The following is a 72,089-nucleotide window of genomic DNA, read 5'->3' as shown; positions in this document are numbered from 1 at the left end:
GATCTCCTTTTGTTGTCGAATTGTTCTGCCTAATACTTCAAGTACTATGTTGAAAAGGTAGGGAGAAAGTGGGCAGCCTTGTCTAGTCCCTGATTTTAGTGGGATTGCTTCCAGCTTCTCTCCATTTACTTTGATGTTGGCTACTGGTTTGCTGTAGATTGCTTTTATCATGTTTAGGTATGGGCCTTGAATTCCTGATCTTTCCAAGACTTTTATCATGAATGGGTGTTGGATATTGCCAAATGCTTTTTCTGCATCTAATGAGATGATCATGTGGTCTTTGTCTTTGAGTTTGTTTATATAATGGATTACATTGATGGATTTTCGTATATTAAACCATCCGTGCATCCCTGGAATAAAACCTACTTGGTCAGGATGGATGAGTGCTTTAATGTGTTCTTGGATTCGGTTAGCGAGAATTTTATTGAGGATTTTTGCATCGATATTCATAAGAGAAATTGGTCTGAAGTTCTCTATCTTTGTTGGATCTTTCTGTGGTTTAGGTATCAGAGTAATAGTGGCTTCATAAAATGAGTTGGGTAGAGTAACTTCTACTTCTATTTTGTGAAATAGTTTGTGCAGAACTGGAATTAGATCTTCTTTGAAGGTCTGATAGAACTCTGCACTAAACCCATCTGGTCCTGGGCTTTTTTTGGCTGGGAGACTATTAATAACTGCTTCTATTACTTTAGGGGATATGGGACTGTTTAGATGGTCAACATGATCCTGATTCAACTTTGGTACCTGGTCTCTGTCCAGAAATTTGTCCATTTCGTCCAGGTTTTCCAGTTTTTTTGAGTATAGCCTTTTGTAGAAGGATCTGATGGTGTTTTGGATTTCTTCAGGATCTGTTATTATGTCTCCCTTTTCATTTCTGATTTTGTTAATTAGGATTTTGTTCCTGTTCCCTCTAGTGAGTCTAGAAAAGGTTTATCTATCTTGTTGATTTTCTAAAGAACCAACTCCTCGTTTGGTTAATTCTTTGAATAGTTCTTCTTGATTCCACTTGGTTGATTTCACCCCTGAGTTTGATTATTTCCTGCCATCTACTCCTCTTGGGTGAATTTGCTTCCTTTTTTTCTAGAGCTTTTAGATGTGTTGTCAACCTGCTCGTATGTGCTCTCTCCCGTTTCTTCTTGGAGGCACTCAGAGCTATGTGTTTCCCTCTTAGAAATGCTTTCATTTTGTCCCATAGGTTTGGGTACGTTGTGGCTTCATTTTCATTAAACTCTAAAAAGTCTTTAATTTCTTTCTTTATTCCTTCCTTGACCAAGATATCATTGAGAAGAATGTTGTTCAGTTTCCACGTGAATGTTGGCTTTCTATAATTTATTTTGTTATTGAAGATCAGCCTTAGTCCTTGGTAGTCTGATAGGATGCATGGGACAATTTCAATATTTTTGTATGTGTTGAGGCTTGTTTTGTGACTAATTATGTGGTCAAATTTGGAGAAGATACCATGAGGTGTGAGAAGAAGGAATATCCTTTTGTTTTAGGATAATATGTTCTGTAGATATCTGTCAGGTCTACTTGTTCCATAACTTCTGTTAGTTTCACTGTGTCCCTGTTTAGTTTCTGTTTCCACGATCTGTCCATTGATGAAAGTGGTGTGTTGAAGTCTCCCACTATTATTGTGTGAGGTGCAATGTGTGCTTTGAGCTTTACTAAAGTGTCTTTAATGAATGTGGCTGCCCTTGAATTTGGAGCGTAGATATTCAGAATTGAGAGTTCCTCTTGGAGGATTTTTACCTTTGATGAGTATGAAGTCTCCCTCCTTGTCTTTTTTGATAACTTTGGGTTGGAAGTCGATTTTATCTGATATTAGAATGGCTACTCCAGCTTGTTTCTTCAGACTATTTGCTTGGAAAATTGTTTTCCAAGCAAATTTGATTTTATAGGGTGTACTTTATTTGACTAGTGGCTCTGAGTCAATAAGACAAAAAGACCACCAACAGATTGGGAAAGGATCTTTACCTATCCCAAATCGGACAGGGGACTAATATCCAATATATATAAAGAACTCAAGAAGGTAGACTCCATAAAATCAAATAACCCCATTAAAATATAGGCCTCAGAACTGAACAAAGATTTCTCCCCCGAGGAATACCGAATGGCAAAGAAGCACCTGAAAAAATGTTCAACATCTTTAATCATCAGGGAAATGCAAATCAAAAGTCTTATTTTCATATTTTCATTATTTACAGACCATTGTGTGTTATAAATAGAAATCTAGAGGAGGAAAGATGTTTAGAGTCACTGACACACACACTTAACTGAGGTTTCCTTTGCACAGGAAGAAGATATACCCATCCTCTATATCTGGAGAGTTTCTCTAGGACCCTAATGATATAAAAGTCAAGTATCTAGGCTAAAACAACATTGCTTTTGCCTATATTTATGCAAAGTAACCTCTTTTATACAGTAATCATATTGATGTGTGTATGCATACCGAAATATACAGGTAAGTGCAGAGGATTGGGAAGGGTATACTGTTTTCTGTTACTTCAGTCCCTAATTTTCCCCTCGTGATAGGGTTTCTTGCTGAACTAGGAGTGAGGCTGACATTCAGTCATCCTTCTGTCTCTTCCACTCCCATTCCTAAGCACCAGTGTTGCAGGTGAAAGTTTGACCAAACACTTGGCTTTAACCCTGGGCCATCTCCCCAGATTCTTCTTTATTTTAAATAACCTATGGATTACTTCTGCTCTCAATGTAATGAAACTGCTGTATAAGAAGTTGTTATTTAGAAGATGGCAATATAAGTGGTCTGTATGTGTTCAGTACACACATGGTATATTAAGAACTACTTTCCTTAATACCTTGAGAATTGCATACAAATATTTTGATGTAATTTACTTTCCAATCCTTTTAGTAACTCCTCCCAGAACAAAATACGGCCCATTCCCACCTAACTCCTCCTGCCAACTTCATATCTTATCTTCTCTCTTTTGTTACAACCCATTCAAAATCATTTGTGTTTCCCATAAACTCTTGGACATCTGGCTTCCACTAGAGCATGGCCAATCTATCACCTTCAAAGGCAATACCTTTGATGAAAACTGACAGTTCATCCCTCATCAACTGTCTATACGTTATTAGATAGTGATGAGGGATAGTGAGCCCTCCCCATTCAGTGATGGAAGACAGAATGGCCTGATTTTGTGCAGAAAGAAACAGTTTTATAATTTTTTAAGGTCTTTTTAGAGTTCTTGTGTTTTCTTATTTATAGAATTTTATGGTTTTAAAAATATTTATTAAGAATTAAAAAAATAGCTTTTTGGGTCATTTAGTGTTTGTTTATTAATTTTTTGGTTTTTTAGGGTTTTAGGTTTTGCTTTATTGTTTTAGTTTTTTTTTTTATTAAGGTAAAGTGATTTTTACTTTCTATTAGTTTTATTCTTAGAGGTGGAAGCATGTTTTTGTGGATTTGTTGTAAGATTACTTTCTTGTTTCTTCTATGGTGTAGTTTCACTCCTTGTGTTGTTGTTTTTCACCTATTATTCTTTGTAGGGGTGGATTTAAGGAAAGATTATGTGTAAAATTGGCTTTGTCGTGGAATATATTGTTTTCTCCGTCTATGGTGATTGAGAGTTTTGTTAGGTATAGGAGCCTAGGCTAGCATTCATGTTCTCTAGAGGTGGAATAGATGCTGGTATTAATATCTTTTTATGAAAATACATCCATGAGTTGAGAGAGGAGGACTTCCACTGGCCTTTGTACCCTAGTGCCATGTTCTAGGTGCTGCTAGTGAATGGGGAACTAAGTGACACCCCAGTGACAACAGAAAACACCTCTTTCAGAATCATACCTAAGAATGTCAGGCGGAGTTTATTTTGGCTGACTCATGGTAACCAGATCTTATATAGAGAGGGTGGGACTCATGTATCACTTCAGAAAATGCTTTTAAGCTTAGTTTTATATATTTTACAGAGAAGGAAAAGAGAGAAATAACTTCATGAAGGATAACACCCAAGAAAGCAAATGATCAAGGCAGCTTTACAGCAACACACAAATCTGCCCAACACTAGTGTTTACTAGTGGTTTGTTGGTGTTAAATAGCCAAGGAGGCTACTGGACCATAGAGGGGCTGGAGAAAGTCAGATTGCTTTTTGTTATTGTTTTATTTTATTTTAACATTTCCCTTTTGAATTCAGCCAGTCTCATTTTAGATTTTTCCTGCTGCTAAGACCACTAGTGTTCTCTGGTACATTCAACCTTACTGATCTCCAGGCGACTAGACTTGTCAGGGTCAGAGTGGAAACTGGATATTTTACAACCAATTATCTGGGCCACTTGCCTACCGCTGGTCACCTCAGTTTCTCTACCTAAATTCCTTACTGATAATTTCCTCAGCATGCAGCCTGCCATGATTCACAGACAGGTACAACAACTGCTTCTGCCTCAGTATTAAATTCAAGTCCTTTCTCTTCTTCAGGAATGTTAATATTTGACGATATACAAATGCATTTATCTGAGAAAGAATGGGCTATGCTAACCCATCGAAGAAGACACTCTACAGTGTTGTAATGCTGGTCATCTACAAGCTAAACCACCTGTCTAGGTTAACTGATTAACTATAACTCATTTCCTTTGTGTATACATTGTGTAACCTGGACTGTAATGGTGAAAAATACACCCTGGGAGATATTACCTTTTGGGTTATAATTGATTTAGATTGCTTCTTCACTGTTGAAGCAGGAACTGCTACAGAAAAAAAAATTTCTATGTTATTTTTTTTTGGGTTATTTGTTTTCTTTGTTTTTTAAAGATACAATTTCTCTGCATAACCCTGGCTGTCTTCAAGATCAATCTGTACAGCAGGTTTACCACAAACTCACCTGCCTTTGTCTCCCAAGTTCTGGGTTTAAAACATGCACCACCATCATCCAGCTCAGTGTGAAAGTTCTTAATTTTAGTGAGGATCAATTATTTCTCTTAGAATGAATATTTCTTCCATGAAATCTAGAACTCTTAACTCTATTAATCATACATATACTCCAATTTTCCTAAATCTTTTATTTTGTTCTTACATTAAGTCCATGCCCTTGTGAATTATTTTACATACAGTATGAAGTTGAGATTGAGTGTGAGGCTTACTCTTTTACCTATTATGTGTCACTGCTCTCGGGTGAAACAAAACATACAGCACAAATTACATATATGCATAATGTTATAAAACTATGGTGTATATATTATATATAATTTATTTTATATGTAATATATTTTATCATTTATAATATTTTGTTATATAATATACTTTAAATGTAGTTTAAATAGACTTTAAAGTGAATTACAGGGTGTGATCCAACAATAGCTGTCTACCAACTGATATTCTAAGAACATAATAGTTATTCAGTCAATGAGGTGGATTGTCTCAGGTAGTCTCCAGTGTATTATGGAATACTGAAAATGGCCTGTATTGACAGTGAAGGAATGGGCTTCCCAATGAGGGCAAACAGGCAAAGAAAACAAACTTTCTTCTTCCACGTCTTTCATATAGGTTGCAGAACATTTATATAAGTGTGTGCCAGGTTTAAGGTGACTTTTCCCACTTGAAAGATTCAGATTCAAAATGGAGCTTGCCATTTCAAAGTATTAAGAAAAAAAATCCTTTAACGTCTTGCTCAGTCAGTTGGATTTTAATTAATTCTTGATGCAGTAAAGTTCAAAACCAAGAACACTCATCACATTGTCCAATTGGCTCCCCATAATTTATTGACATTTATAGCCTTCCTTCATTGAATTGCTTGTGTATTTTGTTGAAAGTTACTTTGCAATTTGTATACATATGTCCAGACTGAGCTGTTTGACTTTTTGTTGTTATTATTTAACTCTTAAACAATTATAGATAAGCCCTCATATCTATTACACAATATTTTTTCTACTTTATTCATTCTTGTTATTCTTTGCATTGTGAAGAAAGAGATGGCTCAATTCTTGAACAGTACATGTTAAAATTCCCGTTCTGTTTATAGCACCAAATATAGTTTAACAAAAAAACTGTCTAATGCCAGGCAGTGAGGGAACAGGTCTTCAATCTCAGCATTTGGGGGTTGGGGGCATAGGCAGACGAATTTCTGAGTTTGAGGCCACCATGATCTACAGAGTGAGTTTTGGGAAAGCCAGGGGTAAACAAACAAACTTTGTCTAGAAAACAAAACAAACAAACAAAAAAAAAGATCAAAAAAAAACTTACTTGTATCTCTAGGTCTTCCGGTCTCTTTAGACCCTGAATACATATCACACACACACACACACACACACACACATGCACCCTCACACGCAGAAAAATACCGTTCAGATTTTAAAATACATTATCTGACTCACTAAAAAATAAAACTACATCAGTGTTCCTGGTGCCAGAAACCTTTAATCATAATACAAATTTAGTTGAACATCAATGATTTTATACAGGAGAGAATCCTGTTTAACTGTATTGAATGTGGGAGGCCATTCCTTCAGAAATGTCACCTCATTAAGCACCAGCTGACCCACATTGCTGACCATCCCTATACATGTAACCTGTGTGAGAAAATGTTTAACAGACAATCAAGGCTTCTAAGACACCAGAACGTGTCAGAAAACAAGAATAAAAACTTACTTGTATCTCTAGGTCTTCTGGTCTCTTTGGACCCTGAATACATATCACACACACACACACACACACACACACACACACACACACATGCACCCTCACTTAGTCAAAAAAACTCAGACAGAATTTCCAAGCTAAGGAAAATTAGCATATTGCAGGGACAGAATGTAAAGAATGTTTAAAATCTAGAAAATTTGGCAGAGTTATGTTTCATATAAAAAAAAAGATAAAATAGAATAATAAGTTGCTTCCCACTGTCTTTCATTATCTGTGTTATCCACACAATTTTTTTTTTGTATTAGGAATAAAAGAAATGAGTATTTGTTTGACATTTGTATCCAACCTATGTTTTTGTTTGACATCTGTGTCCATAGCAATGTTTTCTTAGACACTATCCTCTGGTTTCAGGTACCATGGACTATGATTTAATTCTTCACTTTTCTCAGAAGAGATGTAAAATGCTATTAGGGCCCTTGAAGTCAGAAAGAATTAATATTCATGGCATAGATTCAGTGGCTATAATGTTGACCGTCATACAATACCAAAACAAAGATTCAGGTAAATTTATGAACAAGAACACAAGACTGTGTCTTCCTTCAGTGTTACCATGGTAGTTGTCACTTCAGTCTCTCCCTTGACATTGTCTATTTTCATGGAAGCTTGGGGAACACAAGAAGACCTGAAAGCCAACACAAACCTAAGAAACTTGTAAGCATTTGAAGTCCACTTACAGATCTCACTGTCCATACTAGTTATCCATCTCTGTGGAAGTAAAAGAGAGCAGTAAAGTGACTTTGATTATTTTGGCTTTTATTACACACACTGGAATTTTTAAATGATTGCATACCACTCCTGTGCCTAAAGGGATGTACAATTTGTGATTTCTTAATTTTAAATGAGTATAGCAGTTTTCTCTATAGAAAAGTTTGAGCATTAATTTATTGATAAGGTCAGTGCATGGGAGCTTCTGTACCCTCTCCAACATGGTATGCATCTGATACTCGAGGGTCTCATCCACTAGTAGTCTGGCAGAGAAAGACATGTGGCTTATACATTTGGTCCCAATTAGAAGCAGGGTAGATTGAATCCCAGGTTTATGTAGAAATAACAACTGCTTGGTCAGGAGGATACTTCTTAAGATGGCCATGTAGTCAGAGAAGTGAATCCTGGCTTGTGAGTTCATGAAAGACAAATTATATTTTGCTAGCTACTTTAAGCAACATAGTAGGTTCACACACCAAGACACACAGACACAGACACAAACACCAATACAAATTCACTGTAGGATCTCAGATAATAAAATTCTCCTTAATAATAATTGTTGAGATGAGTTTTCTCTAACACCAGAAAATAAACTGTCCTGGAGCTGATTTTTTTAAATTAGTTAATCAATCAACATCCCAAACCTAGTATTCCTTCTCTTCTCTGCTCCCTGACTTCTCCTCCACTTCTGCTACCCCAATCCACTCTTCCTCAATTTTTTTTCAGAAAAGAGATCTTCCATGATAACTTCTAGTTTTGGCTATTGTAGTTGCACATCCACTCATATTGATGATAGACAAGGCCTGGCAGAATTTCATTCAATTGGCTATGGAAATAGAGCTAAGTGGAAGACAGGCTATGTGAACAAATCTTAACAAAAATTTACCCTCATTAACCATAAACTCTTTTTTATTTCTCTTTTAATTAATTAGGTATTTTCCTCGTTTACATTTCCAATGCTATCCCAAAATTGCCCATACCCATCCCCCCACTCCCCTACCCACCCACTCCCCGTTTTTGGCCCTGGCGTCCCCCTGTACTGGAGCATATAAAGTTTGCAAGTCCAAAGGGCCTCTCTTTCCTGTGATGGCTCACTAGGCCATCTTTTGATACATATGCAGCTAGAGACAAGAGCTCTGGGGTACTGATTAGTTCATATTGTTGTTCCACCTATAGGGTTGCAGTTCCCTTTAGCCCCTTGGGTACTTTCTCTAGCTCCTGCATTGGGGGCCGTTTGACCCATTCCAATAGGTAACTGTGAGCATCCACTTCTGTGTTTGCTAGGCCTCAGCATAGTCTTACAAGAGACAGCTATATCTGGATCCTTTCAGCAAAATCTTGCTAGTGTATGCAATGGTGTCAGCGTTTGGAAGCTAATTATGGGATGTATCCCTGGATATGGCAATCACTAGATGCTCCATCTTTTCGTTACAGCTCCAAATTTTGTCTCTGTAACTCCTTCCATGGATGTTTTAACTATATTACAAGTACAGCTTTACATTTTTCTCTTTAATATTTTTACATTTTCTACATCTTCCAAGCCTGGTGGACAAAGTGCTCTTTTAGTCAAATTGTACTAATTCATACCAATATTGTCCAGGGAAGTTTCTTGGTAAGCCCTTTAGAGCATCAGTTTCTTGCTTTCAGCTGTTCCTTCATCATGAGGAATAAAGTATAAACACAGTACATAGCCACAGTTTCTGTCATCGATGAGGACTTGGTCTGTGAAAGATACTATGCAGATTCTTAGCCTCTGAACTTGGCAATGGTTTACAGATGCTGATGTGAGCAAAATGAGGAACTAAAGGACAACTTTGTTAGGTCTCAGATCTTCTTGAGCACACTGTTAACAGATAATAATATGGGGAATGAGATCTAGTTTTTTAGTGCAGAGTCATTTGTCCCTGGTCAATATTAAAAGTTTTAAACATTTCTTGAATATTATCTACTGAAATTTAATAAATTTTAAATTTAAATTATGTAATCATAACAAAAAGAAAAACAACAGCAATTAATAAATAATAATAATAATAATAATAATAATAATAATAATAATAATAACAATAATACAGTGAGACTGATGAGCCTGCAGTGACAGGACTTGAGCGTCTATGATAGAATTTGAGTCAGGCATTGTGTACTCACACATTAATTATGAGGATCTTGCTTAATTTTGTGTACATAGAACTGGATTATCACATGGATCTTTTCCCCCTCTTAAATTCTGAGCATGTGAAGAAAAGTGATGTTTCTCTTTCTTATACAATTAAACAGATTCCATAAAAGCTTATCTTCTCCCACTTCTAAATTAGCATTTTCGTTTAATTTATTGCCATGTTGTATGCTTTAACTGTTTGTAGTTGTCTGTTAATTTTTGATTTATCTTACATATAAAGCAAGTTTGATAAAAATTTGGTACGGAATTTTATGCATTTTATAATTGTAAAAATATTATTTCCACTCAACTCAAAGTGCTCTGTGGTTATAAATTGGCCTCTCAGTTAGTAATACACAACACAAATTCAATTCCACTTAACCCTTCTGAAAATGAAATTGCATGGTATTGTCTGATTTGAAGCTAATAAATCTATTTAACTAAACCAGAGACATTTGTGTTAGGAAGGAAACTACTACTGTCTGTTGTTTAGAAAATGGAAAAGTTACTTCTACAGTAAAAGAAAGAAAGGAGGGCCTGCCTTCAGCAATTGTGGGAAGTCTGTGTTGCATGTGCATTTTTCAGTTCAGCAGCATCTAGGGCACTCAGAATACACAGAGATTTCTTCATATGTGGCGAGAAAAACCAAATCTACAGGCATCCCAGGCAAGTGCTTCAAGCGAAGTCTTAGTCGAGCGAAAGTAGATGTAAAACCTCCCTTCTGCATGGGAGGTTTGTAGGAAACAAACAAGCTCCAAATCCTATAAATGTAGTCTCTCTGAAACTTCCAGTAGAAGGTCTGCTTGTTTTTATATGATTTTATACATTTTAATGTACTTACATTATGGGTACATGTGTTTGATTAAGTACATATTTGTGTAACTGTGCACAAACCACTGCACATGTGTAGAGATTGCAGGACAGTGTGGAAGAGACAATCCTCTTCTTCTACCATGTATATTATTTCAGAGATGAAGTTCAGGTACGCGGTCTTGAGTGGCTAGTAACCTTACTTGAGTGGCTAGTGGGCCACCTCATACATTCCTTGAGCTTTAATTCTTTACATCCTCTGAAGATTGCCTGTTCATTCATCATGTCAAAACCCACAGAGACTATGAAGGTGGTCATGCTGCAAACCAGCATGAGTATAGAAAATGAAGCAACCAAGTATAAATGAGCCATTGATATTTCTTATCATCCTATCACTCCCATAGGTCGAAGTGGTTAAAACTCTCACCCAAGGCCTTCTACTATCAGTTGCATTGAACTAAATGTGTTTGTAGCAGTATCTGTATGCACAGCGCCTGCAAGGTCTGAGATAGAAAGAGCCCAAGCAATGAGAGGGAAGGGCGTGCATGCCACTATCTTTATCTCAGAAGTTATTTCTAGTTTGTAGCTTGGAAAGGAAAACATTCAAATTTCCACTAGGGTATCACTGGGTATGCAAACCATGCTTAAATCTAAGTCTCTAGTTCAGCATTGCCTGGCAAATGAAAATCAAACTGGATAATAATCTTGGAGGTCCTTTATATAATAAGGTATTGGCAGGGTTCTTTAAAGAATACCTTAAGGGTCCTTTGTTTATATATTATGGTTTGCAGTTTTTTTTTGTTTTTATGGGATTTCTGAGTGTTTGTGAACATATATGTCTCTGTGTCTACATGTATATTTCTTGTGCTTTTTCTTTGCCTCTTTTTTATTATGTTTGCTTTGTTCTGTTCTGGTTCATTTGTTTATTTTGTATCTTAATCTTCATTATTATTGTTATTAGTATCATTAATAGTATCATTATTATTTAGATGCCTGTTTGTATTTTAATAAAGGGAGAAAGAAAAAGTGTGAATTTGGGTGGGTCGAGAAGTGGAGAGGTTGTAGAAGGATTTGGGGGGACAGTAATCTGAATCTATTGAATGAAAAACTGTATTTTCAATGAAAAGTGTCTTCCCAGAAATTTTGATCTTACTATTAGTACAAAGGAATCAAAAACTTATTTTTTAAAGAATCATATTGTATACAGAGGAAAAAAATGAGAGCTTTTCCTACTGAGAAATATTTCATTTTGCAAGTATGGTAAGGACCCTAGAGTTAATAATCAAGAACACAGAGCACAACACAAAGCAGAAAAAAGTACAAAGCACACACAAATATACAGGCAGGAATCAAATTAGTCAATTTATTGACCTTTTTAATGGAGCACAAATCCTCATCCATTCTCCATTCGGACAAAACAGATTTGCTGTTGTCTCCAATGACTTTGAGTAGGAATTCATCCAGTAACCTTTCTCATCTATTTCATTAGAGCTGACTCATCCCTGCTAAGATTCCAGGACAGGAAAAATAGACTCCATCATCCTCTTGGGTATGTGTGTTTCCAAGTTCCTTCATATATATTCTTCCTTATGCTTGGTGAACCCCTACATTAAATTATTTTTTCCTACTTCATAACTATAATTTCCTACTGTTATAAATCCTAACATACATACCTGACATAAAGATAGTCTTAGACAACTCCAGATGATCACATGATTAGACAACTAAAATAGATCACATCTATCTTAGTACAGTTCTGGAAGGCAGAAAGTGTAAAAATCAAGGAGCTGGCTAGTCTTACTAGTATTTCCTGGCACTGTGAATGGCAACCTATAAGTTCTAAGTCCTTGTGACACTTTCATGGGAGTTGTCTAGGACTATCTTTATGTCAGGTATTTATGTTAGGATTTATAACAGTAGGAAATTATAGTTATGAAGTAGGAAAAAAATAATTCTATGTAAGGGCTCACCAAGCATGAGGAAGAATATATATGAAGGAACTGTAGCATTAGAAAGGTTGAGAACCACTCTCTGGATGTTTGAAAACAGAAAGCATAATGGAGTCATAGGCTGGTCTTGGCATCAGTCTGATATCTGCTTCAGACTAATATCTTGCTTCCTTTTGTTTCTTGTGACCATGAGGGGAATAACCTAGATAGTATAGTCAAAGGAACAATCTGAGGACATGTTCAGAATCCATTTTGTGAAAACATGTGCTGTTGTATCATTTGGAAAGGGCTGTCTTTGGAACCAGTGCATGCACATGAGTGCTTTGGTGCTTTGCTCTTTCTTTCTTTCTTTCTTTCTTTCTTTCTTTCTTTCTTTCTTTCTTTCTTTCTTTCTTTCTTTCTTTCTTTCTTTCTTTCTTTCTTACTATCTTTCTTTCTTATTTTATTTTATTTTTTTTTTGAGGCAGGTTTTCTCTGTGTAGGCCTGGCTGTTGTAGAACTCATTCTGAAAACCTGGCTGGCCTTGAACTCATAAATTTGCCTGCCTCTTCCTACCAAGTCCAGTTAATAAAGGCTTGCAACACCACACCCAGCTTCTTTGATTTTTTTTTATTCTGCTATTAACTTATTGTTCCCAATGTTGTTTATTTTATTATTTTATTTTATTAGATATTTTCTATATTGACATTTTAAATGTTATCCCATTTCAAGTTTTCCCCTCTAAAAACGCAATAACATGTCCCTCCTCCTCCTACTGACCAACCTAAGCACTCCTGCTTCCCTGTCCTGCCATTCCCTTACACTGAGGTATAGAGTCTCTCAGGACCAGGATCCCCTCCTCTCACTGTGTCCATCTAGTCCATCATTTGCTACATATTCGGTGGCAGCGATGGGCCCCTCACTTTGCATTATTTGGTTGGTCTTTTTTTTTTAATTACATATATTTTAACTTACATTTCAAATGTTGTATTCTTTCCCAGTTTCCCACTCATCCAGAAACCCCCTATCATATCCTCTGTCCCTCTGCTTCAATGAGGGTGTTCCTTCACCTGTGCACCCTCTCCCACCTCACAGTGTGGTGGCTAACAAGTTTATATCTCTGTATCCTTATCATTCAACACCATATTGGGGATCCTGCAGCTTATAGGGAAAAGATGTCCAGATTCTGAGAACTGCAGGGTACCATCCAATACATCAATCTCAAGCCACATGTGGGTACATCTTCCTAAAAAACGTGTCGTCCTATTAATAGCTTTCAGTTGGATCTTTAAGTACCTCAGCCAAGATTGAGGTGACTGCTCCCTGCATAATCACTGCCCACTTCATTTTGGGGAGCATCTGTGCCAGGAAGTCAGGGTAGATATCCACATAGTTGTTGCGGATTTCAGTGGCCTGCAGGCACAGATGGAAGTCATGCATGTCCAAGCCTTACACATTTGAGCTTAGGAGATAGTATGTGAGCAGTTTTATGTGGTCATTTTGGATTTCTGCATAGGACATATTGTCTTTCATTAATTTTGGGATTTATTTACATTTTAAATGATAGCTCCTTTCCCATTTTCCATTCAACAAATCCCCAACCCATCCACCATCTCCTCCCTTCCCTTTGAAAAAAGGCTTAGTTTGTATTATATTTCTATATTGCACTCCATCACTGAGTGAAATCAAGACAGGACACATGTAGGAGTATAGGCAGGGTACATGGAGAAAGGCTGCTTATTGGATTGCTTTCTCAGCACAGTTTTCTCAGCTTTTTTTCTTACAAAATTTGAAAGCTTTTTTTTTAACTTTTATTTTAATAACATACCCACAAACACACACACACACACACACAAGACATAAGATCACTAAAGAACAAGCGAAATGATTGTAAAGCAATGTCCTAAATGTATTTCATTATCTCCAGTGCCACATTTATAAGTCAATTCTAGAGGCCTTATGTCTAATCATATTTGGCAAATGGATATAACCCATTATGCAGAATTTGGAAAACTAAAATATGAACATGTTTGTATCGATACTTGTTCAGGATTTCATTTTGCTTTTTTCTGCTTTTCTCCATAAAGGAAAGGTTTCTAAAAACGTAATTGATCATTGCCCACAAGCATTTAATGCAATAGGATTGCCTAAACATATCAAAACAGATAATGGGCTATCCTATTCTAGTAAAAATTTTATTTCATTCTGTAAGGAATTTGGAATCAAACATAAAACTTGAATTCCTTATAAGCCCATGGAAACGGAATAGTTCAATGTGCTCATCAGACCTTAAAGAATTGGCCTTTTATGACAAAACAGTGGCAGTTATATCCCCCAAGGTCACCAAAGGCGCATCTTGCCTTTACTTTATTTGATCTAAATTTTTTGCAAACTGATATTAAAGGTCAGTCTGCAGCAGATCACCACTGGCATCCAGTTACTTCTAATTCTTATGCATTGATAAAATGAAAGGACACACTAACTAAGGAATGTAAGGTTCCAGATCCGATTCGAATCTGGGGAAGGAGCTCGGTTTGCGTTTTTTCATGTGAAGATGGAGCACAGAGGCTGCCCAAGAGATTAATTTGTTAGCTGAACACAGATCCTGAATCTTCTTATAAGTATCACTCTGAGAACTAAAATTCCTCTTTTGCATAGAATTTAGTTGGGGACTCAGCCTCCCAGAAAAGCTGTTTTCTTGCTACTCTCAGAACTTTGCAATTTGCAACTGAATAAAGTATCTGGACTTCCCCAAAAGAAGCTTTGCATTGCTACTTTCTCATTGTCTGGGTCTCTTTTTCTTAAGCAGGTCAATCAACATCCTCCAATCAGACTGCAGGGGGAGTGCATCCCTGCAAACAAAGGCTTAAGGTGGCAACTGCTATTTTCATTCTAAAGACATTCTACCATACATTTTGGCTTTAGGTCTGATTTGAAAAATAGGTTTATTAGAAGGGCTAGGAAGGCAGATATTTCAAATATTAGAAGAGATTGGTTTTTATTCTGATAGATGGTCTTAGTCCCTTTGCTGGTCTCTGGTTCTCCATCCTTGCTGTTATTGCAAGCTCCCCTAATTTCCTCAGGCTGTGGGAATAACAGAGATGAGGAGGATGACCTCCAGCTCCTAATTTAGCCTAAAAGCCACAAATTGTGATGTTACCAGTGGTATAATTCTTGTTGAGGCCTTGCTAAATCTGCTGTTGGCAATACTCCTTTAGGAGATGCACAGTACTGAGAACTGTGCATACTGATTCGTGATGATATGAATACAGTATGGGTACAGCTTCGGTGCAGATATTTACTGTATAATATCATGGGTATTCCGTGTTCTTTGTCTAATATCCACGTAGCAGTGAGTGCATACCATGTGTGTTCATGTCTTAGGGAGAGATGTTCCAAATGTATCTGTTAAATCCATTTGGTCCATGACTTCTATAAGTTTCACAGTGTCTCTGAGTTGAATGGTAGGGATATAAAGTAGGGAAAGAATTTGTTCAACCCATATTACATGAAAAAAATTAAATTAATATATACTTTTTTTAATCCAAAAAGCATGCCTATAGACCCATCTAATGTAGGGAGATCCTATTTGATGTTTCCTCTTCGTAGGTGACTCTAGATTTTCACAAGTTGGCATAAGATTACTAGCACACTCAGATTAACATAAACGCATTTTCAGTCATGTCTAAAACCATCATACCAATCGACCGAGATATTCTCTGTACATTCCATGTGCTAAATGTCAGAAACATGTGTGTTTTACAGTGTGTCTCAGCTTTAAAGTGTAAATCCTAAAAGGAGGGCCATGGTCAACCTTCCTACTTCCTGCTTCTAGGCCACTATTTGCTGCTCTGTGGCACTACAAAGGCTTCTTCGTTAATCAGGTACCACTGTGCCATAGATATCTTGAAGTGACAGAGTGTACAAGCATCCATGGGACCTAGATGCTGATGAGAACACTCTTACACCATCTCCTGCCTTCACAACATACTTATTAAGATGGTGAAATATTGGGAAAGTCATGGTAGAACAAATTCTTTAAAGCCCAGTGCTGTTCTCAACAGTCATCTCCTGATTTTCTATATGGACCTCATATGTTACACTTTGAAGTCAACCCACAATCTCATGTTTCTTGTGCAAGTCATTAGAGTGTCAATTAAATCTAGACTTTGGGAATATATCAATAAGTCTGCATTATCTTCATATTCCCTGCCCTTAATTATGGTAACCTTGCCAAGAATAGATGTCTCACCATTCTCACTGACAGTTTACCTGGTAAATAGATAGTTGAGAAAAAGACATTCTTCTAAGGCCCAAATAGCCTAGTTAATCAGTATATGAGAAGCAGGGCTGACATCACTCAGCACAAAAGCTAAAGAGAGTCTCTTGTTTTGTGGAGAACTGAGAGAACAGCAGGGACAGGGGCCTTAATGATAGTCAGTCCAGACCTAGAGGCTGGGTCTAACAGCATCCAAAGGAATACAGGCCAATTTCCTCCAGCTTCCTGGAGGAGCACTGTTTCTCTTCAAAATGTGACAGGGATGGCACCCACAAGGGGGAAGAATGCAGTGTGTTCTAGACTTATTTTGAGCCATCAGGGTAATGATCCTCCCACATTTCCCTTGCTATTACAAATGATCAACCTCAATAGGGGTCATGTAAGCTCTGCTGACACCAGAATCTCTAATTGCAAAACCCTTACAGGAAAGACCAGTTTTCCTCCACTCTAAGGATAAAAAGCAAGGATTGGGCTCATATGGCTAAGCATTTTCTGACTAGCTTTGAGAGAACAGCGTGGTCCAAGGCCCAGATTTCAGATTTGGTGATTACTGACAGTTTAAAAAGTAAGTACCTGTAACGTTTGCTCTGTGGTACTGAAAAATATTGTCCCCAAATGTATGAACACAAAACGGTGAGCATGTAGCCTAAGGAGCAACATTTCCCTGATTTAACACCAGGCACTTGGCATTCATTCTATACACAGAAATACCCCCCGAGTCTCCAGACCACCCTCCTCAACTGTACATTACAAGCATTACAAGTTTTTGTTATAGCCCATAAGATACAAGTCTTCAAGAAAACACAATCAGACACAAGGCAGAAACAAGAACTCATGTATTGATCAAATTGCATTATCAATAAAAAAATGTCAGCAATGGGTTGACATTGCTTAGTGTCTGCATAAAATTGGTATAAATGGACCTAAAAATTCTGTAACAGTTCATGAGTACAAGAAAAACAAGATTATAATTTCTTAGTAATAAAGAGAGAAACACTTTCTGTTAAAGTATTCAAAACCCTGTCTAAGGTAGATTTGTCACTCAATGGTAGTATTTGATTTGTAACTTCAAAAGCTGACCCGTCCAGCAGGTCCAGTTATTCGAGGGTCTCGACAGGACTTTCTCCTAAGAAATAAATGGGGTGTAGAGAGAGATGAGGATATTGTGCGAACAAAGATATGGAAATGTTCTGAATTACATCAGGACCCCAATGTATTAGCCATGACCAAGGTTTAAATGCACAAGCAAAAGGGGAAGTGCCTTTCAGCAGGAGAAATGGGGCAGAAGCAATGCACCTCAGCAGGAGGGATGGGGCAGCAGGGTGGGGGGGGAGAGGAAGTACTTCTCAGCAGGAAGGAAGGGGCAGCGGAAATTTTTCTTTTGGCGACTACTGGTGGAAGCAGGAACTTGGCGTTATCAGGGTACATCTTTAGGTCAGGACATCCAGCACTGACTTAGGGTTGGAACAATCTGTAGTTGTTCTCAGAGCAGTGAGTCTGTGGCCTGCTTTTGACCCTCTTTTCTTATGGGGGCGGGGGAGGTGGAGAGACCCAATTCAGAGATCAGGACAATAGCATTGCAGTAATAGCTCCCAACAAAAAGCATAGATGCACTCCCCACCACCAGAAAATTAAAAAAACAAAACAATACAAAACAAAACAAAAACAAACAAACAAACAAACAAACAAACAAGCAAAAAAAAGCAAAAGATACTCCAATGCACTGTATCTGCTTTGTTGTGAGTAAATCCACAAACATGAATGGATAGCAACACAGGAAGGAATTATGCACAGCAGGGCACACACACACACACACACACACACACACACACACACACACACACAAAAGTAAAAAGAAACAGTCCAGTCAAGAAGCTATTGAAGAGAGTTTTTTTAAAATTTATGATAAAGAAGATGAAGTGTATTTCTTCACAGTTGATGATTTCTGGTGGAGGGCAAGGAAGATTCATTTTTAGAGCTTGTGTTTGATATTTTCTAGGTTCTTCTTTTTATACTCCAAAACACTAGATAGGACAGAAATAAAGGTAGAGAGAGGAATTAGAAAATCTCTGAATCTAATTTTTTTCCTAGTGCTTTTTCTTTAACTATGGATATGAAAAAACCACAAGCAACTTGCTTAACCAACCACCAAACACCAGACAAAATGTACTAGCTTTGACACTCAATCTTGTGCAAAGTAATGCAGCAGGAGTTTTTCACTAATGTATGTTGTATGTAAATATAGTATTCCACCAAACTTAGTAACTCTGTATTCCATACTTCCTGCATTCAGCTGTTCACTATTTTAATATTAGTCATACCTATTCCATGCTGTGCCATGTGTTTTGATGCAATTAAGTTTCATCTGGGGACCTCATATGAAATGCAAATATTGTGTGTAAATCTCCCTTAGTGTTACTTCATAAACATGTTTCATCTATGGAGTAACAGTATTAATGCTTTCTGTTTGAAGTACACTTTCAGCGTGCATAAGTAGATACTCCACTTTAGTATTTTATGATACACTAAATATAACATATAGTGTATACTTAGAAGATGAATCCAGTAAAGGATTTTTAAAATGTTGTGTGAGGGCTTTGTGATTTAAAAAAAAAAGTGTTCTCAATAGTATTGGCTGAGATTCTGCAGTCTTGTGTGTGCTCTTTTCTAATGAATCATAATTAACTTTTTTGCTGAGACTCGGGGAGGCAGGCTTATCAGTAGAAAGAAAGCCATTATCTTGGAATCTCTCCTTTTATAAGTACTCCTATAAGTATATAAATGTCTGGGTGGCCAATTAGACAGAAACCATGTCTTGGTATACTTGTTGCAATCTGATAGCTTTGTCGTAACCAATCACCCCACCTCTCAGGACTTGAATTAATGTAACTTCCTAAAATGTCCAAGAATTACAAAGACACACACCAGGTACATGCACACCACAAATTCTGACTCATTCTCTGATTCTGAATCTTCCTATGACTGTCCTTGTGACTCTGCCTCTCCTTCTTTTTCTGCCTCTACATTCTCTACCTCAGCCTGTATCTGAACCTCTGCCTCTGCACCTTCCTATGCCTTTGATTGTCCCACTGCTACTTATTAGTGCTGAGATAACATACAGGTTAGTTTAGTTTTAGAATTGATCTACTGTGGAATTGGTTTTGTATGAACATTAAGTTGCCTCTCTACCTTGTACTAAAACCATTTGATTGAATTTGAATCTTCAGTATAATGAGAGATGTAACCCAAATTCATAGGGCAACAATGTCTAGGTAACTGTCTGGCATTGAACAGTCACTCCACTGTTCTGAACAAACTGTTTGTAACCAGTAGTTTAAGCACAGGCAGATAGCATAAGTGTAAGTATGCAAGCCTGTCTTGATTTCAATGTGATAAAGATCGGGGCCCAAAACTACAAAAGGAGGTAATGGTTTCTTTCTGTTTACAAGTCTCAGCTTGTAAATTGCATGACCTAGGAAAGTCAGGACAGAACTTGATTCAGAGTGGTAAGTAGAGGCAGAAACTGAAGCAGAGACTATGGAAGAACTCTGGATTACTTTCCTCCAAGTCATAGGTATGCGAGGTCCTAGGGGATGCAAAACAGAAAAGAAAGAAAAAATAAGTACCAAACATATCACAATGGTTGACCTACATGCATACTTTAAAGTCTGCTCTTGATAATATTTGTGTTCATTTGGAAATCAAGTTCTACATGACAATTGGTAAACAGCATACTTTTCATTATTTCTATTGGATGGACATTTTTACCTGAAGGAGTGTATTTGTTGGATGTGAACATTCCTGGACTACATGGAGGTCCTAAGTTAGCTTGTATCAGGTCCCCTGGAACAGGACTTACATGTGGCTGTGACACACAGGATGATCACTGGGAATTGAATCCCAGACCCTCTGCAAGAGCAGCCAATGATCTTATACTCTGAGTCATGTAAAGTTCTCCACATTTCTGGAGAGAGAAGGAAGGTGTAGGAAGAGAACATTACTCAAAATGTCCAAATTCATCTAAGAATAAATTAATGCTTGCAAGGGTCTGTCAAGATACACAACAAAAACAAGAAAAAATTAGAAGGTGTGTAAAAATTGAAAAGAATGTTTGTTTCTGCTCTGTTGTGTGTTCTGACCAGGACTAAATGAACACACTAAATGAAGCTGCACTGAGAAGCATAAAGAAGGGAGGTACCACACTCTGACATGTACTAAGGTTGTTTCAACTGTATTTGTGTAATCCTTCAGGGGCTTCTTGTCAAAAATAAACCCCCTTTATCAAATCCCCAACAGTAAATTCTGTGTGTCTCAATTGGAGACTGGGCAGAAGATATGTGAGATGCACCAGGAATGATTAAACTTTATGTTCTCTTGCTCAGAAACCATTTTCAGGGATCCTATGAAATCCAAATGTCAGCTCCAGACTGCATAGTATCAGGTTTTTCTTGGCCAATTCAAAATTAGAGCCAATATCTAAAAAGATGACTTATCTGTTACACAAAGTTGCTGCTACCAAATAGGAGGTGGCTATGATTCCCAACACCAACACTGTGGATCTCTCTCTCTCTCTCTCTCTCTCTCTCTCTCTCTCTCTCTCTCTCTCTCTCTCTCTCTCTCTCTCTCTCTCTCTCTCTGTCTCACTCTCTGTTTCTGTCTGATTGTGTCTGTGTGTGTTTCTGTGTGTGTCTGTCTGTTTCTGTGAGTCTGAATGTGATTGAGTATGTGTGTTATTATAATGTAGCCCATTCTTAAAATAAGAAAGGCACTTTCACTTGTGTTTTTTTTTCTTTCCATTTTGGCCAAAATGTATTGATTAGCACTGGCTGGCCTCAAATTGGCTATGTATGTATGGCTTTCTTAGAAGTCAAAAGAGATATGATTTCATAAGACCCATAGTCCTCTGGTTAAAAGCAGGAATCACTGTGATAGGCTTCCATTTTGTAATATTATAAGGTTTGAACTATATGAAGGTATGTAAGTAGTCTTCAAAATTAATTCCTAGGTGCCAGGGAATGGGGGCAAACACACATTTAATCCCAGGACTTATTATGCTGAGGCAGGAAAATCTCTAAATTCCTTGTCAGTCTCGTCTATAGAGCAAATTCCAGTTCAGCCAAAGATATTCCATGGAATGCAGCCTGGAAAAAAAAAACTTGAAATGAATAAACTTCATAGTTAAGTAATGAATAATTAAAAAAAAAACGCTGCGAAAGACGAGTGAAATATGCAATTATCTAGACATATACCAAATCCATAAGATAAACCATCTAAACAGCACCTTAACACCTTAAGAAATAGAACCAATCATGATAATCTCCCACCAAAACAACCCTGGGACTAGATGGCTGTTGTGCAGAATTCTATCAGACCATCAAAGAAGAACTAATACCAATTCTCATGAAAGTGTTCCACAAATTAGAAACAGAAGTAACACTACCCAATTCATTCTATGAAGCCACAGTTACACTGCATATTCTCCTGTGGAGATGGAATGGTCACTGCCTAATGAGGAACTGGTCACTTCTTCCTTTCATACAGGACTTTGTTTGAGATTATTTTTTTGCTTCTACCATGGTTAATATTACAAATAGATTTTAAATACAGTTTTAACATATATGAATTTTAGCTTTAGAAAATATCATGTATATTTAACAGGCTTTTAACAATCATAACTTATATTCACAACATAAAAGCAAAAGAAGTTACAACATATTTAATTAATGAGAGAAAATTAGAGACTATTCTAACCAAATTGAACCAGGAGGAAAATAAGAACTGTACTGAAAAACTGATTTTTAGTAATAAAAATAACAAAAATAATGATGATAATAATAATAATAATAATAATAATAATAATAATAATAATAATAATGAAATACATTAGAAATTAAAAAAAATGAATACATATATTTTGCTAGTTTAAGTAAAAAATACTAATGAATAATAAGAAATATGTTCACCTGATTTCGAAATCCCAATCTTCTCATTCTATGAAAATTTTGGTTAGAATTTGAAAGATTAGCTTTGTGAATAGTTGTCCAGGAAATTGACAGATGCCCTTAGGTTATGTTGCTTTCAGTTGTTATGGAGACAATGCCTCAATTACACTCCTTTCTGTGGCTTGCAATTCTAGGTCCTCAGTCTGCCACTGCCTCCACCTCCACCTCCATTTCTGCCTCTGCTCTACCTCTGCCTCCTCCTTCTTCCCCCTTTCCTTGTCCATATCCCTGTCCCTGTCCTAGTCCCTCTCCCTGTCCCTGTCTCTCTCCCTGTCCCTGTCCCTGTCCCTGTCCCTCTCCCTCTCCATCTCCCTCTCCCTCTAGCCTCCCCACTAGCACACAGATAACCCTCAGATTATTTCAGTTTTAGTACTGATCTACTCTAGAATTTTTTTCCTTCATGTCTACTTCCTTCCTAGCTTGTTTAAAACTATTTAATTCAATTTGAATCTTCCACATAATAAGAAATTTATTCAAAATTCATAGGCCAACTATTGCTAAGTAAGTGTCTGGTGTTCATCAACCACTCCACTCTTCTAAAGGAAGTGTTTTGTAATCAGAATTTTAAGCACAGGCAGATATCTTTAGTGTTAGTGTAAAATTCTGTCTTGTGTTCAATGTGATAAAGATCAGGACCAAAACTGTTGGAAACCAGGCCTTACCTAACTTGAACTGTGTTTCACCTGGGAGGCAAACAGAGGCTGAAAAGAGAGGGGAACTATATAGGTGAGAGAAAAATGGAGCCAAGACAATTTTCTGATCTAGGCTCAAATATTTAATAAAAGTTTTCACTTATAAAGGGGGAAACCCATTCTCTGCCATGCCAAGTTTCTTGCTTTCCTGATACCAAGTTGTCAGCACAGCCTTTTAGCACTAAGTCACCAAATTCACAGATTGCAGTTAACTACAGAAAATCTTGGAGAACCAATTTGGCCTCATGGCAGATGGCAGGTAGTTTCACATCAAAGGAAACTAGCTGAGGAGCTGCACTGCAGGTGGCCCTGCCTCAATGGCATAAGGTCTGAACCTGCATAGGTTGGAGGAGGTTATACTCCCCCCCGTTAATAATATTTTAAAAAGTGCTAAACTGAGGCATAAAATGTATTTATGCTCTATAGTCTTGCCTGGGAGTTATGGTGACTGGAGGCCACACCTCCCTTAGGAAATCTTAGATCTTCCTGAAGCATCAAATTCCATTATGGATGCTACGTGCAACTAGTTTGTGTTATATATCACACAAAACATGGCTCTGTGTTGTGTTATCAACAGTCATTTATTTTGGCATGTAACTCTGTCTTAGATTGGTATGGTTCTGAGATCTGGATGTCTGTCATTGAATGTCCAGCCCTCATTATCACACCTTATTCCCAATTCAGACCAAAGTCATAATATGTACTAGAATGAAGATCAATAACTGCCACCTTCACTGTTGGAGGCAAGGCTGTACATCTGCTACAGTAAGGCAGAAGGACTTGGATGACCTGCTTGAGAAACAAAGGTGGGACAGTGATAAGCAACAGTATGAAAGTTTCTTTGGAGAAGTCCAGGTACCCCATTCAGTTACAAATTAGCAATGATCAAGCTTAGTCTTAGAGATTCTGGTGTGGGGAGGTGGCTTTGAGAATTGCAGAAAGGCTGCAGCCTCTCTGGGAGTGGAGGCTGTCCTCCAAATTAAATTTGCTAGCTAATTAAGATTTTAGCTATCTTCCCTAATTCTTCTAATACTGGAATTATTAATAGACCAGTCCAATATTGAATTAGGATACCTGTTCACAGTGAAGTTAGAAGATGAATCACTATAACTCTATCTTGAGACTAATCTTTCTAAATCAGATTACACAGTCTATACTGTTCTATATCCCATAATTCTTAAAAACCTTGAAGTAAAGCATCTTAGCTTGTCCAAACAGGGAAAATGATAAACAAAGGTAGGTCAAAAACATATACCCAATTCAGCTTTCTTGTCACTACAGTCAGGGCACTAAGCAAACACACTTGTTAGTTTTTCACAAAAATTAGCCTTCATATATATGCAGCATTCTGTGAAGAGAACCTATTCTTGTCCCTTTCCCTATAAAGTAGCTACTTAGGATCAAGCCATATACCAATAAGTAGATTTTTTTCATTTGACCTAGACATGATTATGTCTCCTATTTAAGATACTATCAGGCATTTTTAAGTTCTTTGACATCCAAATTTCAAAGTTCTTAAAGTGTGATTTAAATAATGTGCATGGGGATATAATTTATCTTGTCCTTTGTTTTTTTAAAAAGAAGAGTTTTTTAAAGTTCCACATTACCCTGTATTAGATAAATTAATAAATTGTTTACAAAACATTTCAAATGCTTTACTGTTATAGTCAGTATTAATATAACAAGGCCAGCGACTAATTACACTTTCAATTGTTTATCTTGAAGAGCGGATTTAACTAGAAAGCTTTAAAATGTATTAATAGTCCCCCTCTTCCTTTCTCTTTCTCACTTCCTCCATTTCCAGCAGCAGTCTTCTTGCCTCTGCAGGTATTTTACACATGAAGTATCCAAGCAAAATGACATGTACACAAACAACCATACCCACCATCAAAGTTTATAAAATAAAAGAAATGATGTGTAGACTATGATTCTAATTTTTCTGGGAAAGGTAGTATAGGAGAGAGGAATCACTGTGTGTGGACTCACAAAGACACAAAGAACCCCCCAAATAGATCCAATTTACCACTCCTTAGAAACACAAACACCACAGGCAGGAGGAGGGATTTTGAATGAGGAACTCTTTCCTTGTCTTTCCAAGTGCTTTGGTGGATGAGCACAACTACAGGAAAAGGGTCTCACAGCAGGTAAACTCCCACCACCACCCCACACAAAGGCAAAGTCACCTTGGTCGAACCAGGAGCAGATCACCTTTCTCTGCAGGTTGTTTCTGTTTAGCTGCATTTGGAGAAAGCATTTGGAACAGTTGCTGCCTGCTCTTGAGAAGGGCTCTAAGGGTACAATGTATAGGTCTGTAGAATTGCAACAAGTTTGGACCCTAGAAAAGTAATGGGTTGCTGAAATGGTCCTGGACTGTGAATCTTAGGGTCTTGCTAGGGAATTTCTTAATCTACAGTGACATTTAGACATTGGAGCAAGCAGAGGTGCTTTGATCCTTATCTTAGGCACTCAAAGTTGTCCTGGAAGACAATCGTTGTGACTGTTTGTGAGGCTTTGCTGGAGGAGAGGGGATATTGACAGCCCTCTACACGATCTGCATGGCACACAACTAGAGCTTTCTTTCTTATGAAGCATAGAAGTGACTGAGGGCAAAACACCACAGGAGACAACTATATCAGCGTCCCTTAAGTAAAATCTTGCTAGTGTATGAAATAGTGTGCCTTGCAAATACTGAAGTGGGTGCTCACAGTCATCTATAGGATGGAATACAGGGACCCCAATATAGGAGCTAAAGAAAGTACCCAAAAACTGAAGGGGTCTGCAACCCTATAGGTTGAACAACAATATGAACTAACCAGTACCCACAGAACTTGTTCCTCTAGCTGCATATGTAGCAGAAGATTACCTAGTCAGCTATCATTGGGAAGAGAGGCCCTTGGTCTAGCAAAATTTATATTCCACAGTTCAGGGGAATGCCAAGGCCAAGAAGTGGGAGTGAGTGGGTAGGTGAGCAGGGGGCAGGAGATATAGGGGACTTTTGGGATAGAATTTGAAAGGTAAAAGAAGAACATATGTAATAAAAAATGTGGGGGAAAATAAAGAGACTAGGTCGTTTCTACAATTAGGAAAAGTCTCATTACTTTATCCCATTAAATGTGCACATTAAAAAAAAAGTGGCTAATGGCTTTGAACAGGATCCTTGCTGAGGACAGGATCTTATAAAGGGTTCCAGATAGACAACTCATTTACAGTTTTACAAGCTAGTACTTATAAACAATTGATCATTGGGAGCCTCAAGCTGAGACACCCGATCACTGGGCATAAGTGTTGAGATAATTTGAAGATATTTCCATTGTTTTGAATAATCTGTATGATATTGGATACATTTACTCTATGGAAGGAGTATGTGTGTGGAGTCCCTTGTGTCACTGAAGTAGGAGTTGTAAAACACCTGTGGCAATGATGCAAGTTCATATCTATGATGTGTTTGTGATGTCAGTATTTATAAAGGAGGAAGCATCTCTGAGATGCAATAACACATTTAAAAAAGAAAACCACAAGACAAAACGGAAAGGGAATATTGCCTTATGTTGTTGTATTTCTGTTTTGTGTGTGTTGTGTGTGTGTTTTGTTTTTTGTTTTTGTTTGTTTGTTTGTTTGTTTTCTTATTTGTGTGTATGGTCTGATTTTTGGATTTTTTGAGACAGGAATTCTCTATATGCCCCTGGCTGTCCTGGAACTCACTCTGTAGACCATGCTGGCCTTGTACTCAGAAATCTGCCTATGTCTGCCTCCCTCGTGCTGGGATTAAAGCTGTGCACCACCAACACCCTGCAAATATTGCCATTTTTAGTGAGATATTTTTAATGTTTTTTTACTGATTTATGTAAGATATTTTAAATGGTGTGTCCATTTTTTTTCACGTTGTTGCATTATTCCTTTCAAAGTTTGTTGATTATTGCTCACAAATACAGGATTTAACATCAGGACACTGACATTCTTCTTTTTCATTTCATTCCTCTCCTTTTTTTCTGTTTAACTTATCTGGAAATGGATTTTTCTGTATAGTCCTAGCAATTCTGGGCCTTCTTGTGCAGTTCAGTCCTGAATTCAAATCTACTGGATTTTATCACCAAATCCTGAGATTAAACCCCTTTCTAAGCAGACATCAACATTTTTTTTTAATTTTCTGTCTCACAATACTTCTTTAGAAGATGTCCTCATCACAGTTCCCAAGTAATGCCTTCAGACACTTCTAACTTTCTGTAGCAACCTTACCATATAGAGCCTATGTAAGGCATCCTGTTGGGTAGCATTCTGTCTTAAGCTGTCCACATCCAAAGTGTTTGTATTCTTCACAGTGGCCTGTGAGGTTAGTGTGATAAATCTGGGATGAGCTGTCAGGTGAAGAATTATTCACCACTGCAGCCACAAAGCTTGCAGTTTCCACTGCTCCTGATCATGATGCTGCAGAAAGTTTCTTTGATTTTCATAGACACTGGCTTCTTATTCCAAAATCTTGGTATTGGTACTGTATTCTGCCTGTCTGTGTAAACAATTAGACATGAACCATGTCTTAGTATACTGGTTGAATCTTGAGAAGTTTGTTGTTCTTTTCTGCTGGATAGCCTGTTACTGGGGAAATCAGGCCATCAAGATTATTCTTAGCCTGGAAAGTACAGAGTCAGGGTCAGAGGAAGTGTGAAGTCTGGGTAAGGACTAGTTCTTAATCCAGATATTCCCTATGTATAAGAACCATAATTGTCAACATTTCTCATTTAAAAAAAAAACACTTGAGGTTTATATGTGTTATTCTCAAATGACAGCTGTAAGTTTTTTCCACTTAAACACACCCCTCAATATACAAGAACAGATATCTACAGGGTCCTTTATAAACTATTCACAGTTGTGCATCCCCATGGTCTCTGGTCTGTTTCCATTGTGAAAGGACATATGTTGAGAGAGATTTGTTTACCTTTGGTCTAATGATGTCCCTGGTCGTAATGTCTCAGTATTCATCCTGGTGTGAATACTGTGGAAATCGAAAATGTTAAAGGAACCGTGAAGCAAAAATGTTAATTGGTGTGAAAGAGTTAATGGGAACAGCCGTTAGTTTCCACTGACTGAAACTAAAATATTCATTACCTGTTATATTTCACAAAAACAGAATTATTGCTCATTTGTTCAAAGTGGACAGCCAGGTACAAATGAAATGACTTTTATCCACTGGGCTGTTTTTTTTTTTTCAAAGCCTTGGCATGGCTCAACAAAGGAGTGCCTGAGAGCACCTGAATGTTCAGATAAAGTTTACTGAGGTCTCCTTGGCCTGAGAGTGCCTGTCCAGCTGCACTTTTGAACAAGAGGAATGGGTGGGACATTCTTTGATAGAAACAGCAGGAGCTTGGTTGCCAGTCAGAAAATTGTTGAAGAACAGCAGCAGGCTGTAGTGTTTGAGATTGTCAGACACCCTGTGAAAATTGCAAAACCCAAATTAACTTGGAGCTAAAAAGTTAGAGATCTGATTAAGAGGTAAAATCTTGGATGTTGTAGTGAAGAGCAAAAACTTATAATTTTGGGTCTTATAGCATTGTGGTATGTAAGTTCAAGAAATACAGGGCTGAAGAATAGACCAAGGCGGGTCCAGGCACAGCCAAACCCACCCTGTAGCTAAGAATGTCCAGCCATAAAAGATAAAAAAGAGAATGCAGGAACTAGCCACTGCTATCAGGGCAGACCAAATGGCCATCTGGCAGGATGGCACCTCCCTATAGATCCCCATAAATCATACATTGACCAGGTGTCCTGCTGACCTCGAGAAGTCCCAAGCCCTTGTGCCTCCCTACACCTTAGCATGCACATATTACCCTGTTAATTTGTAATCATCCCGCCAACATTTAAATAAGCCTATCATGTGTAATGGCCCAAATTCTTTTGGCTCCCCTGTTTTTGGTTTGTGGTTTTTGCCTTTATATGCCTGTAAAAAGTTTGGGCCGGGGTTGAACTTCCCTGCCCCCTGCGCAGTGCATGAGATTCGACCCCAGCATGCTGGCTTGGGCGCTCCTTTTTTGTTTGTGTGTTTGTGTGAGATTAAAGCTTGTATAGTTACAGCGAGTTCCGCCTCAGTGTCCTACTGGGTGCGCACCTCCCTGAAGAGGGACTCACTGAAGGGGTCTTTCATGTGGTGCATTGGCTGGGAGATGCGTGACCACCCAGGGGTCCTAGACCCACTTGGAGGTAAGGCCCTCTATCTTGTCTTGGTTTTGTCTCTATATTCTGTCTGAAAATCTTGTGAGATCACAGTTTCAGTTTTGCAAACTCTCTTATGAGACAGTGCTTCGAAGGGAGAGCAAAGTGGATAAGGACAGATGTGTCTAGGTGTCCACCATTTGTTCGCCCTGGGAGACTTTCAGGGAAGTCAGGGGGAGGGCCAGGGATGCCTAGTGAACCTCCTCGGGAAAAGTCAGGGATAAATTTTCTCCTTGACGATCTGTTTCTGAGACCTGTTACTAGGCCGTCTGATTCTTTTCAGGAACTCTGGTTGACACAGAGTAGGCAACCGGTTTTGCTTTTGAGTCTTGTAGCCTTTGTAATCGTTTTTAACATGTGTGTGACAGAGCTTAACATGGGAAAGCCTGTGACGACCCCACTAACACTTACTCAGAACCATTGAACAGACGTTATGCTAGGGCCAACAATCTTTTCTTTGATGTCAAGAAGGGACCTTGGCAAACTTTTTGCTCCTCTAAATGGCCAGCTTTTGGTGTGGGCTGGCCTTCGCAGGGAAATTTTAGCCTGCCTGTTATTCTAGGTGTCAAGTTATTTTTCAGACTGCAGGAGGGCATCCTGATCCGGTACCTTATATAATTGTGTGGCAGGATCTGGTACAAAATCTGCCACCCTGACTGGGTTCCTGGACTTCCGAAGCTGAGGCAGCGATGGTGGCAGTAGCCATGAAACCGAAAATGATGCATGCGGGTCTGCCAGAGCACGTTCCATCGGCCCCCCTGAGGATCTATCCTGAAATTGATAATGCCTTTTTCATTGACTCCTTCCCACCCCCTTACCCCCAAAGAACTTCTAATCCTGATCCCTCACAACTGCCCACCCCAGCAGACCCCAGGGTGGCCTCTGTGACAGGACCGTTGGGAGGGACTCCTAGCTGCAAAGGCCATAGTTCAGAGGGAAGTGAATCTAAACCAGATCCACTGTTGCTTTGCCTTTAACAGCTTATGTAGGAGGACCTTCCCATGCCCCGGGGCAGTTAGTCCCATTGCAGTACTGGCCATTTTCATTGATAGATATGTTGGCAGATATGTATAACAGATATGTATAACTAATCACTCCTCTTTCTCATAGAATCCCTCAGGCTTAACAGGACTCCTTGAGTTCCTAATGTTCTCCTACCAGCCCACTTGGGATGACTGCCAGCAACTTTTGCAGGTCCCCTTTAGAACTGAAGAGAGAGAGAGAGGATCCTGCTAGAAGCCAGATAAAAACGTCCCAGGACCAGATGGGACCCCCACTTATCTCCCCAACCTTATAAATGCAGCTTTCCCCTTGGCCCGTTCTGCCTGAGAGTTCAATACTGTGAAAGATAGGGAGCGTCTCACAGTCTACTGATGGACTCTAGTGGCAGGGATAGAGCGGGCTGCAGGGTTACCCACCAATTTGGCCAAGGTAAGAGAAGTCCTTCAGGGTTCAATGGAGCTGCCCTCCGTTTTCTTAGCACGACTAATGGAGTCTTATAGGAGATAGCCCCATTTGATCCCTCTTAGGAGGGTCAGCAGGCAGCTGTAGCCATAGCTTATATTGGTCAGTCTGCCTCTGATATTAAGAGAAAGTTACAGAGGTTAGAGGGTCTCCAAGATTATACTCTGCAAGATTTAGTAAAAGAAGCTGAGAAAGTATACCACAAGAGAGAGACTGAGGAAGAAAAGCAAGAGAGAAAAGAGAAAGAGGTAGAGGAAAGAGAAATCCGGCATGAACGCCAGCAGGATAGGAACTTGACTAAGATTTTGGCCGCAGTGGTAGGTGGAGAAAGTTCAGAGAATGGTCAGTCAGGGAACCTGCACAACAGGACAAGAAGACCCCCAGGAGAACAGAGACCTCCACTTGAGAAAGACCAATGCACATACTGCAAGAAAAAAGAATATTGGGCCAGAGACTGCCCAAAGAAGAAGCAGAGGGGCCCCAAAGTATCTGCCCTTGAAGAAGACAAGGGAAGTTGGGGCTCGGTCCCCCTCCCCAAGCCTAGGGTAACTCACTCTGTGGAGGGGACCCCCGTTAATTTTCTAATAGACACAGGAGCTGAATATTCAGTCTTGACTGAACCTTTAGGACAATTAGGATCAAAGAAGATTTTAGTTATGGGAGCCACTGGTAGCAAGCTTTATCCCTGGACAACCAAAAGGATTTTAGACATAGGAAAAAATAAAGTGACACATTCTTTTCTTGTGATACCTGAGTGCCCAGCACCCCTGCTAGGCTGGGAACTTTGGAAAAAATTGAAAGCACAAGTCCAGTTTACTTCTGACGGACCTGAGGTATCATGGAAGAAGAATCCAGTGGCATGCTTAGTTTTAAATTTAGAAGAAGAATATCACCTCCACGAACAGAAATCTGAGACTTTACCCTTAAAAGAATGGTTGACAGGTTTTCCAGAGGTTTGGGCAGAGCAGGCTGGGATGGAATTAGCTAGGCAAGTGCCACCCAACATAGTCGAGCTAAAAATGGCTGCCAAACCCGTTTCAGTCAGGCAATACCCCATGAGTCAAGGGGCTAAAAACGGCATTCGACCACATATCCAGAGACTGTTATAACAGGGTATATTGGTCCCGTGCCAGTCCAATTGGAATACCCCCTTCCTGCCAGTGTGTAAACATGGGACAAATGACTATCTGCCTGTCCAGGACTTAAGAAAAGTCAATAAGCGGGTACAGGACATTCACTCAACTGTGCCCAACCCTCACAACTTGCTGAGTTCCTTAACACCTGAACGGTCCTGGTACACTGTCCTGGATTTGAAAGATGCCTTTTTCTGTCTCAGATTACACCTGAGCAGTCAACTTCTATGTGCTTTTGAGTGGCGAGTCCCTGAAGGAGGATATACGGGTCAGCTAATCTTGACTAGGCTGCCACAGAGGTTCAAAAATTCACCCACTTTTTTTGATGAAGTGGTCCACCACAACCTTATGCCCTTTAGGGAACAGAACCTCCAAATTTCTCTCCTGGAGTATGGAGATGATTTAATCCTTGCAGCTTCAACACAGGAACTGTGCCTTGACAGGATCAAGAAGCTTCTAAATGAAAAAAGTGAATTGGTGTACCACTAAGAAAGCTCAGCTATGCCATATGGACTTGACCTACCTAGGATACTCCCTCCGAGAAGGAAAGCAGTGGTTCACCGAAGCTCGAAAGAAGACTGTGATGCAGATCCCAACCCCCACCACTCTGTGACAAGCACGTGAGTTTCTGGGAAAGGCAGGCTTTTGTAGACTCTGAATACCAGGGTCCACAATGTTGGCGGCACCTCTGTACCCACTCACTAAAGAAAAAGTCCCGTTCACCTGCACAGAGGAACACCAAAAAGCCTTTAACAGCATAAAGGCTGCTCTGCTTGCAGCCCAGGCTTTGGCCCTGCCAGATTTGACTAAGCCTTTCACCATATACGTTGATGAGCCAGCTGGAGTAGCCCGCAGAGTCCTGACTCAGACTCTGGGGCCGTGGAAGAGGCTAGTGGCCTACCTGTCTAAAAAATTGGACCCAGTTGCCAGTGAATGGCCCTCCTGCCTAAAAGCCATCGCTGCAGTAGCCCTACTTGTTAAAGATACTGGCAAGCTTACTCTAGGTCAGCATGTGAGTGTAATCACTCCCCATGCGTTAAAGAGTATTGTATGACAGCCCCCTGACCATTGGATGACAAATGCCCGGATGACCCACTACCAGAGCCTGTTGCTAAATGACCGAGTGACTTTTGCCCTACCTGCCATCCACAATCCTACCACCCTCCTCCCCAAGACGGATGACTCTACCTGGGTACACCAATGTGCTGATATCCTGGATGAAGAAACTGGATCGAGAAAGGATCTGACTGACCAAACTTGGCCAGGTGTGCCTGACAGGTACACAGATGGTAGCAGCTTTGTGGTGGAGGGAAAATAAAGAGCAGGAGAGGCTGTGGTTGACAGAAAACATGTAATTTGGGCAAGTTAACTTCCAGAAGGAACTTCGGCTCAGAAGGCTGAGCTCCTGACGCTAACTAAAGCTCTGCGGCTGGCAGAAGGTAAGGCAATCAATATTTACACTGACAGCCACTATGCTTTTGCCACAGCTCACATTCATGGGGCCATCTATAGACAAAGGGGGCTACTTACTTCGGCAGGCAAGGAAATCAAAATAAAGAAGAAATCTTGGCCCTCCTAGAGGCTATACACATGCCCAAGAAACTGGCCATCATCCTCTGCCTTGGCCATCAAAAGGAGCAAGGTGCTGTAGCCCAGGGTAATCAGATGGCAGGTTGGGTGGCCAAACAGGTGGTACAAGGCATCCCTGCGCTGCCTGTAGAGAGTATAGAAGAACCAAAAGGGACCCCAGAGATCAGTTTTGAATACACCTCCAAAGATTATGAGATGATTGAAGATCTTGAAGAACAAGGGAAGTCCAAAGGATTTAGCTACCATGGGATAGCAAGAACAAAAGAAGGAAAAATTATTTTGCCCTATAGAGAAGGAAAGGCATATGTAAAACGCATCCATCCCCTGACACATCAGGGAGCAAAGAAATTGTGTGATTTAATCCAGTCCTCAAACTATTATGTGCTCAGGCTACTAGACGAACAAGTAACTAAATCCTGCTAGTGCGTTGCCTAATTAATGCTGCAGGCCCCTTTAATGAACAAGGAAAACGACAACTGGGGGATAGACCTGGAGTTTACTGGGAAGTAGACTTCACTGAGATCAAACCAGGAAAATATGGTAATAAAGAGTTACTAGTTTTCATAGACACTTTCTCAGGATGGGTAGAAGCCTTCCCCACCAAGTCTGAAACTGCTCAGGTGGTGACCAAGAAGATCGTTGAAGAGATCCTACCCTGGTTTGGGATCCCCAGTGTAATATGCTTGGAAAATGGGCCTGCATTTGTTGCCCAGGTAAGTCAGGAATTAGCCACACATTTGGGGAACAATTGGAAGTTATATTGTGCTTATAAACCCCAGAGATCAGTAGAGGTAGAAGGAATGAACAGGACTCTAAAAGAAACCCTAACTAAATTAGCTTTTGAGACCAGTGGTAAAGACTGGGTGACCCTCCTTCCCTTTGTGCTCCTTAGGGCCCGAAACACACCTGGGTGTTTCGGCATTACTCCTTATGAAATTCTACATGGGGGACCACCCCCCTTGACCGAGTCTGATGAGATATTGAATTCCAGTGCTAACTCTTCCTCACCCTCTTCTCTGTTTACCCATTTAAAGGCCTTAGAAGTTGTCAGAACACAGATCTGGGACCAGATTAAAGAAGCATACACACCAGGGAGCAGTGCAGTGCCCCACAGGTTCCAGGTCGGGGACTCAGTTCTGGTCTGACAACATCGAGCTGGCATGCTTGAGCCACGGTGGAAGGGACCTTATCTAGTGCTGCTGACCAGCGCCAAGGTCGCAAAGGTAGACAGGATCGCTGCCTGGATCCACGCATCCCACATAAAAAAAAGGCACCCAACCAGGATGAAGACGACCTCAGAGAAAATTGGACAGTGGCCGCTACTGATAATTCTCTTAAACTGTGCCTTCGCTGTACACCAACCTTGGGTAATAATCCTCACACTCTTATGACCCTGACATGGGAGGCCATCTCTCAAGCTGGAGATACTGTATGGAGTACTTCAAAGGCCCCCCCCCTTATACATGGTGTCCCCCTCTGTTTCCTGAAATCTGTGCCCTGATAGATGGATTAGATGCCTGGGATATCCCTGAAGAGTCACATGAAACGGTGCCCCAAGATGAGGTAATCTATCACAAGCAGCCATATCACCAGGGGTTAAGTTCCCAAGGAAAGTACATTGCAGATATACCAGGCTGTAGTAGCAGGTCTCAACAGAGGAGACTTTGTCAGGAGCCCTTTTATGTCTGTCCCAGGGATAGGGCAAATAAAAAAGAGGCTCGCTGGTGTGGGGGAATAGAGGGCATCTTCTGTAGTCAGTGGAGATGTGAAACCACTGGTACCACTCATTGGGACCCTTCCTCTAGCTTGATATTATTATAGTATCCAGATGAAATAAGGGCCATGATTCCTTAAACATCACTTTTACTCAAAAAGCAAAAGAGACAAAAAAGATTGGATAAGGGGAAGACTGTGGGGCCTAACATTTTATGTGACAGGGACAGGCCCTGGATTCACATTTAAGATTCGGCTAAAGATGAAGTGTCCCCCAACCCAGGCAGTAGGACCTACCCCCGTTCTTGTTAAAAAACCTCCAATGCCCCTTCCCAGACCTGCTTTTCCCGGACCTACCCTAGTTGTTCCAGCTATTCCAACAGAAGTCTATACCCCTTCCTCAGACCTGAAACTTACATTGCCCCTACTCCCCCAGATACTGAAAACCGTCTGTTTAGTCTGGTACAGGGGGCTTTTTGGTACGCAATAGTACCAATCCCAACAACACTAAGTCTTGTTGGCTGTGTTATGCCTCCAATCCCTCATATTATGAGGGAGTTGCTCAAGTCAAGACAAACAATAAGGCTGAGGACAATTCTCAGTGTCCTTGGGGAGAAAACAGAAAACTAACATTAGCAGCTGTCTCGGGAAATAGACTTTGCCTGGAACAAGTCCCACATGACAAACGGTAACTCTGTAATCAGACTCATCATCTCCAGTCTTCCAATAATAGAGGTCAGTACTTAGTCCCTCCCTTAGTCACAGTATGGGCTTGCAACACTGGACTCACTCCCTGTGTATTTACATCTGTTTTTAATACTTCTAAAGATTATTGTCGTTTAGTTCAGAGTGTTCCTAGGATTCTGTATCATGATAACAGTTTTTTGTCAATGGATTCAACCACTGGACCCGGTATAAAAGGGAACCCATTACCATGACCTTAGCAGTGCTTTTGGGTCTAGGAACAGCAGCTGGGGTCGGCAAAGGCACAACTGCCTTGATACAGACCCCCCACTATTTTCATGAATTGCACAACCGCTATGGATGCAGACCTAGGAGCACTAGAGCAGTCCATCACCAAACTTGAAGAAACTTTGACCTCGCTACAGAACAGGAGGGGGCTAGATCTACTTTTTCTCAAAGAAGGTGGACTCTGTGCCGCACTAAAAGAAGAGTGTTGTTTTTATGTAGACCATTCTGGTCTTATCAGGGACTCCATGGCTAAGCTCAGAGAAAGGTTAGAAAAATGAAGCAAAGAAAGAGAAGCGTATTAAGGATGGTATGAAAATTGGTTTAACAGGTCTCCCTGTTTTACGACACTGATTCCACCCTGGCAGGCCCTCTGATTATTTTTTCCTCCTGCTTTCTTTTGGGCCATGTATTTTAAATAAGCTGGTTGCTTTTGTTAAAGATAAAATAAACACCATACAAGTCATGGTCCTCAGACAGCAATATCAACAAGAAGAAAGGTCGTTCTAAGATTAGAGCTATCCACTAAAAGAAGTGGGTAATGAACAGCAAAAACTTATAATTTTGGGTCTTATAGCATTGTGGTATGTAAGTTCAAGAAATTCAGGGCTGAAGAATAGACCCAGGCGGGTCCAGGCACAGCCATACTCACCCTGTAGCTAAGAATTTCCGGCCATAAAAGATTAAAAAGAGAATGCAGGAACTAGCCACTGCTATCAGGGCGGACCAAATGGCCATCTGGCAGGATGGCAGCTCCCTATAGACCCCATAAATCATACATTGACCAGGTGTCCTGCTGACCTCGAGAAGTCCCAAGCCCTTGTGTCTTTCTCCATTTTAGCAGGTACATATTACCCTGCTAATTTGTAATCATCCTGCCGCCATTTAAATAAGCCAATTATGTGTAATGGCGCAAATTCTTTTGGCTCCCCTGTTTTTGGTTTGTGGTTTTTGCCTTTATAAGCCTGTAAAAAGTTTGGGCTGGGGTTGAACTCCCCTGCCCCCTGCGCGGTGCATGAGTTTCGTCCTCAGCATTCTGGCTTGAGGGAACCTTTGTTGTTTGTGTGTTTGTATGCCATTAAACCCTTGTATAATTACAGTGAGTTCGGTCTCAGTGTCCTACTGGGTGCGCGCTTGCCCAAGAAGGGACTCCCCACGGGGGTCTTTCAGTAGGTTTTCTGAATAAGTTTGTATTACATGGCAAAAAAAAAAGATTTATTATATTCATTTCCTTCCTTCTCATGGTGTTTAAGGCATATATAATGCAATTGAATACTGCACATTCGGATTATTAACAGTTTTATACCAAGTTCCAAATTTAACATACCACGAAATGAGAAAGCATACAATATATATTCCAATCATGAATAAGCAAATGAATGTAGAGATATAGTTTTCAGGTACTAAGATACATAGCTATTAAGACATGATCAGAACAATTTAGATCAGAGGATATTAGCCTAACCCCTATGACTTAAATTTCCCCTTGGCTGTATACTCAGAGCTCTGTGTCCTGTCTGTTGCTGATTGGAACAATGCTTTGTTTTTCAGTAGCTTCCTGCATGAATTTAACATGGTCATACAGTATAGACCGTCTTAGCAGGAATCAACTTAATGTGGATCTAGGAATCTGTTACCTGTAGAGAAGGGCCTCTCTGTTAAGAATGATCAGTGACCATTGTACCTCATTGTTTCTACAGAGGATCCTAAAGGGTGCATAACCTGCTGTGAAAAAGATCTAGGCCCTCTAATCCATGACACAAGCCTAGTTTCCATTTGTTCAGTTATGTCAGATTTTGTACTAATATATTCAGGCAAAGTAATTACTGTTATATATCTGTTCTATCCAAGATTTTAATACTATTGGTTGCTATTTTGAATTGAATCCTAGAGCTGATGAACCAAGTAAAGAACACTGGGAAATCACCTAGATAAAAGAGATAAAGTGTGTGATGGTTACACCTTGTAATGGCAATGACTCTTTGAATTAAGAGGCCTTAAAAAGAAATGAAATAGAAACTTGAGTTTCTCAGTAATGTGAGTCACTCTGGTATCAGGTCTCTTTAGCCTGAGGATACAAGAGAAGACTCTAACCAACATCATTGACAGTCTTGGTCTTAGGTCATCATGATATCCCTTTCTATGATCCCAAGTGTATTACAATATAATAAGTAGACCCACCAAAGGCAATAAAGTAAAGACAGCACTAATCACTGAGTCCTAGGCATGCTAAATGCTAGGCAGTCACTCTGTCAACTGAGCTATGTACAGACTCTGTTCCCAATATTCACAGATTTAAGTTTTTTCCAATGAAGCCTAGAAGCTGCTTTCGAAGGAAGATGTGTTCTATGACTATGTCCTAGCACAGTCTGCTGGAAATGGCACCTCAGTTTCTGGTCAGTACTAGGAGAGCAACAGCAGGGAGGTAAAAGCTATTCACTATTGCGTCCCGCTCGACCGGCAAGAAAGATACAACAAACTAGAATCTTCCACAGCAAGAGCTTTATTGCTTGCTTATCAGGAAGATCCCGAACCGGGAAAATGGCGCTGCTTTTATAACCTGCAGCGTGACATTTCAGCACCTGATATGGCATGACAGCTCCTGATTCATTGCTTGCCCATCACCTGAATATTTCACCCCGAGATTGGGAGTGACTAGGAGTGAATTCACTCTCGCACCTTCGTACAAGGCTTCTTTACTAGTTAGCCACAGCGGAGGCCCGCGCCATCTTATAATGGCGATTGCTCGCGGCACACACGGCTCTCCTCAGAGATTACTGGTGGCATGCATGAGATTGCTCGCAGTACGTACCTGCTCTCCACATCTTCCCCTTTTTATTTTATTAAAACTTGAGGCTGGTCTAGGCCTGTGTAACTTTGCCCATCCACTGTGGCTCCTGTCTTAGGTCATTCCTTCAATGTCACAGCCTTTCCTGTCATAGGGTAACCCTATCGCCACCGGGCCCCGTGTCTTAGGTTGATCTGTGCATGAGGAAAGTTGCCCGTCCCTGGATACCACAGTGCTATGTGACATTAACTACTAAATAAACTAGGGCGAACTCTATAAAAGAGGACAGCCACCAATGTCAATTAATTTTTGAGCATAGATAGCCAGATTTCAGGGAAGGCCCCTTGCTTGATGGCAGCAAGTGCTTGGGTTATCAAAACCTTGTCACGTGTTTGTTGGGTTCTGAGCTTGCAAACCAACCAGAGCATGACCACAAGTCCACAGCAGGTGGCAACGCCAAATAAACCTACCCCCACCCATTCCTTAAAATAAGAAAAGGCAGATGAAATCCAGGAGGAGAGGACCTCTGTCAATGACAGGTCCACTCGTGTTGAGTTGATCTTTAGAACGGCCGCTCTAAGGTCCTCAAGGGTCTCATCGAATCTTTCAGACCAGTTTCCTGCAAGATATAAAGAAACCTGTCTAGACATATTAGCTGCATAAGTAAAATTTCATATTGGACACTGGTAATGCACAGAGCTTCCAGTTTTCTTTCACAACCCAACTGGGCCATCTGGTATAGAACACCTATCTGTTCTTCCGCCAGGTCAAGGCACTGATTCAAAGTCATCAGCCCTCCCTTTAACTTGGTACTAGCAGAAGTTTGGACAGTGATGGCATCAGCCAGATCTGCTGAAAGCTGATTTAATTTTGTGCCTGATTGAACCGCACTAAACATAGCATACCCTGCAGCTGTAGCAGCAGCTGCACTGGCTGAAATTGCTATGATCACGGCAGCAGTAATGCCAAAATCTCTCTTTTTTCAAAACATAGATAAGATGGAGGGTGTATCCACCAGAACAGGGATCCAACGTGGGATCCGTGCCACCATGGCACGGGTGTTCTTTGTTACATCCCAACATTGAGAAATCCAACAATTATCATTGGAACAGATTTCAAATGAATCATTTGAAAGAATAAACAAGAAAGCGGGGTAAACACAGACTGTGGTAGATGGATAATTAATCTGGTTTACCAAAGTTTTATTAAACCCAGTGATCTCTGCACTGGTATTACTATATCCATAAGAGTCCAGGGAGGCATCATGTATTCCCCAATACTGAGCAAATCTTGAGATGCCAGTAAAAGAAGCCTTTCCAACTGCTCCTCCCTGGATAAAGATCAAAGGATTGAGTTCTGTACAACTGCCATTGACTCTACAAAGCACCCACTTGTGAAAGGGATGCATTCTAATGTCCTGTATGAAAAGTCCCTTTTTCATAACAAATTCCTTCTCTGGGTTATCTATCATGTTGGGAGAAAAGGAAAAGGTTTTACTCTGATCTGCCCAATGAGTGATGGAGGATTGACAATCAGACCAAGGCAGGATCAGCCCTTCATCTTCCAAACTACAATGAGGGGCTATTTTTGGTTGGTGTGGACGTTTTTTGTCTGAAAAGTTAGGTGGTAGAAATGTACCATTAACCCAATTTACCTCGTGCCAAAAGGTCCGATTTGTAAAGGTTATCTCTACATTGGAAGTATCTTGGGTTGTGCTCACGCAACCTCCTCTATGCTAATTAAACTTCCCCAAAGCTTGGGCTGTGAGGTAGATACAATTTCCTGGTCCATTAATTCGAAAACATAAAGAACCCTGTTCTAGTAAAGTGCGATTTTCTCCTAATGGTGCAAGGGTTGGGATCATAGGATAAATATGGCAAATCCACTGTTTTATCAGTAATAAAGAATTTTGGAAAAACTATAGCATCATAGCGAACTGGCATTGGTTTAGGGAAAGTTGAGAGAATAGCCCATCTCTGCTGGCCCATTATACTAGGAACCTGAGACAAGTTCAGCATTGTCAGGATCAGGAACAGTCCTCGGGAGGTCAGCATCTTCTGCAACATCCTTGATGAATATCCTGGGGATGAGTCATTTCGGCAGCCAAAATGGGTTGTCTTCACTCTGTGAAAAAACACAAACAGCTCCCCAGGATCTGATTAAGATAGGATCCGGGCCTTTCCACTGACCAGTTAAAACATCCTTCCCTTTGACCATTTCTTTTGGTCTATCAGGGTCTGAGCTATGTCGCTCAGCTGCAGAGTGTCCCTGCTCGTCGAGATTCAAAAAATTAAGTGTAAAGAGTGCCATAGATACTGCTACTCTTGGCACTGAGGGCAGAGTCTCATCAACTCCCCCTTTCTGTTTTATAAGATTTGAGTTTGTGGTGGGCACATTCCACAATGCCTTGTCCTTGAGTATTATAAGGAAGGCCAGTCAAATGAGTGACATCCATTTGATGACAAAATTGTTGAAATTAAGTAGAATTATATGCTGGCCCATTATCCGTTTTTAGAATTGTGGGCTTGCTCCACACACTCCACGCTTCTAGGCAGTGCTGTATAACATGAGAGGCTTTTTCACCTGTTAAAGGTGTGGCAAATATTACACCAGAGCAGGTGTCAATAGAAACATGTAAATATTGATTTCTCCCAAAGGAGGAAATATGACTGACATCCATTTGCCAGACCTGTAATGTCCTGACGCCACGAGGATTTACCCCTACATGAGGAGTAGGTAAAAATTGACAACAGTTTTGACATTGGGTGACAATGTCACGAGATTCTTTCCTGGTTAAAGTAAAACGGTGGTGTAATGTCTCAGGTGTCACATGAAAGCATTCATGAAATTCTCTTGCAGCCTCTGCCTGTGAGGACAAAGCAGCAGCCACGATTCTAGTGGCTTTGTCTGCTAAGTCATTTCCATGAGACATGAGGCCAGGAAGGCCAGAATGACCTCAAACATGAGTAATATAGACAAGATGTCTTCTGTATAACAAGGCTGACTGAATCTTTTGAAAAATGTGAGCAAGCTTACTAGTTGGTTTAATTAAGCCTGCAACTTCAAGCATATTAACTGCATTGAACACATATAAGGAATCAGATACAATATTGAGCGGTCCCAGGAAAGTTTCAAGGACTTCTAGAACTACCAAACACTCTACAACATGGGGTGATGAATCATTATATTGTTTAGATGTTACTTGGCCATTTACTACATATGCACCTATACCAGATTTGGATCCATCTGTATACACTACTACCCCATCCGGAAGTGGGTGTTTGACTGTTATTATTGGAAACACTATAGCTTGGCTTAAGGCAAATTGTAAAATTGTATGTTTTGGATAATGGTTATCAATTTGTCCTGAATAGGAGGCAACCAAGACTGCCCAATCGTTGGTTGTTGCTGCCAGGGTTTGAACTTGAGCAGAAGTATAAGGTACACTTACTATATAAGGTTCTTACCCGAAATAAGTAATGGCTGCTTTTATCCCCCTAAGTGCAAGTTGAGCAACTGCATTAGGATACCACTCAATGATTTTTGCAGGGGAAGCATTAGGATGGACCCACAACAAGGGCCCATTTTGCCATAAGACCACTGTTGGTAACTGTGCAGTTTTTAATATGCACAATTCAAATGACTTTGACTCGTCAATGCGTTGTAATTGAGCATCTTGTAGGGCCTTTTCTACAATTTGTAAAGCTTGACATGCAGCTGGGGTAAGTGCTCTGTGGGAGGAGATATGGGTATCTCCCTCTAATATGTCAAATAAGGGCTTTAATTCTGCTGATGGAATTTTCAAAAAGGGTCTCAGCCAATTAATATCTCCTAACAATTTTTGAAAATCATTCAAGGTATGTAGTTGATCTTTGCGAATCTCTAATTTTTGAGGAACAATTTTGTCAGGATAAATAAGTGACCCTAGGAAGGCTCCCATTCGAGCAACTTGCACCTTTTCGGTGGCCACCTGCAATCCCCATTGCCCTAACGTTTTTATTAATATAAGGTATGCATCTTGCAATAACTCTAAATTTTTATGGAAAATCAAAATATCATCCATATAAATTATCACCTGTAATGATGGAAAATGTTCTCTAACTGACTTAAGTGCCAAATGTACATACAGTTGACACATGGTGGGGCTATTCGCCATCCCCTGAGGTAGGTCCTTCCATTGGTATTTTTGATCTGGCTCTAAGTAATTAATGGCTGGGATCGTAAATGCAAATCTTTGCCTATCTTGAGGGCATAAAGGTATAGAGAAAAAGCAATTTTTAATGTCTAAGATTATAATTTCCCAATTTTTGGGTAAGGCAGAAAGTAATGGTAGCCCTTGCTGAACTGGTCCAAACAGATGCATTTGCGCATTAATTGCTCTAAGATCATGTAATAAGCGCCATTTGCCAGATTTTTTCTTAATTACGAAAATAGGTGTATTCCAGGGTGAGTTAGAAGGCTCTAAATGCCCCAAGTGTAGCTGTTCAGAAATTAGTTTTGTGGCTGCTTCTAATATTTTAAGAGGAGAGAGGCCATTGGGGAACCCATACAACTTCCTCTGTAAGCCATGGTATGGGCATGGAACCCTCAACAGCTGTCTCTAGAAAAAATCCAAACCTTGTCTCCCATTATTACCTTTTTGAGGGATAGGTTCAAGTTTACCCTGCTCTCCTTTTCCTAATCCCCTTCCTTCTTTATAGCATATTTTCTTAATCATTCGAACAGCTTGTGGCGAGCATGCATTAGTTAAGGTCAGTCCTAGTGCCTGTAAGATGTCTTTCCCCCAGAGATTTACTGGGAGTGGTAAGACATAAGGAGTGAATCATCCCATTTGACCTTCAGGCGCTGTCCAGCTCAAAGAACGGGAACTAATAGTGGGACAGGACTGATAACCGAAACCTTGCAAAGAATGTGATGACTGAATAACTGGCCAAGTTTTCGGCCACCAGTGGGAAGAAATAATACTTTTGTCTGCTGCTGTGTCTAAAATCCCCTTAAATTGTTTCCCTTCTATAACTAACTCTAAAGAAGGCCTGGAATCTAAAGGCATTATTAAATAGGCCGAATCATTTCCAGTAGAACCAATCCCTCTGGTAGCTTGAGGGACACCAGAAGAGGGAAAACAGCCATGTAGGCTTGGCTGAATTACTAACTGAGCTATTCTATCTCCTTGTGAAATAGAAACGACACCCTGAGGACAGGAACAGAGAACTTGAAGTCCCCCTTCATAATCTTGACCTACATCTCCAGGGTGAACAATAAGACCTTGTAGTGAAAGGGAAGCCCTGCCCAATATTAGGCCGACACTCCCAGATGGCAGAGGTCCTTTATAGTCAGTAGGAATAGGCTGCTCTCCCATTTGAGGGATCAGCATGAATTGGGTGGTGGTACGGAGGTCCAATCCAGCTGAGCCTTCTGTTGCCCTGCGGACTGTGGGGTCCACCTTTCGCCTGTCGTGGTCCCGTATGTTTTCGGGCCCTAAGACCTGAGGGCCCTGTACTGGTTTTTTGAAATGGTGTCATTATCTACTGCTTGAGGGAATCCTGGCTGCAGGAGCCTGCCTCGAATGTCCCTGATTGAACGACAAGCGCTAGTCCAATGATATCATTTTCCACACTTAGTGCACAATCCTGGTGCTCTCCTTTTAACAAGGGCTCTACAGTCCTTTTTTAAGTGTCCCGTTTTGCCACGATTATAGCAGAGTTTAAGCTCAGCCATGTCAGGGCATTTTTGCACTTGTAGAATGGCAGCTGCTAAACCTGCATTAGTGAGTGGCCCACCAAGTTCACGGCAAACCTTCGACCAGTCCTGCAGTCCCTTGCTTTTTCCAGGTGTAATAGCTGCCCTGCATTCCTGGGTAGCCTGTTCATATATCAACTGTTCAATTAAAGGCATAGCTGCTTTTGTATCTCAAAATATTCTCCCTGCTGCCTCTGTCATTCTAGCCACAAAAATTGAGTATGACTCCTGGTAGACCTGAGTGATCTTGGTCAAATGCCCACTTGCCTCTCCCTTCTTAGAGAGTGCCTTACATGCCTTAACAGCGGCAGCTGAGATCTGGGCGTATGCTCCCCAATAATAATCTGTTTGGTTAGCAGCATGCTGTCCCTGACCTGTAAGCAATTCAAATGTCCATGTCCTTTGGTTTCCTTCCATGGTGGCATTGGCCCTTGCCTGCGTCTGACAGGAGTCCTGCCACAAAACTTTCCATTCAAGATACATCCCCATACTGGGGGCTGCAGCTTTTACTACAGTCTGGCAATCACCAGGAGTCATAGTGTGAGTTGCAAGCCTTTCAACTTGTGCTACAGTGAAATTATCTCTGACTCCATAACACGGACTTTTTCTGCAAGCTCCTTAATCTGTATATATTCTACTGGAGAGTGAACATGCCCTCCCTCAGCTCTTTCAAAAACTGGAAATGCCTGTTGTATCTTCCTCTGTTCCTCTTTTGGTATAAATGAGTCTGAATGATACCTCTGCACATAAGGCTCAGAATGGTGCCTCTGCACATAAGGCAGAGGTGCACTAGAACCCTGAATTTGCATATCCGAAGACTGCGCAATGATTTGACATTTGTCTCTAGCTGCTTTCATATTATTCTGTAACTGATTAACTCGTCTTTCATCTGACTGGTATCTTTCTCCCTCACAACCTGTCGCTTTCTTCTCTAAGTCTGTTTCCTCATAGGAGCTAAGTTCCTTATCTGATTCTGAGCTACTGACAGCTAGCTGCTTAAACTCATCTAGTGGTGGGTAGAGGCTTCTTTCCTTATGTGCCTCTCCAGCTCGATCTCCCTTCTTCTCTCCCTTTCCATCCCTTTTTCTAATCTCTCCCCAGGTATTTTCCCTGACATTCTCTTTTCCTCTGTCTCAAGGCTCATGGAAAGGCCTAAATTCTTCAGTGCACTTTGTTTCCTCTCTATTTTTACTCTCTCTCCCTGATCTACCTCTGATAGACTTTCTTGAATTTCGTCCAGAACTTTCTGCCCTGCTTCTACCATTTGCTGACAATCCTCATCTGTTAAACATGATTTCACCAATTTCATAGCAGCATAATCCCTGCTTTAAGTTTGCCTTTCTGCTGTTCCCTAACTAGATCTCCTTTCAGTTTGTCCCAAGAGGTGACAGTTAATGACAATGAGCAAGCATACCATGGTGCAACACGGTCTATCTCTCTGACAAATCCCTCTTAGGTCTTAGTGGCGATTTTTAGGCCACACTGCTTCAGGACTGAGCGTAAGCCCACTACTATAGAATGGGAGATTCCCATACTGCCGCTGTCTAGGCCTGACCGGGCCTGAAATTGGTTGCTGTCCAGGCGCTGTCCAGGCCTGACTGCGACTAAGAACCAGTCAACAGTTCCAGTGGTGGAAACAAAACGAAACCAAAAGGAAAAGTGTAATCGCCATGCAAACAATCAAAAGGGCTTCTAACTCTGGAGAAATTTCAAGATTGTACGTATCTTGTAGAGCCTTTTGTCCCACAGTTCTGATTCTGCCCCGTGAATGAGGGATCTTCCTTGCGCCGGTGTGATGACAGTTCCCGGGTTTTGGCACCACTTATTGCGTCCAGCTCGACCAGCAAGAAAGATGCAACAAACCAGAATCTTCCTCAGCAAGAGCTTTATTGCTTGCTTCTCAGGAAGATCCCGATCCGGGAAAATGGCACTGCTTTTATAACCAGCAGTGTGACATTTCAGCACCTGATATGGCATGACAGCTCCTGATTCATTGCTTGCCCATCACCCCACTATTACACCCCGAGAATGGGAGTGACTAGGAGTGAATTCACTCTCGCACCTGCGTACAAGGCTTGTTTACTAGTTAGGCACTGTGGAGGCCCGCACCATCTTATAATGGTGATTGCTCACGGCACACATGGCTCTTCTCAGAGATTACTGGCGGCACGCACGTAATTGCTTGCAGCACATACCGGCTCTCCACAATTCACCACGATATCTGCAGTCCCTTCTATGAATAGTCTGTTGTAACCTGGAGAATTCTGGTCATCCACTCTGATACCACTACTGTTGTAGCAACTTGAACTTCTCTTAAACCAGTCAGTCCCTTTCTATAGAGATGATTCATCCCTGAAGCATCTACATGGGAGAGAGAATGGGGAGCATAGAAATCAGAGAGAGGCAGAAGTAATCTAGACTTCAAGTTGAGAAAAGAAAAAGTGGTCCTGGGGAAAATACAGTGATTTCTGGGTAGAGAATATGGAGCATCCCAGTAAAGGTAGTTCTGAACTGGCTTGTTTATCTTGAAGGCAGACTTGGGCATTGTATAAAGCTCTCTTGTAAGATCTCATACACAAAATTTTGCTCAATGTCTGACTCAGAAGTAATATTTCAGCAGTATCTAGGATTCATGCTGGAAAAAACTGGAGAAAAGAAATCAGGATTTTTGTGGGCCAAGGTCCATGACATAAGGCTTCAGATATCTAAATTGGCAAAGCTCATGCAGCCAAGAGAAACCTTTACACAGACACCTAGAGTCTTGTGGCAATGAGCCAGGATCAAATTCACCATAACTATCCATATTTTAGCATTCCTTGTGCTATGATAATAAAGGACACAGCCTGAGTTCATATAAATCATTAGGTCTGCTTTTATTGGGTTCTAACTTCCTGGGGCCGGGCTCTAAAGCAGGACAAATCTTTCCTCTGATCAGCAGAAGATATAACATGACCTAGTCATGTCGGGCATGCATGCAGAGCTTAGAGAATGAGAACCCTGAAGGGGCATAGAACCTCAAGAGATCAAGAAATAAATTGACTTCTGTTTGGCATTTGCCTGTCAGAGAGAGAAGCACTTAAGGCAGGGTCATCTCTGCCTTTCATTGTTTCAGTACTCAACACTCTGCAACTTTGTTTCAATACCTTCTTTCTGTTAACCATTAGCTTGCCTTTAGCCTCCTAGACTCAGTGTTGCTGAGTGTGAAACAGAGTATACTCCTGACAGCCTCAGGAGCATGTAGATGTGTAAGTCACAAACAAGTACCAATTCAAATGTGTTGTGTCTGGCCAGCGGCTCACATGTCTGGGTTCTAATCTGGAAAGGAATCTTGGAAACCTGGAAGAGAACAGGGAGCTAGGCAGAGAAGAGAAAGATGTAGCTAAGGCAAAATTCTGAACAAAGCTCAATTTTACTATTTCTGAAACTCATTTATGAAGCAGGGGTAGGGACCTGATTCCCGCCAAATCATCTTGGAGTAAAGTTACAGGTGAACACGTGATGGGTCCAGAAATGCTAGTTGGAAAGCAGCAGCAGTGGGAGTGGCAGGGTTATAGAGCTGCAAGCTCTGCTGAGATGCTCTCTAATACTGAAACCTGAGCAGATCAGCTGAAAATGAAAGGAAGCTTGTTCAGGTATAAGACTAAAAATAAGGGTTCTGGGCATGGAGGAACAACACTTGTGAAATATCAATCTGATATATAAGGAAAAACAGAAATAGACTAGCAACAACCAGTCCCAGAGAATAGAGGGAGATAGCTTACGAGGTTAGTCAAGCACCATTTGCTCTTTGGAATGCCTAACTGCTCATCCATCCAATTTTGCTTTTAACCATCTCCTTTCTAATCTACCAGCCAGATAATATGCAAAGCCTGAGGGACCTTCTAACATTCAGTCCTAAAAGGGAGGTCACCATCAAATCTCCACCTCAGTGTTCAGGAAACACTGTAATAAAAGACAGAAACAGTGTAGGATCATAAAAACTATCTTGATTGTAACTACTAGAATTTAGTCCTAGCTACACACTTTTATTAAAAAAAACTGACATCAATGAAATTTATATTTTACAGTTGTTTCTACAACAGAACAAACGATCTACATTTGGGGTTGGTCTTCCTATTTCACATAATCAAATCAGGAAAAAAAATTCCTCACAGGTGCCCCAAATTCCCAGAGTTTTAGTGAATTCCTAATATTATCAGGGTTACAACCAAGACTAGCCTTCATAAGTATACCTCTTGTCAATAAGACATACAATCATATCTCCTTATATTATATTAATTTCCAAAGGAAAGCAATAGTTATGCCTAGCACAGTATCCTATATCCAATATACAACTGCAAATAAAGTATATGAATTTCCAGGGCAGAATCATGCTTAACATGAGATAAAATTCCATATACAACTACAATCATATTTAATCTTTTAGAACAGATTACAATTTCTTAATTGTAACACCATATAAAATCAAATTCAAAGCATTGTTTACTTTCAAAGTACACTGACATGATTATACATTCTCATTCAAAATAAGAGGAAAAGAAACATAAACAGGAAATATTGGGAAAATCAAGATCAAATCTAGCTAGACAAACCCCAAATCCTAAATTTATGTACATTGTGGCTTAAAAAGCTCTTCCTATCTAGTTTCATGACTACAATATATTTCTCTGTCTTGGGCTGGTTCCATTCTTTGTGTGTAGCTTTCTTTGAGAGATATCGCACAGCTGTGGACCTTCTTACATCCTGATTGCTATATCACAATATAGGCTTCCCTTTCATACCTTCACAAAAAGCCTCTCTAGACATCTATTCAGGGACTTCGCTGCAACCTGGATGCCCTCAGTGGCTTTCCATAACCACGTAGGAAGACTCCATGGCTCTTTTCCTTCTGTATCCTTCATTAATCTGATGAAAGAACTACATGGTGGATGTTGCCAAGTTCTTTTGCCTGCTTTAGATAGAACCTGCCTGCTTCCTTGAATATTTTTTCATAAATTTGATATGTTGTTTTTCTGCTATAAACAGATCAATCCTTGGGACATTTCTTTACACAAGTTGCAGGATTAGCTTGGTGGATACTCACCTCGAGGAAACAATTCCCTTTATTACATTACTCCTTATATCTTTCAACACTAGCTATGGCTCCCACAAAAAAATTTTCTGGTGCTCTTTTTTTCTCCAAACTTAAATTCTAGCTCATCCCTTAAAGAATGAGTACAATCAGGAAAACAAAAGTCAAGAAGCATTAGCGATGTGGGAATAAAGTACAGCTGTTCTGCTGGTGGGTGCTTAAGTTGGTACATCCAGGATAAAATCAGTGTGGAATTTGCTAAAAATATCTAAAAATAGAACTAACTGGTGACTCACCTATATCACACTTGAGTGTAGAAAAGATAGCATGGTTATCTATTGATACTTGCTCAGTCATTTTTGTTGATTTTGTTTTCAAAAAAGGAGATGCAATCAGCTGTAACTAAATTTGATAGAGAGTATATGGAATTTGAAAATACTATATAGTAAATGCATTAAGTCAGGCCTATAAAGAGAAATGCTACGTGTCTGTAATCACATTTGGTCTAGCTTCAACTATTAGATTTTATGTTTAACTTGGAGTATCTGTGGAGATAAGGAACCCCAAAGTGGCACATGGCATGGAAGAAAGGATGAAGCCTTTATGGAAGGAGTAAATGACAGAACACATGCAACATAGTAGGAGGAGGAAACATTAGAGATTACAAATTTAGGTAAGCATGAGTATAGGATTATGTCTGTTATTCCCATACAGAATGCCACATTGTAGGAATTTTATTTAAAATATTACATTTAAGTGGCATTACTCTTGGTTACAGTCCAAAACTTGATACTACAACACTTTCTGAAGAAACCACATACTCGAGTAATAGAACATGAATAAATAAAGTTATAAACAATCTTGAAATTTAATTCTTAGGGCTTGATGTTATATAGTGGCAGAATGTTCTGTTTATGCTACTAGCAGAAAAATTAATCAAGCATATTACACATCTGTGATCCCTGACAACAAGATTAGTGACTCATTTGAAATATACTGTGTACATATATATATCATCTAGGTTTAAAGTTATATATTCCTGTTGTCTATTTTTCTGTGTTTACTTCTAGATCATAGGAACTATTTTACTGTTACCTAGAACTGATTTTAGAACGAGGACAGAATACTTTGTCTTAATAATTTCATGCCTACCTAAACATAAATACACAATATTGTTTAAAAAATAATAATTATGAATATTTTCTACCTGCATTGGGTAGTGCCATAATAAGTTCATATTTCAAACTACTTATTAATAATATGAAACAAAAAATGTTAAATTTTAGGATAGATAGTTATAATACTTCAGAAAGTTGTCAACAAATTACACAGGGAAGGAGAAATAGAATACATCGATTTCTCCATGTATGGTTATTGAGATTTTGGCCAGGTATAGTAGCCTGGGTTGGCATTTGAGTTCTCTTAGTGTCTGTATAACATCTGTTCAGGCTCTTCTGGCTTACCTAGTCTCTGGTGAAAAGTCTGGTGTAATTCTGATAGGCCTGCCTTTATATGTTACTTGACCATTCTCCCTTACTGCTTATAATGTTCTATCTTTTTTTAGTGAATGTGTTTTTCTGATTATTATGTGTTGGGAGGAATTTCTTTTCTGGTCAAGTCTATTTGGAGTTCTGTAGGCTTTTTTTTATGTTCATGGGCATCTCTTTCTTTAGGTTTGAAAAGTTTTCTTCTATAATTATTTTGAAGATATTTGCTGCCCCTTTAAGTTGAAAATCTTCATTCTCATCAACTCCTATTATCTGTAGGTTTGGTCTTCTCATTGTGTCCTGTATTTCCTGGATGTTTTGAGTTAGGATCCTTTTGCATTTTGCATTTTCTTTGATTGTTGTGCTGATGTTCTCTATGGAATCTTCTACACCTGACATTCTCTCTTCCATCACTTGTATTCTGTTGCTGATGCTTGCATCTATGGTTCCAGATATCTTTCCTAGGGTTTCTATCTCCAGCGTTGCCTCACTTTGGGTTTTCTTTATTGTGTCTACTTCCATTTTTAGGTCTAGTATGGTTTTGTTCATTTCCATCACCTGTTCGGATGTGTTTTCCTGTTTTTCTTTAAGGAATTCTACCTGTTTGGTTGTGTTTTCCTGTTTTTCTTTAAGGACTTGTAACACTTTAGCAGTGTTCTCCTGTATTTCTTTAAGTGAATTATTAAAGTTCTTCTTGATGTCTTCTACCATCTTCATGAGATATGCTTTTAAATCCGGGTCTAGCTTTTCGGTTTTGTTGGGGTGCACATGACTAGGTGGAGTGGGAGTGCTGTGTTCTTGATTTCTGTTAGTACAATTCTTACATTTGCCTTTGGCCATCTGGTAATCTCTGGAGCTAGTTGTTATAGTTGTCTCTGGTTAGAGCTTGTTCCTCAGGTGATTCTGTTAGCCTCTATCAGCAGACCTGGTAGACTACATCTCTGCTCTGAGTTTCAGTTGTCAGAGGACTCTCTGCAGGCGAGCTCTCCTCTCACGGGAAAGGTGCACAGATATATGGCCTTAAGACCCCCCTCCTGGCCGAAGAAGAAGGCCCAAAACAGGACCTGTCCTGAAGCTGAGTTGCTTTGGCCTGTCCCAGAAGTTGTTAGCTTCTGTATTCTACACTCTCACACGTCCAGAATACTCTCTGAGGAGTCCTGGAACCAAGATGTCTGCAGCTGATGCTCAGGCAAAGCACTCCTGCAATGGGCAGACCTCTTTCCTCTGGCTGGGAAAGTGGCCAGATGTCTGAAGCCTGTGCAGAATACTCTCGGCTGGATCCCGGAACCAAGATATCTGCTGCCAATGCTCACTCAAAGCAGTCCCGCACTGGTCAGACCCCTTTCCTCTGGCCTGGATATTTGCCAGTTGTCTGGGCCCGAAAAGTGGGCTTCCTTAGAAGCTCTGTGGCTCCCACCTCTCCCAGAAGCTTTTGGCTTCTGTATTCCGTACTCTCACCTGTGCAGAATACACCCGGTGGGGTCCTAGAACCAAGATGTCTGTTGCTGATGCTCAGGCAAAGCACTTCTGCACCAGGCGGACCCCCTTTACTCTGGTTCGGAAAGTGGCCGGATGTCTGGGGCCTTTGCAGAATACACTTGGCAGGGACCTGGACCAGTCTTGTGCTTCTTCAGAAAATTGACATAGTACTACCAGAAGATCCAGCAACACTTCTCCTGGGCAAATACTCAGAAGATGTTCCGATGTGTAATAAGGATTCATTCTCTATGATGTTCATACCAGCCTTATTTATTTATTTTGTTAACATTTTTTATTATTACGTATTTTCCTCAATTACATTTAGAATGTACATTTAGAAAGTCCCCCATACCGTACCCTTCACTTCCCTAACCACACATTTCATTTTTTGTCTCTGGCATTCCCCTGTACTGTGGCATATAAAGTTTGCATGTCCAACGGGCCTCTCTTTTCAGTGATGGCCTACTAGGCCATCTTTTGATACATATGCAGTCAAGAATTCCGGGGTACTGGTTAGTTCATAATGTTATTGGACCTACAGCGTTGCAGATCTCTTTAGCTCCTTGGATACTTTCTCTAGCTCTTCCATTGAGAATCCTGTGCTCCATCCAATAGCTGACTTTGAGCATCTACTTAAGTATTTGCTATGCCCCAGCCTTGTCTCAAAGAGACAGCTATATCTGGGTCTTTTCAGCAAAATCTTGCTAGTTTATGCAACGGTTTCATCGTTTGGAGGCTAATTATGGGATGGATCTCTGGACATGGCAGTCTCTAGATGGTCCATCCTTTTGTCTCAGCTCCAAACTTTGTCTCTGTAACAGTCTGGCGGTTCCTCAGAAAATTGGACATGGTACTGCTAGAGGATCCCACAATACCTCTCCTGGGCATATATCCAGAAGATGTCCCAACCAGCAAGAAGGAAACCTGCTCCACTATGTTCATAACAGCCTTATTTATAATAGCCAGAGGCTGGAAATAACTCAGATGCCCCTCAACATTGGAATGGATACAAAAAAATGTGGTACATTTACACAGTGGAGTACTACTCAGCTATTAAAAAATGAATTTATGAAATTCCTAGGCAAATGGATGGATGTGGAGGGCATCATCCTGAGTGAGGTAACACAATCACAAAAGAACTCAAATGATATTTACACACTGATAAGTGGATATTAGCCCGGAAACTTAGCATACCCGAGATATAAGATACAATTTGCAAAACACACGAAACTGAAGAATGAAGACCAAATTGTGGACACTTTGCCCCTTCTTAGAATTGGAAGCAGTCACCAGCATTATTTATAATAGCCATTTGCTCGAAAGAACTCAGATGTTGCTCAACAGAAGAATATATGATACAGAATGGATACAGAAATTCTGGTACATTTAAACAATGGAGTACTATTCAGCAGTTAAAAACAATGAACTTATGAATTTCTTAGGCAAAAGCATGTATCTGGAGGATATCATCCTGAGTATGGTAATCCAATCACAAAAGAACACATATGATATGTACTAACTTATAAGCCAATATTAGCCCCCAAACAGACTACTCAAGATACAATTTCCAAAACGCATGAAACTCGAGATGAAGGAAGACCAAAGTGTGGATACTTCATTGGTTCTTATAATGGGAACAAAATACCCATGGAAGGAGTTACAGAGACATTTTGGAGGTGAGAAAAAAGAAAGGACCATCCAGAGACTGCTCCACCTGGTGATTCATCCCACAGACAACCACCAAACCCAGACAATATTGCATATGCCAGCAAAATTTTTTGACAGGACACTGGAATAGCTATCTCCTGTGAAGCTATGCCAGTTCCTGGCAAATACAGAATTGGATACTCACAGTCATCTATTGGATGGTACACAAGGCCCTTAATGTGGAATCTAGAGAAAGTACCCAAGGATCTAAAGGGTCTGCAACCTTAAAGGAGGATCAACAATATGGACTAACCAGTAACCCCCTGAACTATGTATCTAGTTGCATATGTGGCAGAGGATGGCCTAGTCAGCCATCAAAGAGAGGAGAGTCACTTGGTCTTGTGAAGATTATATACCCAAGTACAGGGGAATGCCAGGGCCAGGAAGCAGGAGTGGGTGAGTTGGCAAGCAGGGTAGGGGAAGGTATAGGAAACGTTCAGGATAGCATTTGAAATGTAAATGAAGAAAAATATCTAATAAAAAATGAGTTAAAAATATTAGCAAAACCTTATATTAGCACGTTAACAGCACATCCTAAAGATCTCAAACACAAAGAAGAAATGACACCCAAAAGATGTGGTGGCAGGAAATAGTAAAACTCAGGGTGGAAAAAAAATAGAAAGAAAAATACAAATAAATTTTTGGAACAAATATTGGTTCTTTGACAAGATCACTAAGATAAACAAAATATTATTCAAGTTAACTAAAATAAAAAAGATAATATCCAAATTAGCAAAATCAGATATTAAATGGGGGGAAATAACAACAGACACCTGATAGGTCAGAATGTTTCGCAAAGTGCTTCTTCCTCCTAGAAGCACACTTGCTCAACCATATTAATTGCTGCTGTATTCATAATTATCTGCAACTGGAAACAACCTACATGTCCATAAACTGAAGAATGTATAACATATATGTTATATTTATACAATGGAACATTACTCAGCTGTTATGAAATGGATGGAAACAGAAAAAAATAAAAAACAAAACAAAACTAAAAACAAAACATAACCTGAATAACGTATCCCAGTCCCAGGAAGATAAATATGCTATGTGTTGATTTATATGTTGATATTGACTGGGCTGGATAGTTTTTTGTCAACTTGTCACAAAGTAAAGTCCCCTGAGAGTAGGGAATCTCAATTGAGAAAATGTCTCCATAAGATTGGTCTGTGCAGGAAGGACTGCAGGGCAGTTTCTTAATTAATGATTGATGGGTAGGATTTCTGCCAATTGTTGATACTGCCATCCATGTGCTTGTGGTTCTGAGTTCTCTATGAGAAAGCATGAAACCATGGGGAACTAACCACTAAGCAGAATGCTGCAGACACTCTGGGCCCCTTTGTCTGCGTGGAACGGATCTCTAGTCACAGGTGGGCAAAGCGTTGGATGAAATGATAGATAGATACACAGAGAAGAGGTTGTGTAGAATCTGAATGTAATGTGTCAAATTGAGCATCAAACTTTTTATACAGAAGAGAATAGGAAAGTTGGGTGACACACAAGCAAGGTACAAAGAGGTTACTGGATTCTTACAGAAAACGGAGGAATACAAACTCAGAAGTTCTCACAGGAAACACCTGGGATAAAATTCACTGTTAACAACTGGGATCAAAAAGAGCTCCACCAAATATCCACATAATCTTAGAAGCCAGGATCAAGGGCTTCGTGCCCTTGCTATAGTTCCTATTTTAGTCTATTGTATAGACCACCTTCTCCCTAGGCCATTGTAAATACGTGTATATGGGTGGAACTCAGCTATCTATAGTTCTAAGTATGTACTCTGCTTCCTCCTTAGGTCTCAAACTTCCTTCATCCTAGATGATGATAAATTCTTGTGTAGGGCAGTGACTTAGCTTTTATTCAAAGTGGTAGTATAATACCAGAGGCAATTCTGAATGCCACTGAATAGGCAACATTCTTACTAAATTCCAAGCCCATGGTCAGCTCAAGGACTTTCTAGGATATTGGAACACTGGCGAAAGCTTAGCTATATCAGAATTCAATCTTAAAAATAACTTATAATAAGATAACACTAAAAGAGAGCATGTGGATCCATACACCAGACTAACGCGGGAATAGGGGATGAGTATATGGGTTAATGAGAAGGCCAAAACTCCAGAAGGTGAGCTTCCGTGAAACTCTTTGCCTCATGAGTGCTTCCAGGCCTCTCGGCCTGTCAAGCTGACTCAACTGGTGTGCGTGGCAGCAGTACCCATCCATGGTCTCTGTATTAGCTCCTGCCTCTAGGTACCTGGCCCATTTCAGTTCCTGTTCTGTCTGTCTTCAGATGATGAATAGCAATGAAGAAGTGTAAACCAAATAAGTCCTACCCTCCCCAACTTGTGCTTGGGTTATAGTTTTTGGTGACAGCAATACAAAGATTAACACATTCTACATTACATATGTGATGGCCTGTCTACAATCTGTAGATCCAGTGAAGTTAGGTATAGAGGAAGGACTTGGGTGCATACATTGATGCCCATGGTATGGGGATATAGAATGGATTTTATTAGTGGACAAAGGTGGACAAGAAAGAGAAGATCAGGTGGCATAGGGGAGGGAGATGGGGTTGAATAAGGAAATGCAGGAAGAGATATTTGAAAGAGAAGAATTTGGTGAATGATGCCCGAAAGGTGTAGGAACTGGAGAGGATGGGAGGTAGTGAAAGAACCGTGGGGAGTAAAATTTGGGGGGACTGTAAGCAGGGTCTATTAAATGAGAAGTTAATATTATTTTTAATTTTACTAGAATATTAAGCATGGCAGAGGGGCTCCCAGGAATGTACATTTTACCTCCAAAAATTCTTGGTAAAAAAATTCATGGATTCTTGGTAAGGTGAACCACTTAAAAGCTCTTACCACTCTTAAACACTTAAAAGCTGGTACCACTCTGTTACCACTCATGCTGTTGTAGAGTTTCTCTCTACTTGCTGCCCTCAAATCACATCCCTCATAATCTATGGATTGTATGAAAATTTAAGGTGGGTTCCAGCCCCTCACTGGGCAATATCATTGCCACCCACAGTGTTAGTTAGATCTAACTTTCTCAAGGATTGCAGCTGATGCAGATTAATACTTCAACCACGATCTTGGAAAGAATTACTACGAAAAGCATGCCTTTTTTTTTTTTTCAAAATTCAGGCTGGTGTTCAGATGATTATTATTTCTTTGTACCTATTTCCTCCCTCTGATTCCTGATATGATATAAGAAAAACATGGTTAATGTACAGATGTGCACCCTGAGGATTCGAAGTAGAAAGGGATGATAGGTTTTTACATAAAAGTTTAGTTTTGTGATTCTTTTAAGATTTTTGAAGGATTAATTTTTGGAATAGATAAAAACTAATCCTTTATGTATAACAGCAAATTTCAGTCTACCAGTAAGAGAAACTGGCTGAAAAAAATACCTTACTTGCTTACAAGTTGTTAATCTATAACAAGTTTTTTAGTTAGAAATGTGTGTTGGTTCTTGGGGATAATATTGGATATTTATAAACATAATTTATAAATAGCTCATCATAAAAGTATAGTGAGAAGATGCTTTTCCTTATATATTCTCATAATTATTCACTAGAAGAAAATAGAAAGTAACCAGTACAAATTTTATACTAATTGAAAGATTGTGCAGAGATATATAAGCAGTGTGAGAAAAATAAAGTTGGTGCTTTGTTCTATCCACCAAATGTGAGTATATATGGAAAGTGGTTGAAGCTTTGCACTGTCCAACAAATGTGTGTGTGTGTGTGTGTGTGTGTGTGTGTGTGTGATTGTTTGTGCTTCTTAAAGCTTGCTTCTTCTACCATGTATGTAAATGTGTCTTGCCTGCTTTATATGCCATCTAACCAACATCCCCTCCTTGAATCATTGAACACTCTATCACAGCTACTCTTGGAAAGGCAAACAGACAGCAAACACACAGAACCCTACTGGGCATAACTTGAACATGTATGAGACCACCCACCTCTTCCAGTGACACTCTTCCTCCAACAAGGAAACACCTAGTCCAACAAGGTTACTCATCCGAATACAGCCTATGGGCCGATGGGAACCAATTCCATTAAAACTACCACACCTACCTAGCTACATGCATACATATATTCATGCATAAGAGATAAACAGAGAAAGAGGGTGAGAGAAATAGAAAGAGAAAGAGTGATTGGTAGATGATAGAGAAATAGTTGCATGCATATCTATATAAATACATTCAATCATTACTTCATACATACATACATACATACATACATACATACATACATACATACATACATACATACATACATATATAGATGATGGATAGACAGATAATGATATGTGATATTAATCTAAACACTAAAGACATGGTGCCCTTTAACTCACACACACACGCCCTGAGCATTGTTTACAATCCTCAATTAAGACATAAAGGTTGGACATTCGAACTACAAAGACATATAAAAACAAATCCACAAAACTCACAATGTTCATTTGGTGTGCATAGATTTGATTAATATCTAGGATTTTCTTTTTTGTGTATATTATGAGAGATTACACCCTAAAATCTTTCTCAAACTTGTCCATTATTTTAGTTACTACCGTGTACAACCTGATACTTATAATCCACTAGATAGTAAAGATACAGAAGGTATTTATTGTGCTGAAGATATTCAGTCATACCCCTCAGCTCCAAAATATATCTTTTAAAGACACATAGTAAGGAACGATCTTCCAAATGACCTGAAATGAAACTGTCACCTGGTGGAAAATAACACCGCACAGGAAGAAGTTTACACATAAAATTTATATTCATGTGAATATTGGTCAAAATGATTCCAATTGTAAAGTTGAATTACATAGTGGTATGTCTTTGAAACAATAGGAAAAAATGATGTGCATACATTGTGTTTTCCAAAAAGAGTAGGAAATGTAAAACATTTAAGCAGTGGCATGTTGGTTTCTAATGCCAGGAGATGACTAACATAGCAACAGACTAATAATGTATCCTCTTCAAAAGTTAAAAGAAAACAGCAACAACAAGAAGAGAACAACAATCACAAGGAACCATGTCATCCGTGGCATCTTTAGGAGGATGTGCAGCACTCTGAACATGGTTCCAAGGACTTTAGTAGATGTCTATTGCGTTGTCAGCCTGACAGGTTTGTGTTCAACCATCCATGTCTGTATACTAAGGTTGGGAACAATCCATCGGGGATGAGTGACCTAAAGATGATGAGTTCTACTCCCCACTCTCCTTGCTGCTCTGGAGACTTCAAACCTGAGGGGAGGAATGTTATATTGATGAGTATGAGAATGCTCAAATCCTTTTTGTCTACATTGTGTAAATGTGGCATCTCTTTAAGTGAAGTGTAAGACCTGCTTGGCCAGAAGGTACAACCAGAGGCCTGTTGAATAAAGATGCTACTATAGAGACCCCATGTAATGAGAAAGGTCTTTCTGAAGTACCCTTGGACAGAGGTGGAATTTAAGATCCAATTATTCAAAAATGGCATGTAGGCACTACTGTAGGCCTTATTGTCATACCGAGAACATCCCCAACACTAATCAGAGATGTATGGCTAGTGGTCAGAGGTGAGTGGGTAATGGACATTGGGAAGAAATGAGACCCTATGAGCCATGAAAAATAGATAGGACCCCAATGGTCAGAGGGGAAATACACGAGGGCATCTTTGTGAGAATTTGGAAATCTAAAACCCCTTTGTACAGGTAAACTAGTATGTTGGTTGGGTAGAGTTTAAATTTGCATGTTCTTTCCTTGACATGAGCTCAAAGACTCAGCCTACCTCATGCAGTGGAGCCCATTCCAGGTACTTCCTTACAGCTAGCAACTCCTCATCAGAGACTAGAACATCTGTCCACTGTAGTAAATGTGGTGCCGGATCAGGAAGGAGTCTGAGCACTCACCAAAAACCTGGCTGACAATTCCACACTAGTTCTTCTTCTCAGGCATATGTTCATCTCCTGGGTCTAGGTATGAATCGTGAGGAATACATCATTTTAGTTTCTGCATTGAGGAAATGAGCTTTTGTTCTGGGCTGTACTTCTTAATGTTCGGCTCAGGTAATTTAAGCTTGGGTGGTCTGGAGGTCCATTTGGGAGTTAAAATTAGAGGAGGGGGTGACTAAGTGTCTCCATCAGAGGAGAACATTGCAAGGTCATTATTGGTCAGAAAGGCATATTTGATGACCACTTGGGGAAAATGAGATCTGAGGCCCCTGGTAACTCAGAGTCAGTAGATTGAAATCTTTTAGGTCAAAGCAGAAGGATCTGAGGCCCAATTAAATAGACTTAGTAAGTTTACTCCCACAGGGGCATATTTAGAATGTCTGAGAACCCTTTGGATATTGGTGGATGGTAGCTCTCTATTAGAACAGGGAGGGCTGGTAGATCTTTTGGTGAAAAGTGGAATATTTCAGCTATAGTCTAAAAGCAAATTCAGTAAAAAGACAGTAATTGGAATACTTTGGGCAAGGAGAGACATATGCAGTATCCCTATGTGCAGGAGAAGAATTGTTTCTGCCCGTCTCAGGATTGGTGATAGATCTAAGATTCTCTAAAATAGGAGGATGGTGATAGGAGCTTCATAGGATTGTATAGAATAATTTTGTCCTGTTATTCCTATGTCTGAAGCACTATTGATCAGAAATTGAACACTGATTGCTACCTTGAGAATTCTAGGACATTCCAGGTACTTACTCCTTCATCAGCTCCAAACATGAAATCACAATCAAGAATACACATCATCTGAATGTCAGTGGTAGGCATGACAACAATCTTAGAAGTCTTTTAAGAGGGTGTAATGTAGTATTTTCTGGTTTAGTGTCTTCCTTAAATATATGTCCATCCACACATTCCTCTGCATGGAGGCCAGGATGTCTCTGTCTAAGGTAACAAAACAAAGATAGTAAACTGATTTACCCTTACCTTGATACTCTTCAGTTTGGGATTTCAGTCCAGTGTGTTCAGAAATCTCTTAGGTCAGAACAGTGCTTCCCAGACCATGGAAATTAGAAGTTATAGGTAGGACATACACTGGGAAGATGGAGAATCTGGGGGATTTCCTCAAACACACTGTGCTCCACAGAGGTTGGAGCACTCTCTGTTGTGAATGTCTAAATATTCCTAAAGTAAGATAGGGGAGGAGCTTGGGCAGTTTTGCACAGAAGTAGGATGGTTGTGCCCTTCATCAAAGAGGTAATGTGGCAAACTTCATGAGAATAAGGAAGTTGAAGCATTCTGGTCATAAGCAGCATTTCTGTGACACTTTGCAAGTGTGAAATTCTAAACCTACTTGTAAGAAGTGTAAAATCTCTGGCTATTTTCAATAAATAAGAAATACCATTTCACATTGGTGAAAATGCAAATACCTTCTGGAGAAGAGGGAGTCCCAGTATTGCTTGATCTGCTTACAAATCTTTTTTGTAGAATTTAGGATATCCACATATTTTATGTAGTGTGTGGAAAGCAGGCAGCAATTGTTTCAGTATTCCAACAGGTTGGATGGTTATTTTTGGTCTATGAAACCTTTAGTCAGATGACATAAGAGCAAGGCCACTTTTCTTGAATGGAGGAATGTCTCCGAATATTTGTAACAGGAAGAAGTTTGGAAGTAATCTTAGACAGTTGTAATATAGCAGGCACACATAGTCAATAAGACAAGATCTATTTACACTTTACAAGAGAGTGTAGGTATGTGTCCACCACTGAAAAAAAAAAGGAAATATTTCAGTCCAATATGGGCATTCGAGAAGGCTTTGTTGCCCAATAGACACAGGGAGAAGAGGAAATATTTATGACTAGATGTGGTGTGTCTGAGGCTCCCATAGGGAGAGGGAGAGGCACTGAAGCCCTGGCATGACTGGATGACATTTATAGACCTCTTCGACAGAGGATGTGAATTTGAGAACCACTGGAACAAAAAGAGTCATTCTGGTGCCCCTTTCAAATGAGGAGTTCGATGTGAGACACAGTTAAATGGAAATTTTTGCCCTCCATCAGATAGAGAATAGTTTGGAATTCTTTCTGATCAGAGAGGGTAATTATTGAAGATCTTTTGGACTGGAAGTGAAGTTTGGGGCCTGGGGCAGGTAGAGATGATCTCAGGCCTGTCAGGCTTACAAGACAGATATTGGACCCTCATGTATACAGAGGATACATTTGATATATAATGGACACAAATTAGTGGTCTAAGTATTGATGTAGAAGATTAAAGCAGAATTAGAGTCTGCTTAATGTCCCCAACCTCTTTAGGGTTAAGGAAGTGACCTAGCCTACCTTAAGCAGGAGAGGTAGGACTGCTTCACAACTTAGAAGATTCCCATCTTCACATACACCTTGGTAAGCCTGGCAGCAATACAAGTATTATGCACCAGGCATGACTGTAAGTCTCTAAGTACTCTTGAAGCTTATCATCAGTTATATGGGTGTTTTCATGAAGGATGGTACGAAGGATAGATGACCTAAGTTTCAGGCTCTGTTAATGCAGGGCAGAATTAAGTGAAGTATAATTTCCTAGAGACCATCGTTGGAGGGAAATGATCTAAAGCTCATGATTGGAGTGTTATATTTGAGGCTCATATGTATGTAAGGATGCTCTTAGGATACCTGGATTTTGGTACCCTTGGGAAAAATGAAAATTCTGAGATTCCAATAGTAAACTCCAGTCATAATTATAACTGACCTTGGGCAGAAATGGAAGGTTTTGGGTATTGTTGGTAACAGCAGTAGGTCATGAAGGCCACCTATCCCAAGTGAAATTTTGATGACCCTTCATCCAAAGGTGATGGTATGAGATACCTTGAAAACAGGTTGAGTAGCATGTGTTCATACCTACAACTTTTATGACCTTTCGGACCCATTTTGCTTAAAAAGAAAGAACCTGGGGCTGGAGAGATGATTCAGTGGTTAAGAACACTGACGGCTCTCCCAGGGCTCCTGAGTTCACAAACATCTGTAATGGTATCCAGTGCCGTCTTCTAATGTGCAGGCACACATGCATAGAGAACACTGTATATATAATAAATAACTAAATACTTAAAAAAGAAAGGAACAAAGGAATGAAGGAAGGATGGAAGGAAGGAAGGAAAGAAGGAAAGAAGAGAAAGAAATTTAGGAGGGAAGAAAGAAGGAAGGAAGAAAGAAAGAATGAAAGAAAGAAAGAAAGAGAGAAAGAAAGAAAGAGAAAGAAAGGAGAGGAAGAGAATGAAGGAGGGAGAGAGAGAGAAATAGAGAGAGATAGAAAGAAAGAGACAGAAAGCAAGAGAGAGAGAAAAAAAAGAAAGAAAGAAGGAAGGAAAGAGAAAGAAAGAAAGAAAGAAAGAAAGAAAGAAAGAAAGAAAGAAAGAAAGAAAGAAAGAAAGAAAGAAAGAAAGAAAGAAAGAAAGGAAGGAAGGAAAGAGGGAGGGAAGAAAGTAAGAAAGAAAGAAAGTAAGAAAGAGAGAGAGAACGAAAGAAAAAGAAAGGAAGGAAGGAAGGGAGAAAGAGAGAGAGAGAGAGAGACAGAGAGAGAGAGAGAGAGAGAGAGAGAGAGAGAGAGAAAGAGAGAGAGAGAGAAAGTAAGTTAGTTAGTTTCAGGCCATGATTAACCAAGTAGCAGGATCAAGTCACCACATTGTGCAAAAGGGAAAAATCTAGTTTATCTTGGGTAGAGGGAGAACAGAATGGTAGTGCATAGTTTGCTTCCATCTAGTCTCCCCACCTTCCATTATCCATATATTGTATATACTGTTGGGAAGAATACAAGGAACAATCAGCACACTCTTCCAACAGGGAGAGTGGCTGTCTGACCTGAGGTTGTATTTGTCTGTACCTATCTATAAGTGAGAGACAGGAACACACCATTTCTGACACCTAACTCTAGGAAGATCACATGCATATTAGTTTTCTTTCTATGTTCTGCCCTCTGCCCTACACTCAGAAACATGTGAGAGCCCACTGTGAAGTTGCAATTGTGTTTGCCTTGCAATCTTTCTAATAGAGAGTGGCACTGAGGTAATATGAGTTTAAGTCAAGTTTAAGGTGCCCTTGGAAAGAATACTCTTGGGCATCCCAAGAGGCTATATCTGAAACTCCTATGACTACAGGTATAATAAATGAAACCCTCTTGGCCATAGGATCCAAACCTGAGGTCTCTGTCATCATTGCTCCATGACACATACACCCTTGGCAAGCAATTAGATGTCTATGTTCCTTGAGGTTGAAGGAGGTAATTATAGCCCCCTTTTGTACTACAATGAACTGCATGTGAGTGGACATCATTCTACCTTTTTCAGTGGGAATGGCATAAAGCTTACTTAGTCTGGGGCATCTTTTTTTAATTAGATATTTTCTTTAATTACATTTCAAATATTATCTACTTTCCTAGATTGCCTTCTGAAAATCTCCTATGCCTTGTCCCTCCCCCCGTTCCCCAACCTACCTACTCCTGCTTCCTGGCCCTGGCATTTGCCTATAATGGGGAATAGAGCCTTCACAGGACCAAGGCCCTCTCTTCCCATTGATGACCTCCTAGGCCATCCTATGCTACACTTGTGGTTAGAGCCACAAGTTCCACCATGTGTTTTCTTTGATTGGTGGCATAGTTCCAAGGAGCTCTGGGGGAGGGGTACTAGTTAGTTCATATTGATGTTCCTTCTATGGGGCTTCAGTCCCTTTCATGTCCCTGGGTATTTCTCTGGCTCCTTCATTGAGGACCTTATGCTCTGTCCAATGGATGACTGTGAGCATCCACTTTTGTATTTGGCAGGCAGTGGTTTGGACATCTTTTGTCACAAGAGATATGACTGAGTCCCACTTTCAACGAAACTGAAAGTTTGAGGGTATTTCTACTAAATGAGTACTTTAGACAATCTTGGGCAAACAGAGAAGGTCTGCAGGAGGCTTAGTCATAGGAGGAATGTCTGACATTCTCTTCAGTGAAAAACAAAACAAAAAAAAAGAACTGAGGTAACTTGGGAAGAGAGGAAGTACTGGGCACTTAGGAGTAAGAAAAATAATGAGACCTGGTTGGTACAATGGTATGCATTAGAAAAACCTTGGAGAGGGGGTAAGTGCCATGCAACATCCTGTTATGTATGAATGTCCCTTTTAACTTGATTAGTAAAGGAAGTCCCTCCACTGCTCTTCAGCTTCCAAATCTTCCTTAGTTGGTAAAAGTTTCACATCCTGTGTTTAGTCTGAGGGAGTTCAGAGAACATTCCAAGGCTTTTCAAACAGCCTGGATGTCTGTCCCTGGCTAGGTTGCCGCCTTCAGTTTGTCTTAATATGTACATATATAGGCAACAACAATTCAATTGGATTACAAAGCATAACATAGGATCCATTCAATAATTCTCTCTCTATATATATATGAATGACCTGGGACCACAAACCAGAGAAAAACAATATATTTCCCCTGTCATCCTTATAAAAGGGAAAGGCTTGAATCTTACTTAATTAGAGAATATACATTTGATATAGTTCAAAGTCATAAGTGAATGCTTGAGGATACAAGGCATCATGCACTACTATTCAAAAGAGCATATCTAATAGCATTTTAGGAATAAAGAATAGTGGGACCTTCCTTTGGTCAAACACAGTGGTTAATGCCCCCTTCCCTTGCAGAAATGGACAAGATCCAAGGCCATATTTTGGGGGAAGGAAAAGACTGAACCTCACTCAGCCTCACCCAGGTTAGTTCTGTTGGCTACTTCAAAAAACAAAGAGTGTGAGAGGAATCCTGGGAACATAGGAGTTATGAGAACCTCTTCTCAGAATGGTAAGTTCCAAGACCACCTTCAACAGAGAAAAAATCGTGAATGTCTTAGTTCCTAAAGTAGAGGTCCCCAGTCATATTTTGCAGGTCAGAAATATCCAGTTCACCCATGGTCAACAGGGTAAGTTTCTAGGCTTCACTGGGTACTGGAGGAATGTTCAGACTCTGCCTCACTAGCTTCCAAGTATTTCCCTTATATGCATACCCTGTGTAACATCTTTGAGAGTCCAGTCAGTGGTCACAACAATCTCCCAGCATAAATAGTTATGCAAGCATTGATGTTTCCTCGAGGCTGTGTTCAGCTGCACACATCTGTGAATAAGAGATAGGAATGGTGCATTTTGATGACCATTTTTGAAGCACAGGATACGAGAGCCAATTTCAGATTTCTATTTTCTGTCCTATGATCTAAAAGGATAGAAAATGTGAGGTGTCATTGGTCGTGTATGTATTGTATGGATATGTTTAAAGCAAACTTAGTTAATAGGGGTATTTGCGAGGCACAGCCAGAAGAGAATCTCTGGTGGTTCAATAATTGCACAGATGGACCTGAAGTGTCCTAGTACAGAGAGTAGATGTATGAAACGCCCCTTTGACACAGGAGCTAGTTCTGAGAGCCCTTTCAATAGTCTTTGATTTCCCAGGACCCCCTTTGTAGAAACTGAAGTTCTAAAATCCACTTGGTGAATTGAAGTAGACAATAGGCCCAGATTCCTACTGGGAAGACAGGGAATGTTAGATTCTCTTTTATGTAGAATGAGTGGTATAAGTCTCTTATGGTCTGACATCCCTTTAAGGAAAAATGATTCAAAGCTACTTGGTAGGATTAGGAATATTCCTTATAAGGCATAATACATGTTTTAGGCGACATTTGACCAATAGGGTCTAAGGCAATGTTAGCCCTAGGAGAGTTCTGACATTCTATTCAGTGTAGTGAGAAAAAAATGAGTTACCATGGGGAAATGTGGGCCCCATGTAAAAGAGGAAATCTCGAAGGCCCTACTGAAAAAGGAGGGCAGACTCCTCTTGAGGCAGAATGTGAAACTGCCATATACACCTCTGTCAAAAGTAATGGTCTCTGGTACATTATAGAGTGGAGAATGTTTCCAGGCATGATCATAAGTTTCCAATTCTTATTCAGAGTTTGTATTTTCATAGTTTGTGTTCATTCAGAAGAGACATGGCAGCAACATATTTTTTTTCTTCCAAAGGCTTTCAATGACTGTTGCTGGCTAGTATACTTCTTCGACTTTGTTCATCTATCCAGGTCTAGGCAGAATTAATGAAGTTATTACATTTCTATTGACTTGCCTAAAGGCAGATGGCACAGGTACTTTGCTCTGATTTGTAACTTGGACTATGGGACCTCAAACCAGACTGGACTAGGGTACATTGTTTACAGAAGGAGTCACTTTTGGAAATATGGCTGACCAGCTAGGTATAAAACTACTTTGAAGTATACATTCACATATATACTTCATATATTTGAATGACATTTTTGAGAAAGAGAACGAGTTGGGTGGATAAGGAAGAGAAGGAAGGTCACAGAATCCCTCAGACAAAAGTTTACCTTGGGAATTGGAAGATGTCAAAAATAACTTATCAAGTGCAAATGTCCTCATAGTCCAGAATATCCATGTGTTCTGAGACTTTGAGTTTTGCTTGCCAACAATCAGAGCAGTTTTCTTTCAAATTGTTTGGTAAACTCTAGCTCTATGTTCTCCATAAGCTGTACAGCAGCATCCCAGGCATAGGCACCAAAATGGAATTGATCCATTTCAAGTGACAGGCTTAAAATTAAAAATTAGATTAGGGTTCATATAATTACTGTCATGTCCCAGGACATCATTTCAGAGTGTTTGGCATCCCTTCTTTTATTTGAGCATGCCTGGCCATCCAGGTCTGAAGGGAAACTTTAGGACCTCCTAGAGGAATAGACCTCATGGTTCTATGGATAAAAGTGGATTTTCTGAGGTAAGCATAGTCAAGAGAAGTTGATTTAAAGTTTCCTTGAGGAAAAAAAAAAGAAAAAAAAAAGAACATTGGCTTGAGTTTTTCATGTCAGTGGCTTTTCTGTAGGCTCCATAAGCAGCAGAATTTGTATTAATCCCCGGTCAAATTTAAGGGTGAGTCTATATTTCCCTAATTCAAAGATAAAATCAAAGATTCTTCCTTGACAGAGTATCTATGTCAAAGATTCTTCATTGAAACCTTTTTGAATCTAGAGTTTACCTTGAACTGAAGGAAAAGTCTCAGAAACATTAGGAAAAACATCTAAGGTTCAGTCCATAATATCAGCAAGCTCTGTGGGATTCCTCAACCTAAATGTATGTCCAAGCCTGCTTTGGACAAACTGGTATGATCTGAGGCTCCCTTTGCTTCAGTGGGAATATGTGATGCCTCCTTAAGTAAAGGTAGAAGGAGTGAGTAGCCCTGGGGAGAAAGGAGTTGCTGATATCCTTGTAACAGGAGAGATGATCAGAGTATAAAATTCCCCATAATATTTTGAGCAAAAATTAAATTGCTTACCTTAGCTCATGAGGTCCTAGCATGGCCACAACTTCTGACAGTTCTTCACAGCCTGGGGTATCCATATCCTTAGCTGAATTAGCAAGGCACCAAATATAGATACCATGATTCATGAAAAGCTTCGGATTGTATCCTCAGCATGATTGCCTCCTAAGAATTATGTTCAACCAACCAGAACTGAGTTATAATGATGATTTCACACAATGTCATGTGACTATACTCAAGAAAGTGGCATAAGGTTCCAGGATTGGCCTCCTCCTCTTGATTTCTGTGAACTTTGAGCAGAGGGAGCAATTCTCCTTGGTCAGAGGTAAAATATCCCATGGGTTCCTGAACGGAAGGGATTTTTATGATTGCCCATTGCATCAAAGGTGTACATTTTATGACCTTGATCATCACAGGAAGGAAAATACTATAGGTTTGGAAAGTAGAAAGTCCCTCAACCCTGTTGGACAGTAGGGGAGTTGCCCTGTTCACCTTCTGTAGAGGAGTTTGTTCCAGGCACTCCAGGCCTCCACATCTTCAGAGAACTCTAAAAAATTCTTATCTCTTAGGACTCCATGAAGATTTGACAGCAATCTGAGGTTTCTTCTGACAAGTTGGTTCAAAGTCCCTGGATTTGTTGTCTATTAAACTTACAACAAAGCACACAGGTGTGGGTGTAGTGTACAGTTACCTTTCTGATGACCAGCTTAAAGAGAGCCTTGGATCCAGGCTGAGGTTTTTATACATTGGCCATGGGACTTGACTCTGGAGTTCTGTGAGGTTTGTTTTGTTTGTTTGTTTGTTTTTGGTGGTCAAAAGTGTATTCCCTAACCAATAAGGTCTGAGGGAGAAGCTCTTAGTTGAGTGGTAGACCTGATTCCACCATGAACAAAGACTGAAGCTCTTGTGTATTCTTGGTACCAAGGATTCAGCCTGAAGCACACTAGAGCTGAGCCTGAATATTTGAGATAAACTTCTCACTCACAAGGTCAGTTCTATACCTTGCTTCATCAGAGAGGCATGTCTCAGACCCTTCCAGTGCAGAAGGAGGAAGAATAAAGAGTTTTACTCAAGGTCAGCTGACCCCTTTGGCATACACATAATGTCAGGGGATACTATGGTTAGAGGAAGCAAGGTTTAGGTGCTCTTCAAAAGATAAACCAACTGGGTGTCAGCCCCCTTGAAGTTATGGGATACTTTACATCGAGGGGGCCTGACGTGATGGAGTTGATATTTATGCTGGGGGTATAAATTATCCTGGGTCTAGAAGGGTACATCTGAGTCCCCATTGTAACTTCATCAATGCTATTGCATGCTGATAGTAAAAGAGCCAACTTTGTGGCTTTCTTAAAATGTTGTTGGGGTCTGTTGATAAGTCCTTTGCTTATCATGTCATATGTATCAGGGCATCTTCAGTTATTGAGGACCTATGTGACACCTTTGTTCTGAAGTGGTAATTCTGAGGGAAATTAACGAAATTCTGAGGTTTCTGGTTCTCATATGATAATGCTGCCTTCAATACTCGGGAGTTTCTAACATATTTGATTTCGGGGTTACATCTGAATCCCCCTTGAGTTATTGGTGTAAGTTGTGAGTCACATAGGTTCTATTTCATGTATGTGGGTATACTGTCATTGTCTTCAGACACACCATAAGGTGGCATCAGGTCCCATGACAGATGGTTGTGGTACAACAAGTGATTGCTGAGAATTGAACTCAGGACCTGTGGAAGAGAAGTCAGTGCTTTTAACTGCTGAGCCATCTCTCCAGCCCCAGCACATTGGTTCTAGACAGGTAAGATGAAGGTCACTTAGGCTATTGGGGATGATATGAGGATCCCTGGTTCAGAATGGGCATATCAGAAGTTCCCTTGGTCCATACAGTAGTTTAGAAGATCTGTGGTTCTTAAGCTGTAGGTCTGAAACTTACCAGAGAAGAATGCCTGGAGTGTTTTTGAATTCCTAATTTAGACAAAGTGTACCTGATGACTCCTTGAGCCACTGAGAGTGATTTAAGCTCCACTTCAAGAATGGGGGGACAGTGTGAGTCTTTTTGGTGCTGAAAGGATAATTCTGAGGTTTGTGTGTCAGAAACAGGACTTGGAGGACCCAGTGACAGAGTGATAATGTTGATGTATCCACAAACAATCTATAAAGGATGCCATCCTTTAGAGGCAGAAAGGTTCACACCATGTTGGGGAAAGTAGAAATGCCAAAGACTATTGTATCTGTACAAGATCAAGGGTCGATATGGAGAGGAGAGAAGGCCTGAATATTTCATGATTGAGACGTCCTGGGAACCTAGAACACGCAAATCATGCAGGCCATGCAACAGCTTAATCAATCTCCATTGTGCTAGGAGACATTTCCCAGCTAGTTCTCCTGATAAATCTGCTGCCTACTTCTAAAAATGGCAAGGCTTTCTCATTTTTGCTGGTCAGCTTAATGTCTATGTCTTGGGTTCATTAACGTGCTGGCTACTCTTAAGCTCTGAGACTTCAGGAACCCGGGTCCTGATCCTTGGACAGGGGTAATTAGGTCAGAGGATCAGAATAAGAAGCACTTGGTGCACCTTAGATCAAGGGAGTGGAATTTTCATGGACTAGATCAGATCTAGTAGGTAGGTCTAGGTCCTCAATGTTCAGAAGAATCACATAATACTCTCCATGAGGTGAAAATTATATAGCACATTCATCTGGATACAATTGTGATCTAATCTTAATCAGAAAGGGGATTCTTGTCCTGCTTTTAGTCACAGGGGCATAGATGAGGCTTCAATGTGCATCTGAGGCAGCTAGGAGTGGAAATTGTAAGTTTGATATACAGTTGATGAAAAGAAAAAGTTCTAAATTCATGTTGTTCATAAGGGGCATAGAAAGGGAAAATATGAGGGCAGCTTCTGTATCAAAAAAGAACTGAAAATGCCAGAGTAAGAGAGAGTAGGGTCCAGGCCACCCTCTTGAGATGGACTGCCTTACAGGTTCCGTTTGGCAGGCTGGGAAGCTCTGGTGTGTCCCTGGGCAGAAGGAGGAAGTCAGAAGCAAGGAGTAAGTCGTAAGCCTCCTAGTGCATTTTCGATATCTCTTTTGTCATAAAAAGCACCGGTGAGGCCCAGTTTCTTAGATGGAGCATTTGAGGGGCCACCTATTTCAGCCTGAAGCATTCTGAGCCTTTCTGAAACAGGGATCACAAAGCCAGTGTATCAAAGCCAGAAGTATCCACGGTTTCTTGGTGAGATGTCACAGGTTTTAGAGGCCCCTG

Source organism: Mus musculus, chromosome Y (genome assembly GCF_000001635.26).
Source record: "Mus musculus strain C57BL/6J chromosome Y, GRCm38.p6 C57BL/6J".
In the NCBI taxonomy this organism is placed as follows: Eukaryota; Metazoa; Chordata; class Mammalia; order Rodentia; family Muridae; genus Mus; species Mus musculus.
The sequence above is the reverse complement of the archived record's forward strand: the minus strand, read 5'-3'. Positions refer to the sequence as shown.